This window comes from Heterodontus francisci, chromosome 35 (genome assembly GCF_036365525.1).
Source record: "Heterodontus francisci isolate sHetFra1 chromosome 35, sHetFra1.hap1, whole genome shotgun sequence".
Lineage (NCBI taxonomy): Eukaryota > Metazoa > Chordata > Chondrichthyes > Heterodontiformes > Heterodontidae > Heterodontus > Heterodontus francisci.
Genome location: NC_090405.1, coordinates 25664131 through 25736219, shown reverse-complemented (window position 1 = coordinate 25736219; position 72089 = coordinate 25664131). Strand labels below are relative to the sequence as shown.

The following is a 72089-nucleotide window of genomic DNA, read 5'->3' as shown; positions in this document are numbered from 1 at the left end:
TTGAGTATTGTTGGAGCTGCACCCAGCCAGACAAGTGGAGAGTATTCCATCACACTCCTGACTTGTGGACAGGCTTTGGGGAGTCAGGAGGTGAGTTACTTGCCGCAGGATTCCTAGTCTCTGACCTGCTCTTGTCGCCATAATATTTATATGGCTACTGCAGTTCAGTTTCTGCTCAATGGTAACCCCCAGGTTGTTGATAGTGGGGGATTCAGCGATGTAAATGCCATTGAATGTCAAAGGGAGATGGTTAGATTCTCTCTTGTTTGGGATGGTCATCGTCTGGCAGTTGTGGTGGGAATCTTATACATCTTTATTGTAGAGTACTCTATTGTACTGTTGAGTGACTGCACTTAAAAAGTCCTTCCTGTGGTCGTGAAATGCAAGTCTTGCTTTTTCCATTGTTATCAGTGTCATTGTGATCAAAAGATAGGATTCATGAGCACAAAGTTTAAATCAATTTTGATTAAAATAATGTAAAAGCATCTATATTTTTGCACTATACTTAATAATCTCCATCTTCCTATCCTGACCAAGTACAATGTCTTTGACCCTGAAATTGATTCCACAATCTCAGTCCCTCAGACAATTTCAGCTCAGTTCTGATGAAAGGTCACAGATCTGAAACGTGAACTCTGTTTCTCTCTCCACAGATGCTGCCAGACCTGCTGAATATTTCCAGCATTTTCTGTTTTTATTTCAGATTTCCAGTATCAGCAGTATTTTGCTCCTGTGTTATTCTGAAAGTTAAAACTGACCCACCTGTCTACAATTCACACTGGGGTCTCCCATGAAATGATTCTGTGTAATGTTGATGGAAGGAATACAGACTCCAAGCACAGAGCTTCCTGTGGGGAATTGGGGATATGAAAACCAGCAGACTGCAGGAATTTCCACTGGGAGCACAAATTCACAAAATCTACCTTTTATATATCGATTCATTTTAATTGTCCTTCTGGAAAATTATTTTGAAACAATTTAAACATCAACCCACAGCTCCATGACTGGGTCAATTATGAGGTCAGCCTCTGACAGGTCATGTGACAGCTGGAGCCACAAGACATCAGAACCAGATTTGTGACTGGATTAAAACCCGGAATCCTGTCACAATGGCTTTTCAAATAAAGCTGTTGCTGTTTGAAAACACAGCAGTTAAACTTTCTGCCTGACCATGAGGGGAGCGAGGGAGAAATTTACAAAACTAAATCCTTTTACAAAATAGTTCAAAAAACATTCACTGAGAAATCATGTGAGGATTCATATGCAGTAGAGAAACAAGCAGAATACAGAAAGTGCAGAGGAGAGCTGAAAAAGGAAATGAGATCAGCAAGAGAATGTATGAGAAAAGATTAGCAGGTCACATAACTGGGAACACTGAAGTCTTTTACCAAACATATGGACAGTCAATGAAAGGGTGGGTCAATTAGGAGATCCTGTGGAGGCAGAGGGTGTGGCTGAGGCACTAATTAAGTACATTTCATCTGTCATCACAAAACAAACGGATGCTGCAAATGTCACAGTTAAGGAGGAGGAAGTGGAGAATTTGGAGGGGATGAAAATAGATAAAGAGGAGACAATTACAAGGTTAGCAGTGCTCACAGTAGAAAAGTCACCCGGTCTGGATGGGCTGCATCCTGGGTTGCTGAGGGAAGTAAGGGTGGAAATAGCGGAGACTCGAACCACAATCTTTCAATCCTCCTTGAATATGGGAATGATGCCAGAGGACTGGAGGATGGAGGGAAGCTTGGGTAGTTCGATCTCAGTTTAACTTGACCATTTTTATAATGTATCCATTGTCATAAATAACAACGTTATGAAAGCCATTTTATAATTAACACATGACCAAAGGAACCATTTTGTGTTCAGTACTAACGTATAATTAATGAGTAGCTACCCATCCTGAAACAGATGATTGTAAAAGTAATGAACCTTGATTGAGTTATAATTAATGAATCAATAAACATTTTAGAGAGAATGGGTTTTCATTTAAAGTTTGTTCAATCTAATTACTGTGAGTTTCTGTGTCTTTGTGGGAAAGGGCAGTTTCAGCTAAATGTATTCAAACAATGGACCTTTCTAGGACCCCTGATAAAACCCATGGTATGGTACATCGTGACCTTCAAGAGTCTCGATTTAATGAATAGGAAACTTGTTTCAGATCAGATTGGGAGACAGTGTGAAACCACTCCATTGTACTCATGTCTGAGATGCCGAGGATAGGTGACTGTTAGTGGAAGACGTCATTAAGAACTAATTAAATGTATACCTAGCAACAGATAGGAGCAATTATTATTTTACAAGGTGGTGTGATGGCCATCCAGGGGTTAAAAGTAGGGATCTTGTAAGGTTTCAGTGTGCAGGAACACTAGAAGATCTCAGGGGTAAAGGCTCAGATCATCAACCAGGTTCTCCACCTGATGAGGGATCTGGACTGGACAAAGAGGACCGTGACACTCTGAGACCAAGCTCGACCAGTCCGCACACCTGCTCGAGCTGCAAAGTTATATTCCCCAAGTTTGTTAAGTATAATTTTACTTTCAATTATTAAGTACTATTTTACTCTCAATAAAAGTTCTGGACTTATTAAACAATTATCCTGTTGCCTTATTGGTTAAAGTCATGCCCAAAGTGATTGTCCACAATAGACTTTCCAGAACTGAAAGATAAGTCTGCAAGGATTGCGAATATTACAGCCCTGTTTAAAAAGAGAGATAAACCCAGGAACTACAGACCAGTTAGTCTAATGTCGGTGGTAGGGAAACTTTTAGAGGCAATTATCCAGGAGGAAATTAATTGTCACTTGGTAGAACATGGGCTAATAAATGACAGCCAGTACAGATTGGTTAACAGAAGATTGTGTCTGAAATAATTAATTAATTTCTTTGATGAAGTTTCAGAGAGAGTTGACCAGGGTGGTGAGGTTGATGGTGTGTGTCTGGACTTCAAAATTGTGTTTTAAAAAGTACCATAAAATAGACTTGTTAACAAAATTTGAGCAGATGGGATTAAGGAGGCAGTGGCAGCGTGGATACAAAATTGGCTGAGGGACAGAAAGCATAAAGTAGGGTGAATGCTTGTTTTTCAGAATGGAGGGACTAATACAGTAATGTCACTGTTGTTGCAGTGTGTGCAGTGTCTGACCCTGAGCTGTCCTAGGGAGGGGGCTGTTTGTGATTTTCCTGTGGGGTGTATTATCATCAGGGTATCTCTCTGAGCTGTCACAGGGATGGGGCAGTGTGTGATATCCTTGTGCATGTCATACAGGCCCACTGGTGTGTGGTTCCATCCTGATGCCAAGAAACAGAGCCCCATCTACGGGCAAAAAGTCTCACTTCCCTGTGGGTGTCTTGAGAGAGAAGAAGGCTTAGGGAGTAAACCTGGACAGTAAATCCGGAGTGGAGTCCCGTAGGCGGTTGGTTACCTGTTACTTATCATGCAGTTGTCCAGCAACTCCCGTAGCAGAGCTGGTACCAAACAGTACTGGATTTTCCCTTTCCTTTGGACAATACTAGCAATGCTGAGAGGGGGTCCTGATGTTCAGGGTCTCCATACTATTTGCCCATGAGAGGACACTCCAACTTTGTGGTTAAACATTAACACAACATGGGAAGAAACAGTTACCGATTATAAGCTCTCATTCAATTGGTGTAGAGTATGAGCACCAGGGGTTACTTCCGACAGTGGGAGACAACATCAGATCTCATTGGATAACTACCACCTACTCCAAGCTGGGTAACCCCAGTCAGTTAGTTGCTATCCTGCCACAACCTGCTTGCTTCAATGGGTGCTTGGAGCTCAGAGAGTCATCTCTCAACAGGTGGATCGATAATCTGTGCACCAGGCAAGACAAACTTAACAAAGAAGACACCAGTCCTTTGCATCACAAACTGGAACGTGAGGACCATGTGTCCTGGCCTTACCGACAACCTTCTGCAGGTTGATGACACACACAAGACAGCTGTGAAGTACAAGGAACTCACAAGACTCAATGTGGACATTGCTGTTCTGCAGGAAACTAGACTCGTTCAAAATGGATCCCTCAAAGAGAAACACTACACCTTCTTCTGGCAAGGGGAATGCCCAAGAGGCAACTCGTGAGCCTGGAGTGGGTTTCACAGTAAAAAACATGCTACTTGCGATGAGTGAACCCCCCCCCCCCACCCCCCACAGTTGGCTCAGAGAGACTTCCTACTCTTCACTTGTCAACAAGCGCGGGCCCAGTTAATCTCATGTGCACCTATGTCCCGACACTCACCTCCACCCTAGATGTCAAGGATCAATTCTATGTGACACTTGACACTGCCATCAGTAGAATTCCCAGCACCGAGGGTTTGTACCTTCTAGGAGACTTCAACACAAGCTTGGGTACTGACTACAGCTTGGCCAATGAGCATAGGGCACCAGGGGCTTGGCAAGATGAACAAAAATGGACAGAGGTTGCTGGAGCTATGCTGTCAGCATGGATTCTGTGTGATGAACAGCTACTTCCAGGTCAAGCTGTGCCACAGGGTGTCCTGGAGACATCTGAGATCACGCCACTGGCACCAGCTAGACCTTATCATCACCAGACATACCACCCTCAGCAGTGTCCTCATCACTCGCAGCTATCACAGTGCTGACTGTGACACTGATCACTCCCTGGTGTGTAACAAGGTCAGGCTTCAGACAAGGAAGCTTCACCCATCCATGAAGAAAGGTCGTCCTCAGATCAACACTCGCCGAACCACTGATCCAGAAAGGACCCAGGAGTTCCTCAACATCCTTGATCAGGCACTTTCAAACAACAATGCACTCACTGTGTATGGAAAAAGAGATGGGAGGAATGCTGACTGGTTTGAGGCTTATTGGACTGAAATAGAGTCAGTTATTGCAACTAAGAGGAGAGTCCTCATGAACTACAAACCAGTCCCCAGCAAACAAAATCTCGATGCTCTCAGAGCTTCCAGAAACAGGTCTCTGCAGACTGCTCGGCCCACCTCCTTCTGGAATGTGTCTTTGCAAAGCAGGTGTGGAAAGAGATGCAGTGGTTTTTGTTGAGGTTCATCCCAATCAGCTCTGTAACACAGGAGTCTGTGCTCTGCGGGTTGTTCCCAGGGACGCACACCGGGACAAACATCAACTGCTGCTGGAGGACTATCAATTCGGTGAAAGATGCTCTTTGGTCTGCCCGAAACTTGCTGGTCTTCCAGAGCAAAGAGTTGTCCATGACCGAATGCTGCAGACTGGCACATTCCAAGGTCCAGGACTACGTGCTGAGGGACGCACTACAGCTTGGGGCAGCCGCAGCAAAGGCTCAATGGGGAAAGACCACAGTGTATGGTCCCCCCACCAAGCTGAACTGAGGAGCTGGATCCATCAGAAACCCCTCAAACTGTATTGGGAAAATTTTCATTTGCTGTAAAATGTAAAAATGTCGATGGCATGACAAATGAAATGGAAGGGTTGTGAGGCAACTCATGATTGTATTGAAGGAAACTGATCTCCCTTGTGCTGTTTGCATTTTTTGACTTGGTGCTGTTTGAAACTGTTTAGTAATGTATTTTTTACAGATTTTTATGAATAAAGTATATTTTATAAATTTTAAAAAAAACTGCTCGGCACTGCTGGTTAATCAATACTGGTTAAAACTCTGCAACAGCATACAATCTGCTGCTGAATCCGGGGATGCTGGAGGGATGTATGAAGGAATTAAGAAAGCAATGGGACCAGCAGTAACTAAATCAGCACCTTTGAAGACAAAGAGAGGGGTGATCATCACTGAACCTAACAAGCAGATGGAAAGGTGAGTGGAGCATTACCTTGAACTCTACATAACGGAGAACATTGTCATTGAAGTAGCTCTCAGCGCCATTCCAGACTTCCCTGTCATGGAGGAACTGGACAGTGAGCCCACCAGAGTAGAGCTCAACAAGGCCATTGACCGTCTTGCCAGTAGTAAAGCCCCGGGAAATGATGTTATTCCACCTGGAATCATCAAAAGTGGAAAAGCGGCTCTGCTGCAGCATCTCCATGAACTTCTGTGTCTCTGTTGGAAGGAAAGATCTGCACCTCAAAACATACGTGATGCAAATATTGTCACCTTGTACAAAAATAAGGGGGAAATCGCAGTGACTGCAGAAATTACCGAGGCATCTGCTTGCTAAGTATTGTGGGGAAGGTCTTTGCTCACATTGCTCTGACCAGATTGCAGACCCTGGCATCACACATCTATCCTGAGTCTCAGTGCAGCTTCAGAGCTGGTAGATCGACAGTCGACATGATTTTCTCACTTCGGCAGTTACAGGAGAAGTACTGTGAACAGTACAGACCACTCTACATTGTCTTTATAGACATCACCAAGGCCTTCGATCTTGTCAGCAGAGACGGACTCTTCAAACTGCTGTGGAAACTAGGCTGCCCTCCTGAACTCTTGGGCGTCATTTCTTTCCACGAGAACATGCACAGTTCCGTCAGTTACAATGGAGCAACATCAGACACTTTCAAGATCAGCAGTGGAGTAAAGCAGGTTGTGTCCTGGTGCCAACTCTCTTAGGAACATAGGAGGAGGCCATTCAGTCCGTCCAGCCTGCTCTGTCATTCAATTAGATCATGGCTGATCATCTACCTCAGCACAACTTTCCCGTGCTCTCCCCATATCCATTGATGTCATGAGTATCAAGATTTCTATCAATTTCTGTCTTGAACATGCTCAATGATTGAGCTGCCACAGACCCCTGGGGTAGAGAATTCCAAAGATTCACCACCCTCTGAATTAAGAAATTCCACCCTATCTCAGTTTTAAATGGCCTATCCCTTATTCTGAGACTATGTCTCCTGGTTTTAGACACACCAACCAGGGCAAACATCCTGTCTACATCCACACTGTCACGCCCTGTAAGAATATTCTAAGTTTCAATGAGATCACCTCTCACTCTTCGAAACTTTAAGGAATACAGGCCTAGTTTCCTCAAAAGACAATCCCACTATCCCAGGGATTGTGTCTGGTGACCCTCTGTTTCACTTGCTCTATGGCAAGTATATCCTTCCTTAGATAAGGAAACCAAAACTGGACACAATACTCCAGCACAGTCTCACAAAGGCTCTATACAATTGCAGCAAGACATCATTACTCCTGCACTCAAGACCCTTTGTGTGAAGGCCAACATACCATTTGCCTTCCTAATTGATTGCTGCACCTGCATGTGAGCTTTTAGTGTCTCATGAACAAGGACACCCAGGTCCCTTTGGACATCAACACTTCTTCTCAACCTCTCACCATTTAAGAAATACTCTGTCTTTCTGTTTATTCTACCAAAGTGGATAACTTCACACTTATTCACATGATATTCCATCTGTCACTTCATTCACTTATCCTGTCCATGTCCCCTGGAAGCCTCCTTGTAACCTCCTCACAGCTCACATCTTTACAATTAGCATACTCTTCTCCATTCTGCTATTTTACACTTTCAGTGACTCAGATGGGGGTGTCCACCTGCATACCAGAGCTGACGACAAGCTGTTCAACTTGGCAAGACTGTGCGCCATGACCAAAGTGGGTAAATTCCTAGTCCGTGAGTTGCTGTTTGCTGATGACGCTGTGCTGAAATCCCATAATGAAGTTCACTTGCAGCAGCTTGTAGATCGCTTATCCCTGGTCTGCAAGGAGTTTGGACTGATGATCAGCATCAGGAAGATCAAAGTTATGGGCCAGGACGTAGAGACTCCACCTTCGATCAACAATCACCAGCAATCTGTCCCTTGATGCTGAAATCAGCACCAGGATTGTCAATGCTGCAGCTGTCATGTCAAAGTTGAGAAGACGAGTGTGAACCGACAGCAAACTGATCGAAAATATAAAGCTCTGCGTGTACCAGGCTTGTGTTCTCAGCACCCTCCCTTATAGGAGAGAAGCATCAACAACTTATGCAATTCAAGAAAAGCAGCTGAACAGCTTCCACCTCCGCTGTCTCAGATGGATATTGGGCATCTCCTGGCAGGACAGAGTGCCGAATGCGGAAGTACACCAGCGTGCAGGGATCTGCAGCATGTTTGCCCTCTTGAGTCAGCGGTGACTCTGTTGACTGGGTCATGTGTGCTGAATGGATGACGGTCACTTTGCCAAAGACATGCTCTTTGGTGAGCTTGCTATCAGCACGAGACCAACAGGTCACCCACGTCTATGATGCAAGGACATCTGCAAGCGAGATCTCAAGCAGACTGGGATTGGAGTCGATGCATGGGAAGTCCTTCCTGCTGACTGGAATTCCTGGAGAAAGGCATTCAGGAAGACCATGGGAAAAGCAGAGGACAAAAGAAATGACCAGTTGGGGGCAAAGAGAGCTCAGAGGAAGGAAAAATTATCAGTCGACCTCGGGCCAATGATATTCATCTGTACCAGCTGTGGAAGGGATTGTCACTCACGAGTCGTCCTCTACAGCCACAACAAAAGATGTTTAATACAGAAGTGACGTACACCCCGGGCGTAGCCCATCGTCTTCTGAGACGGACGATTGCCTATTACGACTACAACTACAGCTACAACTACAAGAGCGGGTCATGAGGCTGGGAACTCTGTGGCGACTAACTCATCTCTTGACTCGCCAAAGCCTGCCCACTACCTACAAGGCACAAGTCAGGAATGTGATGGAATACTCATGCCTGGATGAGTGCAGCTCCAACAACACTCAAGAGATTGACACCATCAGGTCAAAGCAGCCCACTTGATTGGCACCCCATCCACCACCTTAAACATTCATTCCCTCTAGCACCAGTGCAGAGTGGCAGCAGTGTGTAACATTTATAAGATGAACTGCAGCAACTTGCCAAGCCTCCTTCAACAGCACCTTCCAACCCACAAACACTACCACCTAGAAGGATAAAGGCAGCAGACGCATGGGAACATTACCACCTTCAAGTTCCCCTCCAAGTCACACACCATCCTGACTTGGCACTATACCGCCATTCCTTCACTGTTGCAGGGTCAAAAACCAGGAACACCCTCCCAAAAAGCACTGTGGAGGTGCCAGAGGATTGAACAGTGGCAAATGTGACTTGCTATTTCAACAAAGGGTGTAAGGACAATCCAGGTAACTACAGGCCAGTTAGATTAACAGCAGTGGTGAGTAAGGTTTTCGGAACAATAATTAGGGAAAAAAATCAACAGTCACTTGGAGAGATTTGAGTTAATTAAGGAGAGTGAGCATGGATTTATAAATGGGAGTTCATGCTTGACTAACTGCATTTTTTGATGAACTAACAGGAAGATGATGCAGCGAATGTTGTTGATATGGATTTTAAGAAAGGATGGATGGATGGATTAAGAATGGATGAGAAGGGGATTGAGTTTAAGAGCCGCGAGGCTATGCTGCAGCTCTATAAAGCCCTGGTTAGACCACACTTGGAATATTGTGTTCAGTTCTGGTCGCCTCATTCTAGAAAGGATGTGGAAGCTTTAGAGAGGGTGCAGAGGAGATTTACCAGGATGCTGCCTGGACTGGAGGGCATGTCTTATGAAGAAAGGTTGAGGGAGCTCGGGCTTTTCTCATTGAAGCGAAGAAGGATGAGAGGTGACTTGATAGAGGTGTACCACTTGATGAGAGGCATAGATAGAGTGGATAGCCAGAGACTTTTTCGCAGGGCGGAAAGGGCTATCACCAGGGGGCATAATTTTAAGGTGATTGGCGGAAGGTTTAGGGGAGATGTCAGAGGTAGGTTCTTTACACAGAGAGTGGTGGGTGCGTGGAATGCACTGCCAGCGGTGGTAGAAGAAGCAGATGCATTAGGGGCATTTAAGCGACTCTTGGATAGGTACATGGATGATAGTAGAATGAAGGGCATGTAGGTAGTTTGATCTTAGAGTAGGTTAAAGAGTCAGCACAACATCGTGGGCCGAAGGGCCTGTACTGTGCTGTACTGTTCTAAGGTACCACATAAAAGGGTGGTTAACAAAAGTGAGGTTCATGCAATAGGAGACTCCCTGTCCAATTGGATAGAAAATTGCCTTAAGGACAGAAAATAGCGAATCATAGTAAACGGTTCTTTGTCAGACTGGAGGATAGTCGACAGTGGGTGTTCTCCAATGGTCACTGCGAGAACCACTGCTTTTTCTGCTGTATGTAAATGACTAGGATCTTGGAAAATAGAGTAGAATCTCAAAATATGCTGATAACACCAAACCTGGAGGAGTGGTAAATAGTGAGGATGAAATGAACTGCCTGCAACAGGACAGTGATAGGCTAGCAGAATGGGCAGACAGGTGGCAGATAGAATTTAATAGTGACTAGTGTGAGGTGATAGACTTTCGCAGAAGGGATAGGGAGAGGCAATATATACTTAATGACACAGTTCTAAAGAGTGCTAAAAATAAGGCTCTTTATTAGTGTCTTGTTGGTCCAGGGGTATGGTTTTCATTTTCGATGTGTAATTGGATAGCATGTGAGAGATCCTGGTTTCAAATCCTGCATGACTCCTACTTCATTTGCATTTTTAGTTGAAGATTGGTTGCAGCCTTACAAAAAGCGGAGTTGACTTTCACACGGAGCCTGTTTGAGGACCAGAGAACTGGATTCAAAGAGCCTGTTGACAAAATTGAAATGAACTAAATGTACAGATTGCCAAGTGTGTGTATGAAGGTGAAGCAGTAACTGAGAGCTGGATCCAAAAACAACAGGACTGGGTTCTGGTATGGAATGGAATTCTTCTATGTTTCTGTTGTTTGTCTTGGATTAACTCATCGATTTTTTGTTTTTCACTTTGTCGATTTGTTTGAATAATTGTGGATCCTTCTTCAGGGTGTTTTCTTTCACCAGGTAGTTCTGACCTCTGATGATATTGATCGTAATAAGCTTCAACTCACTGATAGTTTTGGAAGTGAGCAGACTTCCTTTGCTTGAGTCTACAACATGGAACTCAGTCTGACATGTGGATCCATGGGAGGATTTGAAAGCTGCCCCAGCGTTGGAGCATACAGTTGCATCCATCCAATAAGAGACCGAGTAGAAGTGACAGTTCAGTCAGTCGAACATGAGACTTTTAATCTCAGGGTTGTGAGTTTGAGTGCCATTCTGTTTTTCCCTTTTTTTAGGCTTCATTAGCAGAGAGTACAAGGATTGTTTGACGTGAAATTCAACAACAGTATGAGAAAGTCTCACTTTGATTCAGGACTCTTATCTCTCTGCAGCATCTTGCTGCGAAGAATTGAACTTTATCTCATTTCCTTCTCAGCTCAGGGTCAGTGCGGCTCAGTGGGACTTCTGGCTGTCTCCCGCTTCACAATCCATCAGTGCTGAGAAAGCAATGGGGAATATTACTCACATGTTGTATTCTGTAAACTTTTGGAAAAAATTGAATTATGTATTTACTTCCAAAACATTCATTCTCAGTTCTGGGAAAAATACAGTACATGATCGACTGTATCAGGAAGTGGGAAAAGTTAAAATATGTTGTGACCAGTGGAGAAGTGGGATGAGAATAAATAGTGCCCTTCTCTGATTTCAACTGCACAAGCCTTTTCAATCTGGCTCTGTAGCTTAGTTGGTTACAGCACCTGTCTAGTAAACAGGAGATCCTGGGTTCAACTCCCAGCAGAGCCTTATTGCACATTTGCAGTGTGCTTTAGAAGCTTCCTGATCTTTCATTTACATCTATGTCTTGTGAAATTTGACTTTGAATTCAAATTACATAATGAATTTCAGTCACAGGAGAAAACAGCCTTTGTGAAGGATGTGAGTTTGGAATGGCTGTTCCTCCTTGCACAGAAATTCAGTGCTGATATTTCAAAGGCAACTTCTTTGATAGAAGTTTGTTCACAGTTGCATTCAACCTGGAAAACAGCTGGACATTAATCTCACTGAAGGAAAGTGTGACCGCGTTGTATGTTTCAGAGTGTTTCTGTCGTTATGTGTTGCTTTCAACTGAGACTGGGACATGGCGCAAGTGGGAGGGTTGATCCGAGGTTTGGAATATTTGTCAGTCAGGAACAAGAAAAATCAAAGGAAGCAAATAAGAAAACCTATGTCTCATGTAGTTACCGACAGACGGTGAGAAAATATTAAACTTTGTTCTATTCAATACAGCTGTGTGAACTTTGACCTGTTCTACCTTTTTATAAACAGTATTTGAAGGGTCTCGGTAACAGTATTCAGTGTTGATGAGAGTGGGGTCTGGGTGAGCATCTGCTGAGTGTGACAGGGTCAGGACTGGATGCAGGAAGTTCTCTGACAGTCTCTCTCTCTCTCTCTGATGGGTTGAGTTGATTTTCAACTGGCAGCTGTTGGTGTTTCGATAAATGAAGGAGGTTCCCTCCACCCAATTTGTTTGAACAGACAGTGTAGTATAAGGATGTAAAGGGTTAATGCTGAAGACAGTGGGATCAACCCCTCCCACTGTCAGAGTGATGATGTAACAGTCACATGAGATGAGGTTTGGAAGAGAGAGCAGCACCAAGGATGCTAGCTTCGGAGGCTTGATGAGTGTGTATATAGTATTGTGTAAATTAGAAAAGAGTTCTTAGTTCTTTCAGCAGGAAATGTGTCCAAAAAATATTGAGAAATTCACACTTTTGTTATTCAGGAGTGGAAACACAGATATTAACTCCAAGTGACAGTTCTGGGTTCATTTAACAAAAAAAAAGGTAGAGAATAATATTACTCACTGATTGAAATCCCCCAGTGAGGAGACAGTTAAACAGGTGATCTGTTGGGGCATCATTCGATCCAAGGTTTCGGCAGCATTTAATCTCCCTTTTTGGTGAAATTCTTTGTTATTTGCATCTTTTTTTAAAATCCAGCTTTGATGGGTGGGTGAAAAAACTCAGAAAAACTGAACAGTTCCTTCCTTTCTTTTCTTCCTTCTTCCCACCAGTTTCTCTTTTCTGTCCCAGATCAATATAATGATGAGAATCCCAATTTAATCTGCTGTTTTATCCATTCCAATCAAAATTCAACATTCCAATCAAATCTATTTGTTATTCCACAGTGTCTCTCCATGTGTTTTATTCTGTTGTATTCTCTCACAGTCTGTTTGATGATCGATGTTACATCTCACTCTCTGTTCTGGTGAAGACCAGAAGCAGTGATATCTGTTTGCACCACCCACCAAGTCGGCCTGAAGCTGTGCCTCACCGATCATGTGGAGTTAGGAACATAGGAACATAGGAGCAGGAGTCGGCCATTCAGCCCATCGAGCCTGCCCCACCATTCAATATGATCTTGGCTGAACATCCACTTCAATGCCCTTTTTCCCACACTTTCCTCATATTCCCTTATGTCATTTGTATTTAGAAATCTGTCAATCTCTGCTTTAAACATACTCAACGACTGAGCTTCCACAGCCCTCTGGGGTAGAGAATTCCAAAGATTCACAACCCTCTGAGTAACAACATTTCTCCTCATCTCTGTCCTAAGTGGTTTCATCCTTATTTTGAAATTGCACCCTCTGGTTCTCGACTCCCCAACCAGGAGAAACATCTCAGCTGCATCTACCCTGACTGTCCTTTAAGTATTTTGTGAGTTTCAATGAGATCACCTCTCATTCTTTGAAACTCCAGAGAATACAGCCCGTTCCCCCAATCTCTCTTCATAGGACAGTCGCACCATCCCAGGAACAAGTCTGATGAACCTTTGTTGCACTCCCTCTGTGGCAATAATATCCTTCCTAAGGTAAGGGGACCAAAACTGCACACAGTACTCCAAGTGCGGTCTAACCAAGGCTCTTTCCAATTGAAGCAAGAATTCACTATTCCTGTACTCAAATCCTCTTGTGATAAAGGCTAACATACCAATAGCCTTCTTAATTGCTTGCTGCACCTACATGTTAGCTTTCAGTGACTTATTGACATGGACACCCAGATCACCCTTATATTCTGGACCTCAGTTAATAAAGGAAAGGATTCCATATACCTGCTGAACCACCTTATTGACCTGTACTGCTACTTCAGGAATCTGTGGACATTCACTCCAACGTCCCTCACTTCCTCTACACCATTCAGTGTTCTCCCGTTAATTGTGTATTCCTTTGCCTTTTTTGACGTCTGCTCTCGCTGTTCCCTGCTCTCCGAGTGAAATCTTTCTCCCTCTCCTGGGCTCTTTATGCTCCGCTTCGCTTTCACTGTTTCCCGCTCTCTTAATGTATCAATATTTGTTTGCCTTGTGTTTAATTTAAAATATGGATGAACTGTATTTTACAGTTGTAGGTTTTATTTGGTAGTCCTGTACAAGTTGTGGAGTGGTATTCAATATTCAGTTCTGTGAAAATGATTGTGAATGAAAATATAACTTTCAATCTTATACATGGGCTGGTCTGCAAGCTCCAAGTCCTTCATTTTGTAGTAATGGAATTGATACTGTATCTTTCAGTCTTAATCTCTGTGGCATTTTTGAACTGGTATGTAATGCATGACTTGGTCTAACGTCTGATGGACATTATTGGGATTCAAAGGATCATAGGAAATAGGGGCATTCGGCCATTCAGCCCATCGAGCCTGCTCCGCCATTCAAACAGATTGTGGCTGATCATCTACCTCTATGCCATAATCTATCGATTTCTGTCTTGAATATGTTCAATGATTGAGCCTCCACAGCCCTCTGGAATAAAGAATTCCACAGATTTCCCACCCTCTGAGCAAAGAAATTCCTGCTCATCTCAGTCTCAAATGGCCTGCCCTTATTCTGAGACTGTGTCCCCTTGTTCTAGACTCACTAGACAAAGGAAACATCCTATCCATATCTACCCTGTGACACCCTGTACGAATTTTGTAATTTTCAATGAGATCACCTTTCATTCTTCAAAACTCTAGAGAATTTCGGCCCAGTTTCTGCAGTCTCTCATCATAAGACAACCCCACCATCCCAGGGGATTAGTCTGGTGAATCTCCGTTGCACTCCCTCTATGACAAGTCTATCCTTCCTTAGATAAGGAAACCAAAATTGTACGGAATATTCCAGGTGCGGTCTCATCTAGACTTTATACAATTGAAGCAATACATCTTTACTCATGCACTCAAATCCCCTTTCAATGAAGCCAACATACCAGTTGCCTCTTAATTGCTTTCTGCACCTGCACACTAACTTTTGGTGTCTCATGAACAAGGACACCCAGGTCCCTTTGGACATCAACACTTCCCAGCCTCTCACCATTTAAGAAATACTCTGTCTTTCTGTTTATTCTACCAAAGTGGAGAACTTCACACTTATTTACATTATATTCCATCTGCCATGTTCTAGCCCATTCACTTAGCCTGTCCAAATCCCCTTGAAGCCTGCTTGCATTCATTCTGTACCTTTCAATCATGTAAATTTTGTCTGTTCTATTTCAGATTTTATATTTAAAATGTAACCATGGTGACAGAGTTTATTGAGATCTGATAGTGAGTTTGTTTTTGGACTGTGATTGATGTATCAACCTATCAGCTGTATTGAATTGGAGTGAAATGGAAACAACTTCTGTCTCTCCTGCTGTTGTTTGACTGTTGGATTGAAAATGTGTCTCTCGACTTTGGGATCAGTGTCTGTCTGACTACTTCTTTTGTTTGTTCCAGTGGAACTGATGAGCTGGCAGTATCTCTGTGCTTTGGGAGTGATCCTGTACCGACTGTGTGTTGGAACGAGATCACTGCACTTTTCCTTGTGTCCAAGAATCACCACATCCAATCAGGTTCCTTCATGTATTTTCCTGCAGGAATGAAAGAACTGGTGAGGTAGAAGATACAAAAGCGATCAATGTAATCGTCCCAATAATAATCATTATGAACAATCACAAAATGAAAACCAGGAACACAAACAGTGTCAGTGTCTGACTCCACTGCAGTACTGCAGTATTCAGCTTCTGTTTACCAGGTGTTTGCAGAGGTTTTACAACAAGTTTGTGACATTCAGAAACAACACAAGCCCTGCACTGCTCAATGACTGGGACTGTCCGATAGAGCAGTGACCTTTACACAGTCACATTTCTATTTCAACAGAAAACAAGCAGCCACTATTTAAAATGTGCCTTTCACACTTCTCACCTGGTGTCTGCAATAAATGTTCTTTGTCCAACTGTCCACATTGTTATTTTGCGGCTATTTTTCCTCCACTGTTCACGATCCAACAAACAGTGAGAGACTGGAACTAAAGCAGGAAAATTCCCTCTCCTTTGGGTGGTGAAATTGTCAGTGACTTTCAATAGTGATTTCTTCCCATTGTGTCTCCCTGAGCCTGTACAGACACTGTCCGAGAATGAACTCTCCCTTCCCCGTGTCCCCGGCTCACTCCATGTTCTGGGAGCAGCTCCTGCTCCACAGTGTCTGTTACAAACACTCCCCGACTCCCCCTCAACTTCCCGCCACTCAATGCTAATCTCTGAGCACATCTGCGGACACGCTCCCAAAGCAGTGGCTGCTGGAAGCAGATGCTGTTTGTTCCCTTCCCCCGGGCCCGGGAAGTCTCCATTAGCAGCTGATTTAAAGCATCTTCCCCTGATTGAGTGAATGGCCTCACAGACTGGGTTGGGGAAAGGCTGCGCATGCGCCCCACTCCACATTGTGACGTCCCAATGGGGGCGGGGCTACATCGCGCGTGCGCAGATCTCTGCAGCAATTCAGCACTCAAACATCAATGGGAACTTTCCCCATTTCACCCTCATCAAAGTCCCAAAGAAAGTGAAGAGGGGCTTGGACTGGAGGGAGGGAGGGGCGGGGTAGGGGGAACCTAGAACCCAGAAAGCTGCCCACTTGCCCCATTTAGATGCTCAATTTGCGGTCATTCCCTGCAGGGGGTTTGTTATTATTGAGCCCCTCCTGGTAAAACAATCCGATAGAAAGAGGGGAGAAAGGAGGGAGCCGGTGTGTTTGCTGGGGCCTTGCAGAATTCATTTCAGCAGCAAAAGTCCCGGGTTATATTAACCCGAGTGAAACACGCTGTCAGTGAGAGGAAAACCGAACGGCCCTTTTCATCTTTTCATTGGAAACAAAGTAGAGCCGGAAGTGCGGCGAGCAGAGCAGACACACAAGCTCAATGACAGGAGAGCTCGGCCGTCCCTGAGTTTCAGCTCCCGGCTCTTACATTTCCTCAGCCACACTGTCTTTACTGTGGATGTTCAGGGGTTCCTTGTCGGATCTGAGGACTGTATCCATTAAACATTCTGAGTCAGGAGATCCACACACTCTCTGTTATCAAGATTTATGGGCAAGAATGTTTCAAAACTTTGTCTATTAAATCATTGTATTATTCACAGAACTAATGAGGCTGACAGGAGAAGGGAGGGGAAGATGCGTTTGGTAGTGGCATCACGCTGTACCAATGCTTTGTCTTTCAACACACCATTAACATATCGTTTGCCTTTGCTCCATGACCTTCTGGCCAGCTATTCTGTGACCTTGTCCTATTTACACCTTCTCCTTTGCCCCACCCCCACTTTACTTGCTGATAACCTTTTACATTTCTAATATTTGTTATTTCTGAAGAAGGGTCACTGACCTGAAACGTTAACTCTGCTTCTCCCTCCACAGATGCTGCCAGACCTGCTGAGTATTTCCAACATTTCTTGCTTTTATTTCAGATTTCCAGCATCCGCAGTATTTTGCTTTTATTATATATAAATGTCTTGAATATTGGAATCACAGAATTGTTATTGCCCAGAAGGAGGCCATTTGGCCCATCGTGTCTGCACTGACTCTCCAAATGAGCAATTCACCTCATGTCACTTCCCCGTCTTCTCCCCATAATCCTGCACATTCTTCCTTTTCAGATAACAGTCTAATTCCCCTTTGAATTCTTCAATTGAACCTGCCTCCATCACATTCTCAGGCAGTTCATATTTAACCACTCGCTGTGTGAAAAAGTTTTCCTCATGTCGTTTTAATTCTTTTACCAATTACTTTAAATCTGTGCCCTCTCGTTCTCGATCCTTTCACAAGTGGGAACAGTTTCTCCCTATCCACTCTGTCCACACCCCTCATCATTTTGAATACCACTATGAAATCTCCTCTTAGCCTTCTTTTCTCCAAGGAAAACAGTCCTAACTTCTCCAATCTATCTTCATAACTGAAGTTCCTCATTTATTTTTATTTATTTTTTATTTAGAGATACAGCACTGAAACAGGCCATTTGGCCCACCAAGTCTGTGCTGAACAACAACCACTCATTGATCCTAACCCTGCAGTAATCCCTGCCACCACTAGGAATAATTTGTAATGACCAATTTACCTATCAACCTGCAAGTCTTTGGCTGTGGGAGGAAACCAGAGCACACGGTGAAAACCCACGTGGTCACAGGGAGAACTTTCAAACTCCGCACAGGCAGTACCCAGAATCAAACCCATGTCTCTGGAGCAGTGAGGCTGCAGTGCTAACCACTGCACCACTGTGCTGCCCCAGCCCTGGAACTATTCTCATGAATCTTTTCCATAATCTCTCCAATGCCTTCACATCTTTCCTAAAGTGTGCGCCCAGAACTGGACTCAGTATTTCAGCTAAGGCTAGTGTCTTATACAAGTTCAACATGACCTCCTTGTTCTTGTACTCTATGCCTCGATCACTAAAGCCGAGGACACTGTATGCTTTATTAACCGCTCTCTCCACCAATTCCACCACCTTGGATGACTTATACCCCGAGGTCCTTCTGCTCCTGCACCCTCTTTAGAATTGTACCCTTTATTCGATATTGTCTCTCCATGTTCTTCCGACCAAAATGAATCAATTCACATTTCTCTACATTGACCTTCACCTGTCATCTGTCCTCCCATTCCACCAACTTGTCTATGTCCTTTTGAAGTTTGACACTATCCTCCTTACAGTTCACAATGCTTCCTATTTTCGTATCATCCATAACCTTTGAAATTGTGCCCTGTGCACTCAGGTCCAGGTCATTCACATATATCAGGAAAGGCGACGGCCCCAACACTGACTCCTGGGGAACTCCACTACAAACCTTCCTCTAGCCTGAAAAATATCCATTGCTCACTACTCTTTGTTTCCTGTCACTCAGCCAATTCCATATCCATGTTACTACTGTCCCTTTTATTCCATGAGTTATAACTTAGCTCACAAGTCTGTTGTGTTGCACTGTATCAAACTCCTTTTGAAAGTCAATAAAAGCAAAATACTGCAGATGCTAGAAATCTGAAATATAAACAGAAAGTGCTGGAAATACTCAGCAGGTCTGGCAGCATCTGTGGAGAGAGAAACAGAGTTAATGTTTCAGGTCAGTGACCATTCAGATGCTGCCAGACCTTTTGAAAGTCCATGTACACCACATCAACAGCATTGCCCTCATCATCCCTCTCTGTTACCTCATCAAAAAACTCCAGCAGGACAGTTAAACATGATTTTCCCTTAAGAAATCCATGCTGACTTTCTGGAATTAACCCACATTTGTCCGTGGGACTATTAATTTTGTCCCGAATTATTCTTTTGAGAAGTTTTCCCACCACCAAAATTGAACTGATTGGGGAGTGAGACGAGGTGAGTTGCTCTAGCAGAGAGCCAGCACGGGTTCGAAAGGCCGAACGGCCACCTTCTGTGCTTTAGCCATTCTCTGATTGTATGATTCTAGCGACAACTGCTGGTGGAGAGGCAGTGATGCAGGAATGGGTTGACAGAAAGGGGAAAATCTGGGCGAGTGTGTGTTTGCAGCATTTGCAGTTTGTGTTCGGGTTTGTGAATAAAGGTGATTTGGAAGCTGTGTTCCAAATTGAAGTGTTTACTGGAAGCAAGAAGTTGATGTAAATAAAGAGTAAAACGTGTTAAGATGAAGTGTGGTGTGATTGAGGATAGCAGTAAATATAGTGTTGGTGAATTATTTGTGTTAATAAACTTCCACTGCACCCTCTGCTGCAGGCTGCTGTTTATATCCAGCTGTGTATTAGAGCTGTGTGTTAACTAGATAAATGTTTGTTTCAACGCTGTTTATAAAGCAATAGCATTGCACTCAAACAGTCCCAGACATAGCAACACACGTACAAAAGCAAAATACTGCAGATGCTGGAAATCTGAAACATAAACAGAAAATGCTTGAAATAGTCAGCAGGTCTGGCGGCATCTGTGCAGAGAGAACAGTTAACATTTCAGATCTGTTTCGTTAGCTCACGTTAACTTTGTTTCTTTCTCCACAGATGCTGCCAGACCTGCTGAGTATTTCAAGCATTTTCTGTTTTTATTACAGCAACACAGGTGCTGGGAGGCTCAGCCTGGTTACACAATGTGACAAGGACGCTGAGTAACACCATCGATAATGGGACAGAGAGAAAAACACACAGAAAACCAATAGACTGTGAGGAAGCAAAAGTGAGGGACGCAGAGAGAGACAGACAGACAGACAACAAGACTGAGATGGAGAATCAAGGCATTTATATTTTATTGAGTTCTCCCTGTTGTGTCAAGGTATTTCCTGTTGTGTAAATATGTTTTCTGTTGTGTAAAGATGTCCCCTGTTGTTGTGTAAAGTTCTTCCCTGTTATTGTTTTATTTTCTGTTACTGACCGTCTCCAAACTGTGACCATTTGCCCTGGTTTTATTGTGGCCAACATCACCATCTGGTGGTGGAGTGGAGACTCTGCAGGAAGGGGTTGACAAAGGGGGAGAGGCTCGGTGATTTGTGAGATTTGTTGCTGATTGATATGATCTCTCGAAGAAAAAAGCTCATTGCAGTAAAGTAAGAAGCATGATGTCATTGTGGATAAACACTAGATGTTTTGAAAGTGATCTGTTTGTGTTACTACAAAATAGCAGAGAATGGTTTCGACCTCTGGTTTAAGGGCCCAACACACTTCCGCTGCGCCACTCTGCCACTGGCTGTTTCAAATTCCAGCTGCCTGTTCGTGAAATATGTTCATTTCCCCAATTTTTTTTGTAAAAATAGGATTGTAGTCAGATTGCTCAAGGATCCCAGACTCAGCAACACACGTGCTGACAGACTCACCCTCACTGCACAATGGCACAAGGACACTGAGTAACAGCACCGACAATCAGGCAGCTTTGTACAAAATTGGATTAAGGACAGAAAACAGCGAGTCATATTAAATGGTTCTTTGTTAGGAAGGATGCGAGCATAAGAGGGGTGACAATCCCAGGCAGCGGAGACACTCAGGTGAAAACCTCCCTCCTGTACAAGGATGACGTCGCCGTCTTCTGCTGGGATCCGCTGTCCGTGCGCAGACTGATGAGCATCTGCGACCAGTTCGAACTGGCTTCGGGAGCCAAAGTTAACCACGGCAAGAGCGAGGCCATGTTCTTTGGGAACTGGGCTGACCGATCCTTTGTCCACTTCACCGTCAGGTCAGATTACCTGAAGGTGGTGGGGATATGGTTCGGAAGGGCCAGGGCGTGCACCAAAACATGGGAGGAGCGAGTAGCCAAGGTACGACAAAAGTTGGGCATGTGGGGGCAGCGATCTCTCTCCATTGTGGGTAAGAACCTGGTCATCCGGTGCAAGGCGCTCACGTTGTTTCTGTATGTGGCGCAGTCTGGCCCATACCCCACTCCTGCGCTGTGGTGGTCACCTGAGCCATTTTCCGCTTCATCTGGGGATCTAAAATGGACCGGGTCCGGAGGGACACGATGTTCAAATCTCTGGATGAGGGCGGGAAAAATGTACCCAACGTGGCCCTCATCCTGATGACCACCTTCGTGTGTGGCTGCATCAAGCTGTGTGTAGACCTCCAGTCCGCCAACTCCAAGTGTCACTACGTGCTGAGGTTGTATCTGTCCCCGGTGTTGCGAAGGATGGGCCTGGTCACATTGCCGTGGAACACTCCATGCAGTTGGACCGTGCCGTACCACCTATCCTTCGTGGAGCAGTTTCTGCGGGAAAACACCTTTGACCACTGATCCATCAGGCAGTGGTCTGCACAGAATGTCCTCAAGGCCCAACGGGAAAAGGAGACGGTGGATCCTGTCGGATGGTTCCCCGAGCAGACCGTCAAGGTCATTTGGCGGAATGCCTCATCACCAGAACTTTCAAGCAAGCACCAAGATGTAGCTTGGCTGGTGGTGACAAGGGCCCTCCCCGTCAGATCCTTCATGCACACCCGAAGTCTCATCCCCTCTGCGCAGTGCCCCCGCGGTGTCTGTGGTGGGGAAGAGACGGTTGCCCACCTCCTCCTGGAATGTGCCTTAGCAAAGCAGGAGTGGAAAGAGATGCAGTGGTTTTTGTCGAGGTTCATCCCAAGCAGCTCTGTAACACAGGAGTCTGTGCTCTACGGGCTGTTCCCAGGGACGCACACTGAGACAAACATCAACTGCTGCTGGAGGACTATCAATTCGGTGAAAGACGCCCTTTGGTCTGCCCGAAACCTGCTGGTCTTCCAGTGCAAAGAGTTGTCCACCACCGAATGTTGCAGACTGGCACATTCCAAGGTCCAGGACTACGTGCTGAGGGACGCACTAAAGCTTGGGGCAGCCGCAGCAAAGGCTCAATGGGGAAAGACCACTGTGTAAGGTCCCCCCACCAGGCTGAACTGAGGGGCTGGATCCATGGGAAACCCCTCGAACTGTATCAGGAAAATTTTGTGTGCTGTAAAATGTAAAAATGTATATGGCATGACAATGAAATGGAAGGGTTGTGAGGCAACTCATGATTGTATAGAAGGTAACTGATCACCTTTGCACAGTTTGTATTTTTTGACTTGATGCTGTTTTAAACTGTTTGGGAATGTAATTTTACAGATTTTTATGAATAAAGTATATTTTGGAAATAAAAAAAAAGTATTAAATGGTTCTTTGTCAGACTGGAGGATAGTCAACAGTGGTGTTCCCCAAGGGTCAGTGCTAAAACCACTGCTTTTTTTGCTACAGATAAATGACTTGGATCTTGGAATATAGAGTAGAATCTCAAAATATCCCAATGACACCAAACTTGGAGGAGTGGCAAACAGTGAGGATGATATGAACTGCCTGCAACAGGACAGTGATAGGCTAGCAGAATGGGCAGACAGGTGGCAGATGGAATTTAATAGTGACTAGTGTGAGGTGATGTAAAGGAATAGGGAGAGGCAATATATACTTAATGGCACAGTTCTAAAGAGTGTGCTGGAATAGAGGGACTTGGGGTTCATGTGCATCAATCTTTGAAGGTGGCAAGACATATTGCGAGAGTATCTGATCTATGGGAGAAGATTTTAGATATCGGCTTTTTCAATTACAGTTTCTGTTTTCTCTGTTACTTGTGGTTAGCAAATAAATAGAGGTATTGAATACTCCTCCACCAGTCCTAGGGATCATCCAAGTTATTTTAAATCCTCCCATGGGTCCCCATGTCTGACTGAGTTCCATGTTTTAGAATCAAGCAAAGGAAATCTGCTCAGTTCCAAAACTATCAGCGAGTTGAAGCTGATAACGTGCCTCTGGTGTCATCAGCAACACGGGAAATGCCGCAGCTGCAGTGAGAGGTCAGGCAACATCTGGCAGAGTTGCCGGAGGTTATGTGTACCCAAGCACGGACGATGGAGGAGTCCATCCAGGCCTTGGGTGCTGCACTGTCTCTGATGGGGGTGTGTCTGGCTTCCTCCATTGAGAGATTGGTGACTCTCATGGAGAACCAGATCCAGCCGACCAATCAGTGGCTGCCGGAGATGTGCACAGACCTGCACTCCATCACTTTGTCCATGAGCTCCATCCAGTGGTGACAAGGTGAGAGGGGGGACGAGGAACCTGAACTCTCCACTTGGTCCACGTCCCTCTCAGGTCAGCAGGGAGGTACAAGTGTGTCTTATAAGGGGGAGGAGCAGCTGGCTGCTACATCTGGGGGTGTCCTCTCAGGGTGCTCCTGGTGTGGACAGTAGCTTCAAAGCCCCTCTGCCAGTGACACCAGTGATGCCAGTGCCTGCCTCCATCACCCTCGATGACAGAGGGGGTCCCTGTACCTGTGCAGGAGGCCCTCAGTGTGCCAGGGCCCTCCAGTGCTCAGGCAGTGAGACGACGGCCGCCAATGTCATCCCAAGCCATGGGGCAGCAAGGTCAGCAGCCTGTCTCCACCTCAGCTGACAGTGCAGGGGGAGCACCACGTAGGAGCACCCGGAAAAGATTTAAGAAGAACACCTTAATTCACTGAGGGGTTCACGGGTGAATGTACATTCCAGATGTACATTCCAGATGGGACTTCATTTAAACCCTTCCTCCCAAGGGGCTGGAAGTGAGGGACCAAGCCCCGAGCTCACAAAGCTTTGGCCTTGCCACTGTGCAATGTGTACCTGGGTGCTGCAGTGCAGAAGGAAGGAGTCAACAACAGGGCTGCTCACTGTCTGCAATGTAGTGTAATGGTGACTTCACCTTTGAGAAACTGTATCTTTAAGAGACCAAGCCACTGATGCAACTCATACCATCATCATACATTTGTAAGGAAACTCCATTTTGAACGACACATTCAACACATGGCTTGCAATGCATGTACACACGCACACACACATGCACGCATACACACACATATACACATACACACACACACATGCACACACACACATAGAGGCACACGCGCGCACACACACACATACACGCACATGCACACGCGCTCACATGCACACACACGCACACATACACACACATGTACACACACACACATAGAGGCACACGTGCACATACACGCGCACACACGCACACACACATGCACGCATACACACACATATCAAACACACACACACACACACACACACACATACATACACCAGTAAGGAAAAGACCTGGACCTGAGATCATGTCGATAAGTAAGATGATAAGTACTGTTTGTATTGAATTTGAATATAAAGCCTGGGGCATCATTTAATGAAGACTTATGAACACAGCACAACACCATATTTCTCTGGCATTGAGGATCAAAAAAAGAAACCACACAGACAACCAGGGAAATACAGAAGACTTGCATTGACAATTTCAGATTTAAATAAATAGCAATCACCATGTGTGTACAATGACAGCCAGTCTTTCCAGCCTTTACAGAGACACACAGTAATCCAGGGCCACACTGGAGCAAATACTTAGCAAGATTTGAACTCCTAATGGGGCATTCGATATCAATACACCCCGAAGAAAGAGAGCGTTACTCCTACACTCTGCTGAACCAAAAGTCGACAATACCTTCAATACACTCAGAGACACCGAAAGCGATGATGATTATGATGCAGTGAAGAATGCTCTAACAAGATATTCTCAACAAAGGGCAAATCCTCACTCTGAAATTTAAGTCTTCAGGCAAACAAAGCAAGATAAATGTGAGACTCTTGACCACGACATGATGAGACTCAGAAGTCTGAGCCAGAATTACAACTTCACAAACATGGACAAAACATCATCTCCCAGATCATTATGACCTGCTAATCATCAAGACTAAGATGGCAAGCTCTTAGAGAGAGCAAATTGGCAAATTGTTAAACTTGCAAAGGCTACTCAATAATGACAGAACGTGGGAAGCCAGCAAAAGACAAACTGAAGTCTGAGAAGGGAAACCAAATAAAGGAAAGAAGAAATTCTCCTGGTTCCTGTTCAGGGGTTTTTGCACCATTGTAAAAACATCCCAAAGTTATTCACCTGCTGTCCTGGCAGTATATTCACATTAATCTATTTACTCCAGCTATCACTTCACAGTATTGCTCATGTACCTTTAGAGATCTGTGCAATGGAACACCCAGACAACTGCTTGAGATTATTTTCTTTCTCAACCTTCTTTAATGCTTTTCCCTGAAGGGTGAGATCAGTTCATTGAGCACAGGCCCTTCCTGCTCTATATGGTGCTCAGTGCCTCATCAAACGAGAATAACTAACACACCACAGGCCATGGAGCCTCGGCCCATCCTCCCCTGATTGTGGTTCAGTGCCAACCAGGTCAGATCAGCTAATTCAACACAGGCCGGAGATGGAACCTGGATCTTTCCTGCTCTGGGGGCTCCGTACCATACCAGGTGTGATGAAGTAAAATACCACAGGCTGGGAATGGAGCCTGGGATTTTCCTGTTCTGTGTGGGGCTCTGTACAACACCGTGTGAGATGAACTATCATCCCTCAGGCTGAGGAAGGAGCCTGGGCCCATTCTGTTCTGTGTGACTCCGTACCACACTGGGTGCGATCAGTTCACTCAACACAGGCAATGAATACAACCAGGCCCTTTCCTGCTCTGTGTGACTCGGTATCACACCAGGTGACATCAGCTAACACAGCACAGGCTGGGGCTGGAGCCTGGGCCTGTCCTGCTCTGTGGACTCAGTAACACGATCTGTGAATACCTTTCATAAACACTCTGTGTCCAACATTGTGAGGCAGCTCTCTGTATTTATATAGAGTGTCATTTATTGAGTGCTCTCTTGGATCCAACAGGGTAAAAGACGGTTGGGCGGTGGGGTGTGGATGGTGATGTGGGGTGTGTGCAGAGAGTTTGGAGGTGAGCTCTGATTCCTAACCATTTCTGGATTGTAAGGAATAAAGAATCAATGAGAGAGGGAGAAGCAATGTGGGAGAAGGGATGATTGAAGAATTTGTCCATGAAGCTGGTTAAAAGTGTCTCAAACCAAGATAATATTCTTCTTTGGCCTCCCTGTCTCGAGAGACAGTGGGTAAGCACCTGGAGGTGGTCAGTGGTTTGTGAAGCAGTGCCTGGAGTGGCTATAAAGACCAATTCTAGAGTGACAGACTCTTCCACAGGTGCTGCAGATAAAATTGGTTGTCGGGGCTGTTACACAGTTGGTTCTCTCCTTACACTTCTGTCTTTTTTCCTGCCAACTGCTAAGTCTCATCGATTGTGATCAATGTCACAGGGCCTCATGTCGCGTTTGTAGACATCTTTAAATAGGAGACATTGACGGCCGGTGGTTCTGATACCAGTGACGAGCTCGCTGTACAATGCGTCCTTGGGGATCCTGCCATCTTCCATGCGGCTCACATGGCCAAGCTATCTCAAGCGCCGCTGGCTCAGTAGGGTGTATATGCTGAGGAAGAGTCAGTTACTAGGGGACATAGGTTTAAGGTGCGAGGGGCAAAGTTTAGAGGGGATGTGCGAGGCAAGTTTTTTACACAGAGGGCGGTGAGTGCCTGGAACTTGCTGCCAGGGGAGGTGGTGGAAGCAGATACGATAGCGACGTTTAAGAGACATCTTGGCAAATATATGAATAGGAAGGGAATAGAGGGATATGGGCCCCGGAAGTGCAGAAGGTGTTAGTTTAGGCAGGCATCAAGATCAGCGCAGGCTTGGAGGGCCGAATGGCCTGTTCCTGTGCTGTACTGTTCTTTGTTCTTGTTTGTTGTTGTTGTTAATGTTGGCTGCCTTGAGGACTTCTGCATTGGAGATACGGTCCTGCCACCTGATGCCAAGTTAATATTAATATTAAGAATTGGGAGGATTTTTAAAAAACACCAAATGAGGAGTAGGAAATTGATAAAGAGGGAGAAAATGGAATCTGAGAGTAAACTGTCAAGAAACAAGTTATAAAAGGTTTTACTAGTATACAAAAAGCTCAACAAAAACAAACAGATTCCTTCGATGCAGAGACAAGAAATTTATTGTGGGGAAAAAGAAAATGGTAGAGAGTTTACACAAATATTTTGTGTCTGTTTTCACAGTAGAAGGTACAGCGAACATGTCGGAAATCGTGTGGAACGGGGAAGAGATCTGTTCGTTGCCACCCTGGCTCAGGGTACTTAATGATAGCGACTAACTCTGTCATACAATCGGTTAGTGTGTTCAGCTATTACCTGTAGTGTTGGTGTTTTAAGCCCACCTGGTGACAGAGGCAGAGTCTATTTTCCTCATTTAGGATTCATTGTCACACAGTTCCAAATTGTCAATGTGTGCTTTGGCTGCAAGCAAGTATTTCCCAAACATTGCCAGCTCCGCTGTTATCCAGTAAATCACAGCCTAATGCTTTTCCTTGCATTCATTTCAAATAAAATTCTTAAATATTTAGATGATCATGTACCTCCAGCCAACCCATTAGAAATAAATCAAGTTATTGGGTTCAAAGTGCATTTATAGAACTGGAACACGCAATCCCACCGTGTGAAGCTACATTAAATTTGTGGTGATTGTACAGCTGGTATTAGAGAAAACAATCCAGAACATGTTGGACCATTTTAATGATATTTTACTTGCTTCTAATAACCTTATTTATGTTGATGTAAAATTTTGGAAAATCCTCTGGTCCAATAGCAGGTACATGAGAAAATGATGCAATATTTATATAAGCCTGGTGTTCTGGAATTCCTGCCTAAACTCCTCCACCTGTAACACTCCATCACCTCCTTAAAACTGAAAGTTTTGATCAGTATTTTGGACAGGAGTCAGCCCTGCCTTTTGCCCTGATTTGTCAGTAATCATTTAAAACCATTTTGGGTCAATCCTTTCCTTTAAATCCTGCACAGCAGCAGTGACAATAACTTTGTGCATTTAATGGTTGAGCCAAATCCGACTCAGTTCCCCAGGAGAAATTCCTGAACTCATGGGCACTTTGTATCAAGCAGCAGTTAGCAGCAAAAAGTCTGATTAATCAGAGTAGTGAGTCCAGTAAATACTTAAACAGAAGACACCCTGTAAAACAGAACTCCAAGTATCAGTTTGAATAAAGTATTGAACTGACAGAGTGGAGGGCAGATGAGGATTGAATTAAATTGCAATTCACTGAATCGAAACAAGAAGTGATTCTATCAAGAATGGGACACTTCTCTCTGTTTGTGAGCTTGTGGCGCAACGGTAGCGCGTCTGACTCCAGATCAGAAGGTTGCGTGTTCAAATCACGTCAGGCTCAGTGGAGTTTTACAGCAGCTCAAGTTGCTGGATTTTATATCAGAAGAGAGTTCGCTCTTTTGGTGTAAAATCAAGAAATGCTGGAAATAGTCAGCAGGACTGGCAGCATCTGTGGAAAGAGAAGCAAAGTTAATGTTTCGGGTCAGTGACCTTTCGGAGCTGTTCGTGTATTGTTCAATTTCAAAATCGACTTTAATAGATTAAAGTTCTTATTTCTGGATCCGTTCAATTTCCATGCTCAGTTCTTATTTCTCAGTTTTCTATCGGAACAATGTTTCAGGGATGTGCTGTCTCCATTGTTTATACAATAACTCTGTCAGCAAGTGTGCGAAGTAAAACACAAACGACCCAGCGTGGGGCTCATCCCACACCCGGCTCCGTCTGCACAGCTCCTGAGTTCAGTTGACTGGAACGCAGTGTTAACACCGAGGCTGTGGATTTGATCGCCGTGAGTGCTGGCAGATGTTCAGTTATTACTTTGACATGTTTTCCTAACACTTCAAATCCAACTTTTAGATGCACACAGAATGTCAGAGAACTTATTTTGAATAGAATCCATTGCATCTTTGTCACTGGGCTGGAGTAATCCAGAATACATTTTAATAATCTTCCGTTTGCTGATAAAGGTTGAATTTGCGGCTGTTCCCGTTAATGGTCACAAGCAGGAACAAACAGACAGAGTGTATCTGACCGCCCAGAGATGTGGAAAGGCTTCAGTTTAGGACAATTGCATCAAATCAAATGTTCACCAGGCCGCGAGAGAGTCAAAAGCTGGGGGAAAGGACGGAAGGAGATAGTGAATAAGCTAAGCTGAGGTGGAGGTGGGATGGCAGCGGTCGAGGGAACGGAAGCAGCGAGGCCGAGGGGGAGGGGGTGAGCAGCCGGGGCGGGGATGATCGGCGAGGCCGGGGGTGAGCAGCCGGGGCGGGGATGATCGGCGAGGCCGGGAGTGAGCGGCCGAAGCAGGGTATTTTGTGGGGAATGGAAGTGACGATCGCAGCCACTGAGGGGTGAGGCAATGTTTGGACGTCATTCCGTCTGGTGTCGGTGCGTGGTGACGTCGGTGCACGCATGCGCAGATTCATACTGGCAAGCTGACAAATGTTTGGATGCATTGATGATGTCAGCGATCGCTCTGCACATGCTCTGTGTTGTCAGGAAACACTCTGTAGTGAATAAGCTAAATACAGAAGATATAAATATTTCCCATCCTTGATGTCTCTCTATTCCAGTCCAATCCAATCCTTCAATGCTGGGTAAATAATTTCAGTAAAAATTGTGCAGCTCGAGGATCGAAACCAAAGGCCAATGCAGAATAAAGGAGAACAGAACTCCAGACTGAACCAGGGATCTTCAGTCTAACACTCTCCCAACTGAGCTATTTCAGTCTCACAGTTGTGAGAATAAGAAATACTGAAATGTTGTTTCTACAGCTTGTGGAAAGTTACCAAGAAGTCATTTGTGCACAACATAATGAAATCACTGAAAAAGAGAACTGATAAGGATATGTCAGTGGAGACCTTAAGACAGTACATCACTGACAAAGAGAACTGATAAGGGTATGTGGAGACCTTAAGACAGTACATCACTGACAAAGAATTGATAAGGGTATGTAAGTGGAGACCTTGGGACAGTACATCACTTAAAAATTGTGCTTAGGCAGATAACAGAGAAACAGCAAGAGTTAGAACAACGGATGTAGTGAATAAGAAACTGCCCCACTAAGATAAAGGCTGACAGCTGCAAGTTAAAACACATAATGGAGAGCCAAATAAGGTAAAACAAAAACAAGAGTTAGGGGCTAGAAAGTTAGAGTAGGGGGAGAAGTAAACAGAGGAGGAGACTGTAGCAACCATAGGATAGGTTAGTGTCATAATACGTTATAACCAATAATGTAAAATAAAGGCGTGGACAAATGGATTTGTAATGTATAAACATGAACTGAATATGTTGATCGGTGTGCCTGCTTGTAGGACACCCGATCTTGCAAGACCGTTAAATAAACTTACTTCTTCAGAGTTTGACTTGGTGTAAATTATTATCAAGTGGGCTACGTTTCACACAATTGGGGGCTCGTCCGGGATCTCTTCATCATTGCCGGGACCGCGGCCGACGACAGACGAGAAGACGCGTCCCGTTAATTTAAAAACGGTCTCGTTTCTCTCGTTGGTAGCGGACCCGAGTAATTGACTGAAAATGATCCTAGGGAAGTCACTCTGAACGAGTATTTAGTGCGGCAGGTACACACGTGAAGTCAGGCAACTCCGTGCACGGATCAAGGTAAGAAAAACGACTTTTAAGTATTATCTTGGTGACTTATGGTTAACTGTAGGATAAGACCTTCTAAGTACCAAAAGTCCTCGAGGAGTGAATTTTACAGTCCTGCAGTATAAGACCCTTCAGCTAGGAGGTGAGTACTGTATGGTATAAGACCCTTCAGTTAGGAGGTGAATACCGTAAGGTATAAGACCATTCAGCTAGGAGGTGAATACCGTGGGGTACAAGACCCTTCAGTTAGGAGGTGAATACTGTGGGGCAGTATAAGACCCTTCAGCTAGGAGGTGAGTACTGTATGGTATAAGACCCTTCAGTTAGGAGGTGAATACCGTAAGGTATAAGACCCTTCAGCTAGGAGGTGAATACCGTAGGGTACAAGACCCTTCAGTTAGGAGGTGAATACTGTGGGGCAGTATAAGACCCTTCAGCTAGGAGGTGAATACCGTAAGGTATAAGACCCTTCAGTTAGGAGGTGAATACTGGTTAACTGTAGGATAAGACCTTCTCAGTAAGGCAGTATAAGACCCTTCAGCTAGGAGGTGAGTACCGTAGGGTACAAGACCCTTCAGTTAGGAGGTGAATACTGTGGGGCAGTATAAGACCCTTCAGCTAGGAGGTGAGTACCGTAGGGTATAAGACCCTTCAGTTAGGAGGTGAATACCGTAAGGTATAAGACCCTTCAGCTAGGAGGTGAATACCGTAAGGTACAAGACCCTTCAGTTAGGAGGTGAATACTGTGGGGCAGTATAAGACCCTTCAGCTAGGAGGTGAGTACTGTATGGTATAAGACCCTTCAGTTAGGAGGTGAATACCGTAAGGTATAAGACCCTTCAGCTAGGAGGTGAATACCGTAGGGTACAAGACCCTTCAGTTAGGAGGTGAATACTGCCGGGTATAAGACCCTTCAGTTAACCATGGGAAATAAATCGTCTAAAAAGGAAGACGATGGGAGACAAGGAAAGTCTGCCGGCAACATCCCTCCAGAAAGTCCATTGGGACGGATGTTGGAGTATTGGGATTTAGAGTCAAAAACCAAGGAGAAAAAGACCCAAATATGATCTAAGGACAGCAAGAAGGACCACCCCTAAACCCGACGATAACGACGACGATAGAGACAGAGAGTCTCCTAAGACAATGATGCCCTTGAGAGAGGTACCAATAGGAAATAATGAAATTGGATTTGTTAGTGCACCATTAACGTCAGGAGAGGTAAGAGTGTTTAAAAAGGAAATGAAAGTCCTCGTAGAAGACCCCTGAAAATTTGGGAAAGAGAAAACCCTCCCGGGGTCGGGGGAAATGAACCAGCTGAACAAAAATACCCTAATCAAGACCCGCAGTGGCAGAACAATAATATCGGCCATAGGGGCCAGATGAAAGACCTTAGAAATCTGATAGTAAAAGGCATTGTTGTAAACAAGTAGTTGAAGCCCCTGCAAAACTTATGCCTTTACAGAGTTACCGCAGGCCCCTCTTATGGCACAAGCAGGCGACATATTGAGTGCGACCCCTCTGGGTGTTGAAGGCTGTTTCTAGACAAATAGAGACCATTAAAGGCACCTAGGTGGGATCAAGAGAATGATTTTTACACAGGTTTTGAAGAATCAAAAGGGGGACTGTGAGAACAGAATTTAGATTTTAGAATTTTTAAGAACAGAATTACATGGGAACATTTAAGATGAAACAATTAATCAGTCATGTATTGCTAACAAGCTAGCTGACTTCATAACTTCAGGGCTGCAGAGGCAACTTGGCCTTGCAGCTGGTACAGCGAGAGAGAGAGAGAGAGAGAGAGAGAGACATTGTACTTCAACAGCACTCTTCTTATCACCCAGACATGACAATCCTAGGGGAAAGTTAGAATGAAAAACATACCGACCAGGCTAATACACGCCCCTTGTTAGAGGGTGGCTCAGCCTACCCTGAAACAATTAATCAGTCATGTACTGCTAACAAGCTAGCTTCAGTGCTGTAGGGAGGGACAGCTTATCAGAAATGACTTCATAACTTCAGGGCTGCAGAGGCAACTTGGCCTTGCAGCTGGTACAGCGAGAGAGAGAGAGAGAGAGAGAGAGAGAGACATTATACTTCAACAGCACTCTTCTTATCACCCAGACATGACAAAGTTAGAATGAAAAACATACCGACCAGGCTAATACACGCCCCCTTGTTAGAGGGTGGCTCAGCCTACCCTTCTGATTCAGCAGTTGCTGAGTTTTTTATATTTGCTTTTATATTATACTGTTTAAATGTTATTTGAGTAAATGGATCCACATAATCCTAGTGAATATATATAATCATATATAAGTTGATCAGTAGAGAGAGAAGGTTATCATAGAATGATAAAAGGGGGGAATGTGGAAGTGAGCAGAAAGGCATGGCACTATGCTTAATGGGAAATATAGCCAAGTTAAGAATAGTAGCTTTGCTGAGCTTTGATTTTAAGTGGCAGAAACCACAATGAAATAGCTAAAAGGGATGGCCAGAGTGTGTGCAAGCTGTGGCAGCCACAGCACTTCAGACCAAGGAAGTCATTTTACCTCGAAGCTATTACAAGAAATAGTTAGGGGATTGGGAATCCAATGGGACTTCCATACCCCTTGGTACCCTCCCTCTTCAGGGCGGGTGGAAAGAATGAATCAGACCTTAAAGAAACACCTGTCCAAACTGATACTTGAAACAAGGTTACCCTGGACAAAATGTTTACCTATAGCGATACTCAGAATTCGGACAGCCCCTAGAAAAGATGTGGGACTGTCCCCCTATGAAATGCTATTCGGAGTACCCTATATGGGAACCAGGGGCGAGATGCCAACCTTAGAAACTAAAGATTCGTTTCTAAAGAACTATATACTGGCGTTGTCTTCCTCATTGTCATTCCTCAGGAAGCAAGGCCTGTTAGCACAGACACCACCTCTCGAATTTGCAGTGCACAAGATCCAACCAGGAGATTGGGTTCTGGTGAAATCATGGAAAGAGACTAAACTACAACTGAACTGGGAAAGACCATACCAGACTCTCCTAACCACTGAAACAGCCATAAGAACGGCAGAAAGAGGTTGGACCCACTACACAAGAATCAAGGGGCCGGTACAAACCCCGGCCGAGGAAGGAACTTGGACAACCGAATTAACAGAAGAACCATTGAAAATAAAGCTAAAAAGACTATGAGTAACGAACTTTTTTTTTAATATAACGGCGCGAGCACGGAAATACTGTCTGTAATATTGTGTGCCTTCTCTCTTTCTTTTCAAAAGTAGCCAGGAAATAAAATGGGTTGGATGTTTTTGTATTACCCACTTCCAATTAGACAACAAGGTGTTTGGAGTAACAGTTAGAGAAGGGAAAAAGAAAAGTGAATTAAAATGTTGTTTTCAGGTAACAATAGATAAGATTGGTAAACCATCTAACAAACTAAAAGGGATCTCTCATAACGATACTAACATAGTAAAAATAATAGAGGTAAAGGACCTGAGAAAGACAATTGAGATAGAAACCGGTTACGGGGACACAAATGCCTGGGTAGAATGGATAAAATTACCTGTAAAAAGTTTGAACAAAAACAATTGCTATGCTTGTGCATCTGGTAGACCGATAGCTCAAGTAGTACCTTTCCCGCTGGGGTGGGAGCGTGACCGAAAGGGCATGGAATGCATGTTAGCCCTATATCAGGATAAGACGGCTTGGGGTATTCAAACTTGCATATCCTTGTCAATAATGTTCCCTCCCCTAGAGAAAGAAGATTCAAGGACTCCCCCTTCATTTTTAGCCACCAGTGTGAATCACACATCATGCGTACGTCGACACGGTGCAGAGCTAACCAGCAATATGGGAGAGTTGAAGTCATGCATAGAGACTGAGGACGTAACTGGAAGAGTCAGGGGAGGGAACTACTCATCATTGAATGTTCCCAGAGCGGATTTATGGTGGTATTGCGGAGGAAAAATCCTGAGACAGACCCTACCCTCCCAGTGGAAGGGGACGTGCGCAATTGTTCAATTGGCAATACCATTCACCTTGGCATTTGAGAAACAAAAGATAATAACGAGGGAAAGGGGTAAAAGGGAAGCGATAGCAAACTCTTTTGATGACCAGGTATACATGGATTTCATAGGGGTCCCAAGAGGGGTACCTGATGAATTCAAGGCCCGAAACCAAATAACCGCCGGTTTCGAGTCTTTGTTTTGGTGGGTCACAATTAACAAAAATGTAGATTGGATAAATTATATTTATTACAACCAACAAAGATTTATAAATTATACTAGAGATGCGGTAAAAGGTATAGCTGAACAATTAGATGCCACTAGTAGAATGGCTTGGGAAAATCGACTGGCTCTAGATATGATCTTAGCAGAAAAAGGAGGCGTGTGTATAATGTTAGGAGGGAAATGTTGCACATTTATCCCAAATAACACAGCACCCGATGGTTCAATCACCCGAGCACTGCAAGGGTTAACAACTTTAGCAGAGGAGATGGCCGACAATTCAGGAGCAGACACTTCCCTGACGGGGTGGCTTGAATCCTGGTTTGGAAAATGGAAAGGCATGATAATCTCGGTTTTTACCTCCCTGATCATGGTTGTCAGAATACTAATAGCCATCGGGTGTTGTATTATTCCTTGTGTAAGAGGGCTGACACAGCGATTGATTGAGACAGCTTTGACGAAGCAGATGTCAATACAAAGAGGCCAGGAAGAAAGTATATACCTGTTAGGTAATGACAAAGTGGATAGTATCAACGGAGATACAGACATTGAAAAGGCGGCTGAAATAATGCTCAGAGGATTTGAGAGGACATATGAGAACCCTCCGCAGTATGTAGAAAACAACAAGGATTAAGTAAAAGAAAAGGGGGAATTGTGAGAATAAGAAATATTGAAATGTTGTTTCTACAGCTTGTGGAAAGTTACCAAGAAGTCATTTGTGCACAACAGCATGAAATCACTGAAAAAGAGAACTGATAAGGATATGTCAGTGGAGACCTTAAGACAGTAAATCACTGACAAAGAGAATTGATAAGGATATGTAAGTGGAGACCTTGGGACAGTACATCACTTAAAAATTGTGCTTAGGCAGATAACAGAGAAACAGCAAGAGTTAGAACAACGGATGTAGTGAATAAGAAACTGCCCCACTAAGATAAAGGCTGACAGCTGCAAGTTAAAACACATAATGGAGAGCCAAATAAGGTAAAACAAAAACAAGAGTTAGGGGCTAGAAAGTTAGAGTAGGGGGAGAAGTAAACAGAGGAGGAGACTGTAGCAACCATAGGATAGGTTAGTGTCATAATATGTTATAACCAATAATGTAAAATAAAGGCGTGGACAAATGGATTTGTATTGTATAAACATGAACTGAATATGTTGATCGGTGTGCCTGCTTGTAGGACACCCGATCTTGCAAGACCGTTAAATAAACTTACTTCTTCAGAGTTTGACTTGGTGTAAATTATTATCAAGTGGGCTACGTTTCTCACACTTTTTAGGCTGATTTTACAGGCGTTATCCAGCTCTGAATTCCTCGGCAGAGAGTTCAAGGAGTGTTTGAAATGAGATTCAACAGCAGTATGAGAAAGTCTCTCCTTGATTCAGGACTCTTACCTCTCTGCAGCATCTCGCTGCTGAAGATTGAACTTTTTCTCATTTCATTCTCAGCTCAGGGTCAGTGTGGATCACTGGGACTTCTGGCTGTCTCCCACTTCACAATTCATCAGTGCTGAGAAATCAATGGGGAATATTACTCACATGTTGTAATGTTTTATAAATACTTGAATGTATTTCACACTGTGTCCAACAGTGTGAATCTCCCCTGGTATATCAGCTCACCAACACTTCAACAGAACATTCACATAATGTGAGCTCTGACATCTGTTCAGATCCCATTCCCAAGACCTGGAAAGTGGGATTGGGCTGGATCGCTCTTTTTCAGCTGGCACAGACACGATTGCTAAATGGTCTCATTCTGTGCCATAAATTTTCTCCATTTTCTATGTTCTATGAAGTGAGGTGTGATTGGGAGGGGCAATTCCACCAGGGTTATATTTTCTACCAAAAGAATGACACAAGGGATACTTCACATTTTTATTCATTCATTCATGCGATGTGGGCATCGCTGGCTAGGCCAGCATTTATTGCCCATCCCTAATTGCCCATGAGAAGGTGGTGGTGAACTGCCTTCTTGAACCGCTGCAGTCCATGTGGGGTAGGTACACCCACAGTGCTGTGAGAAAGGGAGTTCCAGGATTTTGACCCAGCGACAGTGAAGGAACGGCGATATAGTTCCAAGTCAGGATGGTGTGTGGCTTGGAGGGGAACTTGCAGGTGGTGGTATCCCCTGCATTTGCTGCCCTTGCCCTTCTCGGTGGTAAAGGTCGCTGGGTTTGGAAGGTGCTGTCTAAGGAGTCTTGGTGCATTGCTGCAGTGCATCTTGTAGACGGTACACACTGCTGCCACTGTGTGCCGATGGTGGAGGGAGTGAATGTTTGTAGATGGGGTGCCAATCAAGTGGGCTGCTTTGGCCTGGCGATGTTGAGATTCTTGAGTTGGAATTGCACCCATCCAGGCAAGTGGAGAGTATTCCATCACACTCTTGACTTGTGAATTGCAGATGGTGGACAGGCTTTGGGGAGTCAGGAGTCATGGATGAGTGAGAGGAATATATCACACTTTGGGGCTTTTGTAAGAGGATTTATTGATAAACCTAGGATTTGAGAGGAAGCTGCTTCATGGTTTACAGAACAAATTCAGCCCCTGGGGTGGAGCCAACAGCTGCACTGTAATTACTCACCTCAGGATTCCAAGCCTCTGACCTGCTCTTCTAGTCACGTTATTTGTATGGCTACCCATGGTAACCTCCATGATGTTGATGGTGGGGGATTCAGTGATTGTAATGCTATTGAATGTCAAGGGGAGATAGTTAGATTCTCTCTTGTTGGAGATGGTCATTGCCTGGCACTTGTGTGGTGCGAATGTTACTTGCCACTTATCATCCCAAGCCTGTGAGACTGAAATAGCTCAGTTGGGAGTGTGTTAGACTGAAGATCCCTGGTTCAATCTGGGGTTTTGGCAGTTCTCCTTTATTCTGCATCGCCCTTTGGTTTTGACTCTTGAGCTGCACAATTTACACTGAAATTATTTACCCAACTCTGAAGGTTGGATTGGAATAGAGAGATATCAAGGATGGGAAATATTTACATTGTCAGCTTTAGCTTATTCTCTATCTCCTTGTGTCCTTTTCCCCAGTTTTTGAATCTTTCGGGGCCGGGTGAACATTTGATTTGCTGCATTTGTCCCAAACTGAAGCCTTTTCCACATCTCTGGGCGGTCAGACTCGCTCTGTCTGTTTTTGCTGCTCGTGACCATTAACGAGAACAGGCCACGAGTTCAATGTTTATCAGCAAACGGAAGATAATTGGAAAGAATTCTGTGTTACTCCAGACCAGTGACAAAGATGCAATGGATGTTATTCAAAATAAATTCCCTTTGACATTTTATGTAAACTTGTTTGCATCTAAAAGTTGGATTTTAAGTGTTGCAAAAATGTGTCAAATTAATGACTGACCATGTGACAGCGCACATGGGGATCAAATCCACAGCCTTGTTGTTATCAACACTGCGTCCTAACCAACTGAACTAAGCGGCCTATAGACAGAGCCAGGTATAGGTTTGAGCCGCACGCTGTGCGGTTTGTGTTTTATTTCTCACACTGGGTGACAGAGCGATTGTACAAACAATGGACACATCACATCCCTGAAACATTGTTCTGATATAAAACAGTGTGAAATAAGAACTGAGCATGGAAATGGAACTGAACCAGAAATCAGGACTTTAATCTATTAAAGTTGATCTTGAAATTCTACCATGCACGAATATTCCAAGAGAACGAACTCTCTTCTGATATAAAATCCAGGAACTTGAGCTGCTGTAAAACATAACTGAGCCTGACGTGATTTGAACACGCAACCTTCTGATCTGGAGTCAGACGCGCTACCGTTGTGCCACAAGCTCACAGATAAAGCAAAGTCTTCCATTCCTGGCAGATTTACTTCTTGTTTAGATTCAGTGATTGAAATTAATTCAATCCTCATCTGACCTCCGCTCTGTGAAGGCCTGCCACCCGATCTGAACCCGACGGGACCCGACGACCTGTGTCGGGTCCGGGTCGTGTTGGGTCGCTCTTCCGGGTCTGGCTTTCGGGCTCGGGTCAGGTCGGGCCAGGTTCGGGTTGGGCTGGGTCCAGGTCGGGCTGAGTCCGTGTCGGACACACACAGTAAGTATTACATTTAACTCTGCTGGGAAGTTGAGTTTAATAAGTGTCAAAAGTTGAAAAGCCAATCTAAGCTGGGAGTCCGGGTCATCAAGGAGGGAAACTCTGAGTCTGCTCAGTGAGCAAGTGAGCATCTCTATGACGTCATTGCGCTCATGCTGCAGCTTCCTGTAGATTCGGAATCGGGAGGTAGATAAAGTGAACATTCCAGTGGTCGGGTAAGGCTCGGGTTAGTTTGGGCGTGGGAATAAATGGAGATACTCGGGCCGGGTCGGGCTCGGGTCCAATGTGGTTCTGTCAGGTTCGTGTCGGGTTTTTTTTCCTGACCTGAGCAGGCCTTTACCGCTCTGTCAGTTCAGTGCCTTATTTAAACTATTACTTGGAGTTCTGTTTTACAGGGTCTCGGCTGTTTAAGTGTTTCCCAGACCCACTACTCTGATTAATCAGACATTTTGCTGCTAACTGCTGCTGCTACAATTGAAATGTAAAAAAGAATTTCCAGTGACCTGCAACCAATGGACAAATACATTTCAGAAAGTTAAAGCTCATTCACCAATCCACAAATGTGTTTTTCTGCTTATATTTATAAACAACTCCTTCTCTCCACTATGAGAACTATACAATCACCACAGTTATTTGAAAGTTAGTATAAGATGTTCCAGTTCATCAATTTTAAAACTGCAGCAGGTATTTTCCAGAAAACTTCTCTGTTGGAACCTCAGTCCCATTTAGATTGAAAGTGGACAATTAATGTATTCACTTGTTCATTGCGGACAGGTGTCTGACTTCGAATAAATCTCATTAACTTTCAATGAGGTGGCAGTATTTCTGTGCTCCCATTTTACACAGTCTGTCCTGTTCATGCACCATGTTTTTATTCTCTTCTCCCATTCTCCCCAGGATACAGATTACAAGCATCATCAATCTAGCTGTTGAAAAGCATTGGAAGATTCTGGTCACACAGGTATTGAAACATTCATTTTCTGCCATTTTCCAAGTTGCTTGCTTTAAACACAGTACGATGTGTTATCATCTTGAAAAGAGATTCTCTTCAATATCCAATACAAACTGAATTACAAACCTGACAGACAAACACAGGAGAACAAGTGACTAGTGAACACAAACCTCATGGTGCTCATTTTCAGATTTATTGCAGTCATCCGACAAAACAAGTGAAAGAATATTCCAGTGAAATGATTTGGAAAGTAGGGGTGACTTTTGTTGGTGCCTTTCTTTGCTCTGTTGGTGAAACTTTCTTGAACCTGACTCCTGTTCATGTCTCTGTTTCCTCTATTGAATGAGGAAGGAGGTATTTGATCAGAAATCAACTGGATTGTGTACCTTTGAGAGGGGATTTCTGCACCGTCAGGGCTGGAAACAGGAGTGAGTGAAAGACAATGTGTGGAGTTTGATTTTGTACAGAGGGAGAGCAAATCTAACAGGACTGTGAGATATTGGCCTGGATTTTACAGCCCCAATAGCGGTGAACTCTGAGACTTTCACTGCTATTGAGGGTCTGAACAGCACTGCAACTGCTGGTACATGCACACACTAACACCAGCATCTGGAAGTTGTGGTGGTGAGAAATGTGCTTAGAAGGAGCCTCTGATCATAATCGCACCAGCCAACTCTTTAAAGCGACAGGGACCTGCAGTTCAGCAATTTGGGCTCATTGCCCACAATGTACCCTGATTTTTACCTGGGTTGGATTAAAGCCGGTACCAACAGGCTCAGGGTTGCTCGGGAAGGACTTTTCTGTTGACACAACAGCACCACTATTCCAGGAAGACACCGGCAGCAGCAGTTGTCAACTTTCAGAGGGAGTTCAGACATTTTAAATGTTGTATTTTATTTCTTAATTGTATGTAACTTTTTAGCATAGCCTGATCAGAGTTCTTAAATTTACATCTGACTTTTTATTAACAAGATTGAAGTGCTTTTAAAAGATCTCTAAATGTATATGACTTTTTATCAAGATTTACTTGGCTTCTTTGAAAAGACTCGAGCAAGATTGAAGTGACTTTTAAAAACTACATCTTATCCTTTAAAATCCTGCTTCCATGTAGATGACATTGGAAGATGACTTCAGAATAACTTAGACTATCTTTCTAACAGGTACTGCAACAGCTTAAGTCCTACTTTTCTGCAAAAGCTGGTGAATTACCTTCCGGGAGCGGAGAGGAGCAGAGCGGAGCGGAGCAGACCTATATGGACCGATATGAGGAGAACGTTGAGAGCGGAGCCTATAAATCCAATCCGAGGATCGAGGCCCAGTCTCTTACCTTCCAGGAGTGGAGTGGAGCTCTTCCAGTGTGCTGGAGTTTTGAAAAAAAAGAAGCCAACTGTGATGTCAGAGGAGAGCTGCAAGGTGATTGGTTGGTGAGTCACTGCTGTTAGTGCATTTAAATATCTTAAAGAAAAGGGCAAAGTTTTTTACCTGAAAAAAAAACCTCTGCTGATAAGATGAGTACTACTAAAGTGTTTTTTTTATTCAGTGTAGCTTATGAAGGACTTTAGATTGTAGTGGGTAGAACAAGGCCCCTAGTGTCATTAGTATTTTTTAAATAAGGGAGTAACTAATTAATCTAAGGGTAAGTCATGGCAGGAGAGCTCAGCCCCGTGATATGCTCCTCCTGCGCTATGTGGGGATTCAGGAACCCTCCCAGTCTCCATGACGACCATGTGTGCAGGAAGTGTATCCAGCTGCAGCTACTGGCTACTCGCATTATGGAGCTGGACCTGCGGGTGGTTTCACTGTGGAGCGTCCACGAAGCTGAGGGCGTCATGGATAGCATGTTTAGTGAGGTGGTCGCACCGCAGGTAATGGATGCACAGGCAGAAAAGGGATGGGTGACTACCAGATGGAATAGTAGGAGCAGGCAGGTAGTGCAGGAGTCCCCTGTGGCCATCCCCCTCTCAAACAGATACACCGCTTTGGTTCCTGTTGGGGGGAAGACCTCCCAGGGGAAAAGAGCAACAGCGCGGTCCGTGGCACCACGGAGGGCTCTGCTGCACAGCAGGGGAGGAAAAGGGGTGGAAGAGGTATTGTGATAGGGGATTCTATCATAAGGGGTGCAGATAGGCGTTTCTGTGGCCGCAAACGAGACTCCAGGATGGTATGTTGCCTCCCTAATACTAGGGTCAAGGATGTTTCGGAGCAGCTGCCGGAAATTCTGAAAGGAGAGGGTGTGCAGCCAGAGATCATGGTCCATATTGGTACGAACGACATAGGCAGGAAGAGAGATGAGGTTCTGCAAAGTGAATATAGGGAGTTAGGCAGAAGGTTAAAGAGCAGGACCTCTAGGGTTGTAATCTCAGGATTACTCCCTGTGACACGTGCTAGTGCGGGTAGGAATAGGAGGATTAGGCAAATGAATGCGTTGCTGAAGACTGGAGAAGGCAGGAGGGCTTCAGGTACTTGGATCATTGGGATCTCTTCTGGTGCAGAGGTGACCTGTACAAGAGGGACGGGTTGCATCTGAACTGGAAGGGGACCAATATCCTTGTCGGGAGATTTTATAGTAATACACGGGGGGGTTGAAACTAGTCTTGCAGCGGGGGTGGGACCCAAAGTAGTAGTCTCTCCGATGAGATAGTTGAGGCAAATGGAGAGGTTAAAGCAAGCAAGTCCAGTAGGCAGGCCAGGCAGGGGCAGGACAGGGAGCGTGGAAGGTCTGGTGGGCTAAACTGCATTTACTTTAATGCAAGTATCCTTACAGGTAAGGCAGATGAACTCAGAGCATGGATCGGTACATGGGATTGTGATATTGTAGCTATTACGGAAACGTGGTTGAGGGATGGGCAGGACTGGCAGCTCAATGTTCCGCGGTACCGATCCTTCCGGCGTGACAGAGGTGGAGGTAAGAGAGGAGGGGGAGTTGCACTATTGATTAGGGAGGACATCACGGCAGTACTTAGAGAGGATATCCCGGGGTGAATGTCCAGTGAGGCCATACTGGTAGAACTTAGAAATAATAAAAGGGTGATCCCTTTGATGGGATTATACTATAGGCCCCCCAATAGTCAGAGGGAAGTGGAGGAGCATATATGTAGGGAAATCACAGATAGGTATAGGAATTGTAGGGTTGTAATAGTAGGTGATTTTAACTTCCCTAATATTGACTGGGACTGCCTTAGTGCTAAGGGATCAGATGGGGAATAATTTGTTAAGTGAATCCAGGATAGTTTTCTGAAGCAGTACGTGGATGGCCCGACTAGAGAAGGGGCTACACTCGATCTCCTCTTCGGAAATGAGGATGGGCAGGTGGTTGGTGTGTCAGTGGGGGCGCACTTTGGGACCAGTGACCATAACTCTATTAGCTTCAAGATAGTTATGAAAAAGAATAGGACTGGTCCTCAGGTTGAAGTCCTAAATTGGGGGAAGGCTAATTTCCATGGCATCAGACAGGAACTCTCAAAAGTTGAATGGGAGAGGCTGTTTACAGGTAAAGGGACGTCTGGCAAGTGGGAGGCTTTTAAAAGTGAGATAGGAAGAGTTCAGGGCCAGCATGTTCCTGTTAGATGGAAGGGCAAGGCTGGCAAGTTTAGGGAACCTTGGTTGACGAGGGATATTGAGGGTCTGGTCAGGACAAAGAAGGAGGCATACGTCAGGTATAGGCAGCTGGGATCGAGCGAGTCCCTCGAGAAGTATAGGGGATGTAGGAGTACACTTAAGAAGGAAATTAGGAGGGCGAAAAGGGGCCATGAGATTTCCCTGGCAGATAAGATAAAGGAGAATCCTAAAAGATTCTATAAGTATATTAAGAGTAAAAGGGTAGCTCGGGAGAGAGTAGGTCCCCTTAAGGATCAGTGTGGCAATCTATGTGTGAAGCCACGCGAAATGGGCGAGGTCTTAAATGAATATTTCTCGTCTGTATTTACCGTGGAGAAGGTCATGGAAGCTAGTGAGTTCAAGGGAGGGAACAGCGATATCCTGCAGCATATCAACATTATAAAGGAGGAGGTGTTGGAGGTTTTGAAGCGCATTAAGGTGGATAAATCCCCAGGGCCTGATCAGATGTATCCTAGGATGCTATGGGAAGCAAGGGAGGAGATTGCTGGGGCGCTGGCAGAGATTTTTGTATCATCGTTAGCCACGGGTGAGGTACCGGAAGACTGGAGGATAGCTAATTTGTTAATTAATAAATTAAATAACAAATCATGTTGCCTCTTTCTCTTCTAAACTCTGGCGGAGACAAGCCTAGCTTGTCCAATCTTTCCTCGTAAGAGAGCCCACCCATTCCATGTATTAGTCTCGTAAACTTTCTCTGTACTACCTCCAATGCATTTACATCCTTCCGCAAATAAGGAGACCAGTACTGTACTCAGTACTGCAGAAGAGGTCTCACCAATGTCCTGTATAGCTGAAGCATAACCTCCCTACTATTGTATTCAATTCCCATGGTGATAAATCATAACATTCGATTAGCTTTCCTAATTACGTGCTGGACCTGCATACTAACCTTTTGCAATTCATGCCCTCGGACACCCAGATCCCTCTGCATCTCAGAGCTCTGCAATCTCTCACCATTTAGATAATATGCTTTTTTATTCTTCCTGCCATAGTGGACAATTTCCGACTTTCCCACATTATACTCCATTTGCCAGGTCTTTGCCCAATCACTTAACCTATCTATATCCCTTTGTAGCCCCCTTAAGTCCTCTTCACAACCTACTTTCCTACCTATCTTTGTGATCAGCAAATTTAGCAACAATACCTTCGGTCCCTTCATCTAAGTCATTTATATAAATTGTAAAAAGTTGAGGCCCCAGCACAGATCCCTGTGGCACACCACTCGTTACTTCTTGCCAACCAGAAAATGACCCATTTATGCTGACTCTCTGTTTCCTGTCAGCTAGCCAATCTTCTATCCATGCCAATATGTTACCCCCGACACCATGAGCTTTTATTTTCTGCAATAACCTTTGATATGGCACCTTATCCTTCTGGAAATCGAAATACAATCCATCCACTTGTTCCCCTTTATCCACAGCACATGTAACTCCCTCAAAGAACTCCAATAAATTGGTTAAACATGATTTCCATTTCAAAAAACCATGTTGACTCTGCCTGATTACCTTAATTTTTTCTAAATGCCCTGCTATAACATCCTCTGTAATAGCTCCAAACACTTTCCCTAAGACAAATGTTAAGCTAACTGACCTGTCGTTTCCTGCTTTCTGTCTCCCTCCCTTTTTGAATAAATGAGTTACATTCACTCTTTTCCAATCTAACGGAACCTTCCCGAATCTAGGGAATTTTGGAATATTAAAACCAGCGCATCAACTATCTCACTAGCCAATTCAGGATCTGGCGACTTGTCAACCCGCAGCTCCAACAATTTGTTTAGTACCACTTCCCTGCTGATTGTAATTTTCTTGAGTTCCTCCATCCCTTCAATTTCCTGATATACGGCTAATACTGGGATGTTATTTGTATCCTCAATAGTGAAGACCGATGCAAAGTATCTGTTCAGTTCATCTGCCATCTCTTAATTATCCATTATTAATTCCCCAGACACACTTTCTATAGGACCAACAGTCGCTTTGTTAACTCTTTTCTTTTTAAAATATCTATCGAAACTCTTACTAGTTGTCTTGAAATTTCTTGCGAGCTTTCTCTCATACTCTAATTTTACCTTCCTTATCAATCTTTTAGTAATTCTTTGCTGTTTTTTTTATATTCTGTCCAATCTTCTGACCTGCCTCCCATCTTTGCACAATTATAGGCTTTTTCTTTAAGTTTGATAGTATCTTTAACTGTTTTCGTGAACCATGGATGGTGAGTCCCACCTTTGGAACTTTTCTTTCTCGTTGAAATGTATCTATTCTGTGTAGTCTGAAATATCCCCTTAAATGTCTGCCACTGCATCTCTATTGACTTATCCCTTAACCTAATTTGCCAGTTCACTTTAGCTAGCTCTGCTTTCATGACCTTATAATTGCCCTTATTTAAATTTAAAATACTAGTCTGGGACCCACTCTCCTCACCCTCAAACTAAATGTAAAATTCAATCATATTATAATCGCTACTACCTAGGGGCACCTTAACTATGAGGTCATTAATTAATCCTATCTCGTTGCACAATGCCAGGTCTAGTATAGCCTGCTCTCTGGTTGGCTCCAGAATGTATTGTTCCAAGAAATTATCCCCAAAACATTCTATGTACTCCTCATCTAGGCTACCTCTGCCCATCTGAATTTTCCAGTCTATATGTAGATTAAAATCCCCCATAATTATCACAGTACCTTTCTGACAAGCTGCCATTATTTCTTCCTTTATATCCCATCCGACAGTGTGGTTAATGTTAGGTGGCCTGTACACCACTCCCACAAGTGACTTCTTGCCTTCATGATTTCTCATTTGTACCCAAACTGCTTCTGCATCCTGATCTCCAGAACTCAGGTCATCCCTCTCTATTACGCTAATACCATCATTAATTAACAGAGCTACCCCGCCACCTTTTCCAAGCTTCCTGTCCTTCCAAAATGCCATGTCACCTCCAATATTCTCATCCCAATCTATGTCGCCCTGCAGCCATATCTCTGTAAAGACTATCAGATCGTACTTATTTATTCTATTTGTGCTCTCAGTTCATCTGTTTTGTTTTGAATGCATCATGCAGTCAGATACAGAGCATTTAGTTTTGTCCTTTTATTTATTTTTGTCACCTCTAGCCTTATCTGTCGATTTACTCTTAGATTTGTACATTCTGTCCCTTCCTGTCACAGTCTGTTTATCATTTCCCATATTTATACCTTTCTCTCTTGCCTTGTCTCTCCTCCTTGATTCACCATATCTTCCCAAATTTGATCCCTTGCCCCCACTATTCAGTTTAAAACCGTCTCTACTTCCCTCGTTATGTGGCTCGCTAGAACACCGGCACCAGCACGGTTCAGGTGTAGACCGTCCCAACGGTACAGCCACCTCTTTCCCCAGTACTGGTGCCAATGCCCCACGAACCAGAACCCACTACTACCACACCAGTCTTTCAGCCGCACATTACTTTCTCTAATCTTATTTGTCCTATGCCAATTTGCACATGGCTCAGGTATTAATCCAGAGATGATTAACTTTGAGGTTCTGCTTCTTAATTTGCTGCCTAGTTCCTCATACTGACTGTGCAGAACCTCTATCCTTGTCCTGCCTATGTCGTTGGTACCGACATGAACCACGACGACTGGATCCTCCCCCTCCCATTGTATGTTTCGCTCCAGCCCTGAGCAGACGTCCTGAATCCTGGCACCGGCAGGCAACACAGCCGTCTGGACTCTTGCTCTTTGCTGCAGAGAACAGAGTCAATCCACCTTACTATACTGTCCCCTACTACCACTACATTCCTTTTTTCTCCCTCTTTGAGCCGCAAACACTTACTGCAGACGTGTTTGCCCTGGATCACACTGGCATCCAGGAGCTCCCACATGCTGCAGCTGTGACACATCACCTGTCCTGTCATCCTTAACGTGTTTCAATTAACTACTTAATTATTTTATTCAATTGTTTATTTTATTGTATATTTTATTAAGCTTACCACTAGTTTGTTTACTATTTTAAACGTTAGGACTAAAATGGACCTTAATCACTTACCAGATAGTCATCAAACATGCAGCTTCTTCCAAATCAATGAACTACCTGCTTGCCTGTGATGTCACAGCTTACCAGATCCTCACCAAACAGCTCCTTCCACTGCATCGAAGAAAGAACCAATTCCTGTGCGCTCACCCCAGCGGCTCTCTGTTTCCCTGCTCTCACTTCTCCATTGTGACGTCACTCCTCGATTTTATTCCCCTGCTCTGCTCCTCTCTCTCTCGCTCTGTCTCCGAGTCTGTGCTTTTGGCGCATTTCTTAATTTGTTGTTCCGTTGTGCTCCTCTGTTTCTGGTCCAAAATATGACTCTGGTGGGACTTGAACCCACAACCTTTGAATATCTTCTTAGTCATCATTTAGAAGTCCAACACGCTATCCATTGCGCCACAGAGCCTCACACAATTTTATCAACATCACTAAGGCCTTTGATCTTGTCAGCAGAGACGGCCTCTTCAAACTGCGATGGAACATCGGCTGCCCTCCTGACCTCTTGGGCATCATCTCTTCTTTCCACGAGAACATGCACAGTTCCATCAGTTACAATGGAGCAACATCAGACGCTTTCAAGATCAGCAGTGGGGTAAAGCAGGGCTGCACGCTGGCGCCAACTCTCTTAGGAACAGAGGAACATAGGAGTAAGCTATTCAGCCTGTCGAGCCTGCTCTGTCATTCAATTCGATCATGGCTGATCACCTACCTCAAAGCCCCTTTCCCATGCTATCCCCATATCCCTTGATGTCATGAGTATCAAGATTTCTATCAATTTCTGTCTTGAACATGCTCAATGATTGAGCTGCCACAGCCCTCTGGGGCACAGTATTCCAATGATTCACCACCGTCTGAGTGAAGAAATTCCACCCATCTCAGTTTTAAATGGCCTACTCCTTATTCTGAGACGATGTCCTTTGGTTTTAGACTCACCAACCAGGGCAAACATCCTGTCTACATCCACACTGTCACGCCCTGTAAGAATTTTGTCAGTTTCAATCAGATCACCTCTCATTCTTCGAAACTTTAAGGAATACAGGCCCAGTTTCCTCATAAGACAATCCCACCATCCTAGGGATTAGTCTGGTGACACAAAAACAAGAAATGCTGGAACCACTCAGCAGGTCTGGCAGCATCTGTGAAAAGAGAAGCAGAGTTAACGTTTCAGGTCAGTGACCCTTCTTCGGAACTGACATATATTAGAAAAGTCACAGGTTATAAGCAAGTGAGGTGGGGGTGGGGCAAGAGATAACAAAGGAGAAGGTGTAGATTGGACAAGGCCACATAGCTGACCAAAAGGTCATGCAGCAAAGGCAAACAATATGTTAATGGTGTGTTGAAAGACAAAGCATTAGTACAGATTAGGTAATAACGGACTGAATATTGAACAGCAGCAAGTACAAACCTGAAAAAAAACAGTAGGTAAGCAAACTGAACAAACTGAGATGAAATGAAATAAATGCAAAAAAAAGATTAGTCTGTTGACCCTCTGTTTCACCCCCTCTATGGCAAGTGTATCCTTCATAAGATGAGGAGACTAAACTGTACACAATACTCCAGTGCGGATTCACCAAGGCTCCATACAATTGCAGCAAGACATCTTTACTCCTGTACTCATGACCCCTCATGTGGGTACAACATACCATTTGCCTTCCTAATTGATTGCTGCACCTGCACAAGAGCTTTTAGTGTCTCAGGAACAAGGACACCCAGGTCCCTTTGGACATCAACACTTCCCAACCTCTCACCATTTAAGAAATACTCTGTCTTTCTGTTTATTCCACCAAAGTGGATAACTTCACACTTATTCACATTATATTCCATGTTCTTGCCCATTTACTGAGCCGCTCCAGGTCCCCTGGAAGCCTCTCTGCATCCTCCTCACAACTCACACTTCACCGAGCTTTGTGTCATCTGCAAACTTGGAAATATTACATTTAATCCCCACATCCAAATCATTTATATAGGTTGTTAACAGCTGTGGCTCCAACACTGATCCTTGCAGTACCCCAATAGTAACAGCCTGCCATCCTGAGAAGGACCCGTTATTCCTGCTCTCTGTTTTTGGTCTGTTAACCAATTCTCAATCCATATCAGTATATTATCCCCAAGCCTATGTGCTCTGATATTGTTTACTCACCTCCTGTGTGGGACCTTACCAAAGGAAAATACAAATACCACACATCCACTGGTTCTCCTTTATCTGTTCTATAGGTAACATCCTCAAAAAACTCAACAGGTTTTTCAAACCTGTTTTTCTTTTCATAAATCTATGTTGACTCTGCCCAATCATATCATTATTTTCTCACTGTCTAGTTATCACATCCTTTATAAGTGGCATATTCTTCTCCATGCTGCTATTGTACGCTTTCAGTGACTCAGATGGGGGTGTTCACCTGCACATCAGAGCTGACGATAAGCTGTTCAACTTGGCAAGACTGTGCGCCAAGACCAAAGTGGGGAAATTCCTAGTCTGTGAGTTGCTGTTTGCTGATGATGCTGTGCTGACATCCCATAATGAAGTTCACTGACAGCAGCTTGTAGATCGGTTCTCCCTGGCCTGCAAAGAGTTTGGACTGACAATCAGCATCAGGAAGATGAAAGTTATGGGCCAGGACGTAGAGACTCCACTTTCCATCAACATCGACAACCTCACTTTGGAGGTTGTCAACAGCTTCACATACCTTCAATCAACAATCACCAGCAATCTGTCCCTTGATGCTGAAATCAGCACCAGGATTGCCAATGCTGCAGCTGTCATGTCAAAGTTGAGAAGACAAGTGTGAACCAACAGCACAGGGCGGCACAGTGGCGCAGTGGTTAGCACCGCAGCCTCACAGCTCCAGGGACCTGGGTTTGATTCTGGGTACTGCCTGTGTGGAGTTTGCAAGTTCTCCCTGTGTCTGCGTGGGTTTCCTCCCACAAGCCAAAAGACTTGCAGGTTGGTAGGTAAATTGGCCATTATAAATTGTCACTAGTATAGGTAGGTGGTAGGGAAATATAGGGACAGGTGGGGATGTTTGGTAGGAATATGGGATTAGTGTAGGATTAGTGTAAATGGGTGGTTGATGGTCAGCATAGACTCGGTGGGCTGAAGGGCCTGTTTCAGTGCTGTATCTCTAATCAAAGTGACCGAAAATACAAAGCTCCATGTGTACCAGGTTTGTGTTCTCAGCACCCTCCTTTAGAGTAGAGAAGCATCAACAACTTATACAAGCCAAAAAAAGAAGCTGAACAGCTTCCACCTCCACTGCCTCAGATGGATACTGGGCATCTCCTGGCAGGATAGAGTGCCGAATGCGGAAGTACACCAGCGTGCAGGGATCCGCAGCATGTTTGCCCTCTTGAGTCAGCGGTGACTCTGTTGACTGGGCCAAATGGATGATGGTCACATTGCCAAATACATGCTCGATGGTGAGCTTGCAATCAGCACGAGATCAACAGGTCAGGGAAAAAAATCATGTCCTTTGGAGAGGTTTGAGTTAATTCAGGAGAGTGGGCATGGATTTATAAATGGGAGTTCATGCTTGACGAATCTAACTGCATTTGTTGATAAACTATCTGAGAATGCTGATGAAGGGAATGCAGTGGATGTTGTTTATATGGATGTTACGAAAGCATTTTATAAAGTACCACATAAAAGGGTGGTTAACAAAATTGAGGTTCATGGATTAGGAGGGTCAGTGTCCATTTGGATAGTAAATTGTTTTAAAGACTGAAAACAGCGAGTCTTATTAAATGGTTCTCGGTCAGACTGGAGGATAGTCGATAGTGGTGTTCCCCAAGGGTCAGTGCGAGAACCACTGCTTTTTTTGCTAAAGGTAAGTGACTTGGATCTTGGAATACAGCGTAGAATCTCAAAATATGCCGATGACACCAAACTTGGAGGAGTGACAAACAGTGAGGATGATATGAACTGCCTGCAACAGGACAGTGATAGGCTAGCAGAATGGGCAGACAGGTGGCAGATGGAATTTAATAGTGACAAGTGTGAGGTGATGTAAAGGAATAGGGAATACCTCTCAGCAGCATCTCACTATGAAAGATTGAATTTGATCTCATTTCATTCTCAGCTCGGGGTCTGTGCGGCTCAGTGGCACTTCTGGCTGTCTCCCGCTTCACAATCCATCAGTACTGAGAAAGCAATGGGGAATATTACTCACATGTTGTGTTCTTTAATTTTTTGGAAAACTTGAATGTATGTATTTTCTTCCAAAACACGGACACAAAGACACCGTTAATGTAGGGCTGAAATAGCTCAGTTGGGAGAGCGTTAGACTGAAGATTTAAAGGTCCCTGGTTCAATCCCGGGTTTCAGCAATTTTGCTTCCTTATGTGTCCCTTGCCTTGGTTCTGACTTTCCAGTTGCACAATTTACTTTGAAATTATTTACCAAGCACCAGTGGATTGAATTTGAGAAACAACACAGAGTCATTTACAGCACAGAAGGTGGTCGTTTGGCCTATCACGTCCATGCTGGCTCTCCCCGGAGCAATCTAGTCAGTTCCACTCACAAGCTTGATCCCTTTCCTCCTGCAAGTTTCTTTCCTTCAAGTATCCATCCAATTTCCTTTTCAAATCATTGATTGTCTCTGCTTCCACCACACTCGTGGGCCAAGACATTACCACCCACAACATAAAAAATTCCACCTCATCAAGGATGGGAAATACTTACATCTTCTATATTTGCTTATTCTCTATTTCTATGAGAATAGACTGGCAGTCAACATGAAAGGAAACCCAAAAATCTTCGAGCAGCATGTAAATGATAAGTGGGTAGTAAGAGGTTGAGGAGGGCCTATTAGGGACAAAAAGGATAATATAAGCTTAGAGGTGCAGGGCAATGTTAATCTACTTAATGAGTACTTTGTATCAGTGATCACTAAGGAAGTGGAATTTGACAAAATATCAGTCGAAGTGAAGAGAGTAGAGGCAATGGAGAGAGTACAAATTAGGAGAGGGAGGTACTAAAAAGGCTGGCTGTGCTTAGGGAAGATAAATCACCTGGTCCGGATGGCTCACATCCCAGGTTGCGAAAGGAAATGCAGATGCAGATAACGGAAGGGCTTGCTATAATCTTCCAATCTTCCCTGGATACAGGGGAGGTGCCAGAGGATTAAACAGTGGCAAATGCGACACCCTTATTCAAGAAAGGGTGTAAGGACAGTCTGGGTAACTGCAGGCTAGTTAGATTAACAGCAGTGGTGGGTAAGGTTTTAGAAAGAATAATCAGGGTAAAAAATCAACAGTCACTTGGAGAGGTTCGAGTTAATTAAGGAGAGTGAGCATGGATTTATAAATGGGAGTTCATGCTTGACTAATCTAACTGCATTTTTTGATGAACTAACAGAGCAGGTTGATGAAGGGAATGCAGTGGATGTTGTTTATATGGATTTTAAGGAAGCATTTGACAAGGTACCACATAAAAGGGCGGTTAACAAAATTGAGGTTCGTGGTATAGGAGGGTCAGTGTCCAATTGGATAGAAAATTGGTTTAAGGACAGAAAACAGCGAGTCTTATTAAATGGTTCTTTGTCAGACTGGAGGATAGTCGACAGTGGTGTTCCCCAAGGGTCAGTGCTAGAACCACTGCTTTTTTTGCTAAAGGTAAGTGACTTGGATATTGGAATACAGAGTAGAATCTCAAAATATGCCGATGACACCAAACTTGGAGGAGTGGCAAACAGTGAAGATGATATGAACTGCCTGCAACAGGACAGTGATAGGCTAGCAGAATGGGCAGACAGGTGGCAGATGGAATTTAATAGTGACAAGTGTGAGGTGATGTAAAGGAATAGGGAGAGGCAATATATACTTAATGGCACAGTTCTAAAGAGTGTGCTGGAATAGAGGGACTTGGGGTTCATGTGCATCAATCTTTGAAGGTGGCAAGACATATTGCGAGAGTGGTTCGCAAAGCATATGGGATCTTGGGCTTTATAAATAGAGGCATTGAGTACAAAAGCAGGGAAGTTATGCTGAACCATTATAAAACTCTGGTTAGGCCCCAATTGGAGTGTTGCTTCCAGTTCTGCTCAGCAGACTTTAGAAAGAATGTGAGGGTCCTTGAGAGGACGCAGAGGTGATTTACCAGAATGGATCCAGGGATCGGGGATTTTAGTTACAAGGTTAGGTTGGAAAAGCTAGGATTATTCTGCCTATATCAAAGGAGATTGAGTGGAGAATTGATAGAGGTGTATAACACCTCTAGAGAACAGGCCATCCTGGACTGGGTATTGTGTAATGAGAAAGGATTAGTTAACAATCTTGTTGTGTGGGGTCCCTTGGGGAAATGCGCCCATAATATGATAAAATTCTTCATTAAGATGGAGAGTGAGAGAGTTGATTCCGAGACTCGGGTCCTGAATCTAAACAAAGGAAACTATGAAGGTATGAGGCGGGAGTTGGCTATGATAGATTGGGGAACGTTACTTAAAGGCTTGACAGTGGATAGGCAATGGCTAGCATTTAAAGAGCGCATGGATGAATTACAACAATTGTTCATTCCTGTCTGTGCAAAAGTAAAACAGGAAGGGTGTCTCAACTGTGGCTTACAAAAGAAATTAAGGAAAGTATTAGATCCAAGGAGGAGAAATATAAAATGGTCAGAACAAGCAGCAAACCTGAAGATTGTGAGCAGTTTGGAATTTAGCAGAGGAGGACAAAAGGATTGATTAAGAAGGGGGAAATAGAGTATGAGAGTAAGCTAGCAGAGAACATAAAAACTGACTGTAAAAGCTTCTATAGATATGTGTAGAGAAAAAGATTAGTGAAGACAAATGTGGGCCCCTTACAGTCAGAAACGGGGGAATTTATAATGGGGAACAAAGAAATGGCAGACCAATTAAATACATACTTTGGATCTGTCTTCACAAAGGAGGATACAAATTATCTCCCAGAAATGTTGGGGAACATAGGGTCTAGTGAGAAGGAGGAACTGTATGAAATCAGTATTAGTAGGGAATGTTTGGGAAATTGATGGGATTGAAGGCCGAAAAATCCCCAGGGCCTGATAATCTACATCCCAGAGTACCTAAGGAAATGGCCCTTGAAATAGCAGATGCATTTCTGGTCTTTTTTCAAAATTCTGTAGACTCTGGAACAGTTCCAATGGATTGGAAGGTAGTTAATGTAACTCCGCTATTTAAAAAAAGAGGCAGAAAGAAAACAGCGAATTATATACTGGTTAGCCTGACATCAGTCGTGGGGAAAATGCTGGAGTCCATTATAAAAGATGTAATAGCAGAGTGCAATAATAACTCGTCTCCACTCCTAGTATTTCTAAATCCCACACATTCACTATAATGTGAACAATTATTTCCTGTTGTGTCTCTCTCAGATTTGTAAACTTCACTGTATTGGAGTGAGGTGACATCTACTGGCGGGAAGCAAGAACTGCAATCAAGCAGCAGAAACTCCACAGTCTGTCAGGGTTAAAGAAACATTGCAATGTGAGGATACAGCGAAGTGGTTTGATTGGGTAGATGGAGACATGATTCCACTTGTGGTGGTGTCTGAAGCAAAGGCCAGAAATACAAAATTGTCATTAATAAAAGAAATGAGGAATTCATGAAAAATGTAGTAACGTAGTGAATGGTTAGAATGTGGATAGAATAGAAAGTGAGATTGGATGGACAGAAGCAGTCTGAAAGGATGGCTGAAACAAAAGGTGAGTGCCCTGAAACGTTAACTGTGTTTCTCACAGCACAGATGCTGCCAGAGCTGCTGAGCATTTCCAGCACTTTCTGTTTTTATTTCAGCATTTGCAGGATGTTGCTTTGATCTGAAAAAAAAATGGATGATTGGCTGGGGGGTGCCAGTGAAATTCCACAGCAGCTAATAAAACCTGACCTGTCAGTGGCTCGTTGGTCTAGGGGTATGATTCTTGCTTCGGGAGTATGGTTAATTAACATGCGAGAGATCCTGGGTTCAAGTCCCGGACGAGCCCTGGTCTGCTGGCATTTTTAGATTAAGGTTATCTATTGGTTTCAGCCTTGCAGAAGGTGGAATTGACTTCCATACGGAGCTGGCTTGAGGACCAGACAACTGGATTCAAAGAGCTTGTCGACCAAATTGTAATTAACTAAATGTACAGATAGACAAGTGGGAATATAAAGTTGTTGCTGTAATTGTGACCTGACTCCAAAAACAACAGGACTGGGTTCTGGACTGGAATGGAATGGAATTCTTCAGTGTTTCTGTTGTTTGGCTTGCATTGACTCATCGATTTTCTTGTTTTTCACTTTGTCGATGCCTTTGAATAATTGTGGATCCTTCTTCAGGGTGTCTTCTTTCACCAGGTAGTTCTGACCTCTGATGATGTTGATCGTCATCAGCTTCAATTCGCTGATAGTTTTGGAACTGAGCAGATTTCCTTTGCTTGAGTCTACAACATGGAACTCAGTCTGACATGTGGACCCATGGGAGGATTTGAATGCCACCCCTGCGTTGGAGTTGCATCCATCCAATAAGAGACCGAGTAGAAGTGACAGTTCTGTCAGTCGAACATGAGACTTTTAATGGCAGGGTTGTGAGTTTGAGTGCCATTCTGTTTTTCCCTTTTTTAAGGCTTCATGAGCAGAGAGTACAGGGAGTGTTTGAAATGAGCAAGTCTCGCTTTGATTCAGGACTCTTACCTCTCAGCAGCATCTCACTATGAAAGATTGAATTTGATCTCATTTCATTCTCAGCTCGGGGTCTGTGCGGCTCAGTGGCACTTCTGGCTGTCTCCCGCTTCACAATCCATCAGTACTGAGAAAGCAATGGGGAATATTACTCACATGTTGTGTTCTTTAATTTTTTGGAAAACTTGAATGAATGTATTTTCTTCCAAAACAAGGACACCAAAAAACTGCTCATGTCGGGCTGAAATAGCTCAGTTGGGAGAGCGTTAGACTGAAAATCTAAAGGTCCGTGGTTCAATCCCGGGTTTCAGCACTTCCGCTTCCTTATGTGTCCCTTGCCTTGGTTCTGATTTTCCAGTTGCACAATTTACTTTGAAATTATTTACCAAGCACCAGTGGATTGAATTTGAGAAACAACACAGAGTCATTTACAGCACAGAAGGTGGTCGTTTGGCCTATCACGTCCATGCTGGCTCTCCCCGGAGCAATCTAGTCAGTTCCACTCACCAGCTCGATCCCTTTCCTCCTGCAAGTTTCTTTCCTTCAAGTATCCATCCAATTTCCTTTTCAAATCATTGATTGTCTCTGCTTCCACCACACTCGTGGGCCAAGTCATTACCACCCACAGCATAAAAAATTCCACCTCATCAAGGATGGGAAATACTTACATCTTCTATATTTGCTTATTCTCTATTTCTATGAGAATAGACTGGCAGTCAACATGAAAGGGAACCCAAAAATCTTCGAGCAGCATGTAAATGATAAGTGGGTAGTAAGAGGTTGAGTAGGGCCTATTAGGGACAAAAAGGATAATATAAGCTTAGAGGTGCAGGGCAATGTTAATCTACTTAATGAGTACTTTGTATCAGTGATCACTAAGGAAGTGGAATTTGACAAAATATCAGTCGAAGTGAAGAGAGTAGAGGCAATGGAGAGAGTACAAATTAGGAGAGGGAGGTACTAAAAAGGCTGGCTGTGCTTAGGGAAGATAAATCACCTGGTCCGGATGGCTCACATCCCAGGTTGCGAAAGGAAATGCAGATGCAGATAACGGAAGGGCTTGCTATAATCTTCCAATCTTCCCTGGATACAGGGGAGGTGCCAGAGGATTAAACAGTGGCAAATGCGACACCCTTATTCAAGAAAGGGTGTAAGGACAGTCTGGGTAACTGCAGGCTAGTTAGATTAACAGCAGTGGTGGGTAAGGTTTTAGAAAGAATAATCAGGGTAAAAAATCAACAGTCACTTGGAGAGGTTCGAGTTAATTAAGGAGAGTGAGCATGGATTTATAAATGGGAGTTCATGCTTGACTAATCTAACTGCATTTTTTGATGAACTAACAGAGCAGGTTGATGAAGGGAATGCAGTGGATGTTGTTTATATGGATTTTAAGGAAGCATTTGACAAGGTACCACATAAAAGGGCGGTTAACAAAATTGAGGTTCGTGGTATAGGAGGGTCAGTGTCCAATTGGATAGAAAATTGGTTTAAGGACAGAAAACAGCGAGTCTTATTAAATGGTTCTTTGTCAGACTGGAGGATAGTCGACAGTGGTGTTCCCCAAGGGTCAGTGCTAGAACCACTGCTTTTTTTGCTAAAGGTAAGTGACTTGGATATTGGAATACAGAGTAGAATCTCAAAATATGCCGATGACACCAAACTTGGAGGAGTGGCAAACAGTGAAGATGATATGAACTGCCTGCAACAGGACAGTGATAGGCTAGCAGAATGGGCAGACAGGTGGCAGATGGAATTTAATAGTGACAAGTGTGAGGTGATGTAAAGGAATAGGGAGAGGCAATATATACTTAATGGCACAGTTCTAAAGAGTGTGCTGGAATAGAGGGACTTGGGGTTCATGTGCATCAATCTTTGAAGGTGGCAAGTCATATTGCGAGAGTGGTTCGCAAAGCATATGGGATCTTGGGCTTTATAAATAGAGGCATTGAGTACAAAAGCAGGGAAGTTATGCTGAACCATTATAAAACTCTGGTTAGGCCCCAATTGGAGTGTTGCTTCCAGTTCTGCTCAGCAGACTTTAGAAAGAATGTGAGGGTCCTTGAGAGGACGCAGAGGTGATTTACCAGAATGGATCCAAGGATGGGGGATTTTAGTTACAAGGTTAGGTTGGAAAAGCTAGGATTATTCTGCCTATATCAAAGGAGATTGAGTGGAGAATTGATAGAGGTGTATAACACCTCTAGAGAACAGGCCATCCTGGACTGGGTATTGTGTAATGAGAAAGGATTAGTTAACAATCTTGTTGTGTGGGGTCCCTTGGGGAAATGCGCCCATAATATGATAAAATTCTTCATTAAGATGGAGAGTGAGAGAGTTGATTCCGAGACTCGGGTCCTGAATCTAAACAAAGGAAACTATGAAGGTATGAGGCGGGTGTTGGCTATGATAGATTGGGGAACGTTACTTAAAGGCTTGACAGTGGATAGGCAATGGCTAGCATTTAAAGAGCGCATGGATGAATTACAACAATTGTTCATTCCTGTCTGTGCAAAAGTAAAACAGGAAGGGTGTCTCAACTGTGGCTTACAAAAGAAATTAAGGAAAGTATTAGATCCAAGGAGGAGAAATATAAAATGGTCAGAACAAGCAGCAAACCTGAAGATTGTGAGCAGTTTGGAATTTAGCAGAGGAGGACAAAAGGATTGATTAAGAAGGGGGAATTGGAGTATGAGAGTCAGCTAGCAGAGAACATAAAAACTGACTGTAAAAGCTTCTATAGATATGTGTAGAGAAAAAGATTAGTGAAGACAAATGTGGGCCCCTTACAGTCAGAAACGGGGGAATTTATAATGGGGAACAAAGAAATGGCAGACCAATTAAATACATACTTTGGATCTGTCTTCACAAAGGAGGATACAAATTATCTCCCAGAAATGTTGGGGAACATAGGGTCTAGTGAGAAGGAGGAACTGTATGAAATCAGTATTAGTAGGGAATGTTTGGGAAATTGATGGGATTGAAGGCCGATAAATCCCCAGGGCCTGATAATCTACATCCCAGAGTACCTAAGGAAGTGGCCCTTGAAATAGCAGATGCATTTCTGGTCTTTTTTCAAAATTCTATAGACTCTGGAACACTTCCAATGGATTGGACGGTAGTTAATGTAACTCCGCTATTTAAAAAAAGAGGCAGAAAGAAAACAGCGAATTATATACTGGTTAGCCTGACATCAGTCGTGGGGAAAATGCTGGAGTCCATTATAAAAGATGTAATAGCAGAGTGCAATAATAACTCGTCTCCACTCCTAGTATTTCGAAATCCCACACATTCACTATAATGTGAACAATTATTTCCTGTTGTGTCTCTCTCAGATTTGTAAACTTCACTGTATTGGAGTGAGGTGACATCTACTGGCGGGAAGCAAGAACTGCAATCAAGCAGCAGAAACTCCACAGTCTGTCAGGGTGAAAGAAACATTGCAATGTGAGGATACAGCGAAGTGGTTTGATTGGGTAGATGGAGACATGATTCCACTTGTGGTGGTGTCTGAAGCAAAGGCCAGAAATACAAAATTGTCATTAATAAAAGAAATGAGGAATTCATGAAAAATGTAGTAACGTAGTGAATGGTTAGAATGTGGATAGAATAGAAAGTGAGATTGGATGGACAGAAGCAGTCTGAAAGGATGGCTGAAACAAAAGGTGAGTGCCCTGAAACGTTAACTGTGTTTCTCACAGCACAGATGCTGCCAGAGCTGCTGAGCATTTCCAGCACTTTCTGTTTTTATTTCAGCATTTGCAGGATGTTGCTTTGATTTGAAAAAAAATGGATGATTGGCTGGGGGGGTTCCAGTGAAATTCCACAGCAGCTAATAAAGCCTAACCTGTCAGTGGCTCGTTGGTCTAGGGGTATGATTCTCGCTTCGGGAGTATGGTTAATTAACATGCGAGAGATCCCGGGTTCAAATCCCGGACGAGCCCTGGTCTGCTGGCATTTTTAGATTAAGGTTATCTATTGGTTTCAGCCTTGCAGAATGTGGAATTGACTTCCATATGGAGCTGGCTTGAGGACCAGACAACTGGATTCAAAGAGCTTGTCGACAAAATTGTAATGAACTAAATGTACAGATAACCAACTGGGAATATAAAGTTGTTGCAGTAATTGAGAACTGACTCCAAAAACATCTGGACTGGAATGAAATGGAATTCTTCAGTGTTTCTGTTGTTTGGCTTGCATTGACTCATTGATTTTCTTGTTTTTCACTTTGTCGATGCCTTTGAATAATTGTGGATCCTTCTTCAGGGTGTCTTCTTTCACCAGGTAGTTCTGACCTCTGATGATGTTGATCGTAATCAGCTTCAATTCGCTGATAGTTTTGGAACTGAGCAGATTTCCTTTGCTTGAGTCTACAACATGTAACTCAGTCTGACATGTGGACCCACGGGAGGATTTGAATGCCACCCCTGCGTTGGAGTTGCATCCATCCAATAAGAGACCGAGTAGAAGTGACAGTTCTGTCAGTCGAACATGAGACTTTTAATGGCAGGGTTGTGCGTTTGAGTGCCATTCTGTTTTTCCCTTTTTTAAGGCTTCATGAGCAGAGAGGACAGGGAGTGTTTGAAATGAGCAAGTCTCACTTTGATTCAGGACTCTTACCTCTCAGCAGCATCTCACTATGAAAGATTGAATTTGATCTCATTTCATTCTCAGCTCGGGGTCTGTGTGGCTCAGTGCACTTCTGGCTGTCTCCCGCTTCACAATCCATCAGTACTGAGAAAGCAATGGGGAATATTACTCACATGTTGTGTTCTTTCATTTTTTGGAAAACTTGAATGTATGTATTTTCTTCCAAAACAAGGACACCAAACCACTGTTAATGTCGGGCTGAAATAGCTCAGTTGGGCGAGCATTAAACTGAAGATCTAATGGTCCAGGGTTCAATCCCGGGTTTCAACAATTTCGCTTCCTTATGCGTCCCTTGCCTTGGTTCTGATTTTCCAGTTGCACAATTTACTTTGAAATTATTTACCAAGCACCAGTGAATTGAATTTGAGAAACAACACAGAGTCATTTACAGCACAGAAGGTGGTCGTTTGGCCTATCACGTCCATGCTGGCTCTCCCCGGAGCAATCTAGTCAGTTCCACTCACCAGCTCGATCCCTTTCCTCCTGCAAGTTTCTTTCCTTCAAGTATCCATCCAATTTCCTTTTCAAATCATTGATTGTCTCTGCTTCCACCACACTCGTGGGCCAAGTCATTACCACCCACAACATAAAAAAGTTCCACCTCATCAAGGATGGGAAATACTTACATCTTCTATATTTGCTTATTCTCTATTTCTATGAGAATAGACTGGCAATCAACATGAAAGGAAACCCAAAAATCTTCGAGCAGCATGTAAATGATAAGTGGGTAGTAAGAGGTTGAGTCGGGCCTATTAGGGACAAAGAGGATAATATAAGCTTAGAGGTGCAGGGCAATGTTAATCTACTTAATGAGTACTTTGTATCAGTGATCACTAAGGAAGTGGAATTGGACAAAATATCAGTAGAAGTGAAGAGAGTAGAGTCAATGGAGAGAGTACAAATTGAGAGAGGGAGGTACTAAAAAGGCTGGCTGTGCTTAGGGAAGATAAATCACCTGGTCCGGATGGCTCACATCCCAGGTTGCGAAAGGAAATGCGGATGCAGATAATGGAAGAGTTTGCTATAATCTTCCAATCTTCCCTGGATACGGGGGAGGCGCCAGGAGTAAACAGTGGCAAATGCGATGCCCTTATTCAAGAAAGGGTGCAAGGACAGTCCGGCTAACTACAGGCCAGTTAGATTAACAGCAGTGGTGGGTAAGGTTTTAGAAAGAATAATCAGGGTAAAAAATCAACAGTCACTTGGAGAGGTTTGAGTTAATTAAGTAGAGTGAGCATGGATTTATAAATGGGAGTTCATGCTTGACTAATCTAACTGCATTTTTTGATGAACTAACAGAGCAGCTTGATGAAGGGAATGCAGTGGATGTTGTTTATATGGATTTTAAGGAAGCGTTTGACAAGGTACCACATAAAAGGGTGGTTTACAAAATTGAGGTTCGTGGTATAGGAGGGTCAGTGTCCAATTGGATAGAAAATTGGTTTAAGGACAGAAAACAGCGAGTCTTATGAAATGATTCTTTGTCAGACTGGAGGATAGTCGACAGTGGTGTTCCCCATGGGTCAGTGCTAGAACCACTGCTTTTTTTGCTGAAGATAAATGACTTGGATCTTGGAATATTGAGTAGAATCTCAAAATATCCCGATGACAACAAACTTGGAGGAGTGGCAAACAGTGAGGATGATATGAACTGCCTGCAACAGGACAATGATAGGCTAGCAGAATGGGCAGACAGGTGGCAGATGGAATTTAATAGTGACAAGTGTGAGGTGATGTATTTTGGCATAAGGAATAGGGAGAGGCAATATTTACTTAATGGCACAGTTCTAAAGAGTGTGTTGGAATAGAGGGACTTGGTGTTCATGTGCATCAATCTTTGAAGGTGGCAAGACATATTGCGAGAGTGGTTCGCAAAGCATATGGGATCTTGGGCTTTATAAATAGAGGCATTGAGTACAAAGCAGGGAAGTTATGCTGAACCATTATCAAGCTCTGGTTAGGCCCCAGTTGGCGTGTTGCTTCCAGTTTTGCTTACCACACTTAAGAAAGCATGTGAGGGTCCTTGAGAGGATGCAGAGGAAATTCACCAGAATGGATCCAGGGATGGAGGATTTTAGTCACAAGTGTAGGTTGGTAAAGCTAGGGCTGTTCTGCCTGTATCAAAGGAGAGTGAGGGGAGAATTGATAGATGTGTTTTAGGCTATGACAGTTTTAAATAAGTTGGCAAGGAAACATTGTTCCCGTTAACTATTGGTACAAGGACTAGGGGACACAGATTGAAGGTTTTGGACAGGAGATACAGGGGGAATGTGCGGAAGAACTTTCTTACACTGATTGGTGATGATCTGTAACTCGCTGCCCACGAGGGCGGTGGAAATGGAGATAATCGAGGATTACAAAAGGAATTTGAATGGGCACTTGAAGGAAATAATTTTACAGGGCTATGGGGATCGAGCAGACAAGTAATAACTCGTTTCCACTCCTAGTATTTCTAAATCCCACACATTCACTATAATGTGAACAATTATTTCCTGTTGTGTCTCTCTCAGATTTGTAAACTTCACTGCATTGGAGTGAAGTGACATCTACTGGCAAGAAACAAGAACTGCCGTGATGAGATCAGCCATGATTGTATTGAATGGCAGAGCAGGCTCGAGGGGCTGACTTGCCGACTCCGTCTCCTCGTTCTTATGTTCATAGAATCATACAGCACAGAAGAAGACCATTCGGCCCCATTATGCCTCTGCTGGCTCTCTGACAAAAAGATGCAATTAGTCCAACCCCCTGCCTATTTCCCCATAATCCTGGAGAATTTCACTTTGAAATATTTGTCCAATTCCTTTATGAAAGTTATAATTGAATCTGTTTCCACCACCCTGTCAGACAATTCATTCCAAATCTGAATCAGTTACTGGGTAAAAAGATCTCTCCTCACCTCCCCTTGACATTTTTGGCCAATTATTTTAAATCTGTGTCCTCTGGTTACTGACCACCAGGACAGTGGAAACAGTTTCTCCCTCTCTACCCTATGAAAATCCTTCATGATTCTGAACACCTCTATTAAATCTTCCCTTAACCTTCTCTACTCTGAAGAGAACAATCCCAGCTTCACCAGCCTGTCCAGAGAACTGAAACCCCTCATCTCTGGTATCATTCTAGTAAATCTCCTCCGAACTGTCTCAGAAGCTTTGATGTCCTTTCTAAAGCCTGGTGCCCAGAACTGGACACATGACTCGAGCTGAGATCGAGCCAGCGACGCCCACATCCCACGAACGAATAAAAAAACGCTCCCTAACCAGTCCCCAATTCTTATTCATTTAGAAACGCTCCCTGCCCAGTCTCCAATTCTTATTCAATTATAGACACTCCCTGCCCAGTCCCCAATTCCTATTCATTTATAGACACTCCCTGCCCAGTCCCCAATTCTTATTCATTTAGAGAAGCTCCCTGACCAGTACCCAAATTTTATTCATTTAGAGACGCTCCCTGCCCAGTCCCCAATTCTTATCCATTTACAGACGCTCCCTGCCCAGTCCCCAATTCTTATTCATTTAGAGACGCTCCCTGACTAGTACCCAAATTTTATTCATTTAGAGACGCTCCCTGCCCAGTCCCCAATTCTTATCCATTTATAGACGCCGTTTCGGGAAGCCTCACCGGGACAAGCTTCACCACCGCCATCCGCAGGGATACAGATGGGATTGTTCCATGTTATTGTGGCCCTGAGGCCCTGCTCCAGCTGTGTGAGCCCACAAAGTCTTCTCGCACTTTGTTAATATCCCGCTCCAACTCCGAACCCGCAGCTCCAGCTGCTGACAAAGCTCTCTACCGCGCCTGCGCGCCCCGCTCCTGTCACAGATAGGGCAGATTCTAGGCCGCTGAGCATTCTGGGTACCACACCTGTCATTAATGCTATTCTTTCAGCTGAAAGGTTTTATTACGTACATTTCATGACCTGGAATCGTCGTGAGTGTTTTCTTTTGCACCTGTCAATGCCTGGGAGGATAGAGTCAGCTTCACTTTGCAGCCATGAGTTTCTGGTGTGAGAAAGTGGTGTTTAACTCAGTATATTTCAGTATTTGGTCTGTGACTGTGGGTATTATTCAGTACCTGCTTGTTTCTGCTATTGCTCTGTGAGTTTCACCACATATCTTTCAACAACTTGTATGTGAGCATCAGCTTTTGTCTAGATCGATCAGTTTCTGAGAAGTGAGAAAGGGTTTGATTCTATCCCTATCAGTTTCTGTTACATGCATGTGTCTTTAATCTGCACCTCCTCTGAGTGTGTCTTCTTCTCTGTTCTTGGAGGTGGATATGTGTTTTGCTTTGTATCTCTCAGTCTTTGAAGTGTGAGCCTGGGTTTGTACCTAATTTCCTTTGTACCTTGTAGTTGGGATATGAAAGAAAGATTTTTACACGTTACCTGCCAACTGCTGCTTAGTGACTGTGGGTTTCACACAGAATCTGTCAATTTCTTGTCTGGTAATGCGAAGTTTACAAAGTACCTGTCAGTTTCTAGTCTAGGACTGAGTTGGTTTTACTCTGTCCCGAGCATTCGCTGGTATGTTAGTGTGGGGTTTACATTGGACTTGTCAGTTTCTTGTATGTGAGTGTTGATTTCACTCTGAAAAGAATCATAGATCATAGAATAGTTACAGAACAAAAGGAAGCCATTCAGCTCATTGTGCTTGTGCTACTTCTCTGCACGAGCAACTCAGCTCATGCCACAGACTCATGTATTCCATGAAAACATGCAATTTTTTTCACTTCAGATAATTATCTTATACCATTTTGAAAGCCATGGTTGAATCAGCCTCCATCACACTCTCAAACAGTGCATATCAGATCTTAACCACTCGCTGTGCAAAAGAAGTTTTTCCTCATGTTGCCTTTGGTTCTTTTGCCATTCACCTTAAATCGGTGTCCTCTGGTTACAGAGCCGTGAATAATATTCCCCATTGCTTTCTCAGCACTGATGGATTGTGAAGCAGGAGACAGCCAGAAGTCCCACTGAGCCGCACTGACCCCGAGCTGGGAATGAAATGAGATGAAGTTCAATCTTTCACAGCGAGATGCTGCAGAGAGATAAGAGTCCCGAATCAAAGTGAGACTATCTCATACTTTTGCTGAATTTCATTTCAAATACTCCTTGTACTCTCTGCTAATGAAGCCTTAAAAAAGGGAAAAACAAAATGGCACTCAAACTCACCACCCTGAAATTAAAAGTTTAATGTTTGCCTGACTGAACTGTCACTTCTACTCGGTCTCTTATTGGATGGATGCAACTGTATTCTTCAACGCAGGGGTGGCATTCAAATCCTCCCATGGGTCCACATGTCAGACTGAGTTCCATGTTGTAGACTCAAGCAAAGGAAATCTGCTCACTTCCAAAACTATCAGTGAGCTGAAGCTCATTACGATCATCATCATCAGAGGTCAGAACTACCTGGTGAAAGAAGACACTCTGAAGAAGGATCCACAATTATTCAAAGGCATCGACAAAGTGAAAAACAAGAAAATCGATGAGTCAATGCAAGCCAAACAACAGAAACACTGAAGAATTCCAGTCCAGAACCCAGTCCTGTTGTTTTTGGAGTCAGGTCACAATTACTGCAACAACTTTATATTCCCACTTGGCTATCTGTACATTTAGTTAATCAAGCTCTTTGAATCCAGCTCTCTGGTCCTCAAGCAGGCTCCATATGGAAATCAATTCCGCCTTCTGCAAGGCTGAAACCAATCAATGATTTAAACTAAAAATACCAAAGAAGAAGGGCCTGTCCAGGATTTGAACCCAGGATCTCTCACACATTAATTAATCACTCACCCTAAGCAAGGATCATACCCCTAGATCAACATGCCACTGATAACAGAACTTCCTTTTAGCTCCTGTGGAATTTCACTGGCAGCCAAAGCCGATCATCCATTTTTTTTCAGAGCAAAGCAACATCCTGCAAATTCTGAAATAAAAACAGAAAGTGTTGGAAATGTTCAGAAACTCTGGCAGCATCTGTGGAGAGAGAAACAGAGTTAACCTTTCAGGGCGTTTACCTTTTGTTTGAGCCAACCTTTCACACTGCTTCTGTCCACCCAATCTCACTTTCTATTCTATCCAGATTCCACCCACACACTACCAAAATACATTTATCATGAATTCCTCATATCTTTTAATAATGACAATTTTATATTTCTGGCCTTTGCTTTGGACTCCACCACAAGTGGAATCATGTCTCTATCAACCCAATCAAACCCATTCACTATTTCCTCACATTGCAATGTTTCTTTCACCCTGACAGACTATGGAGTTTCTGCTGCTTGATTGCAGTTCTTGCTTCCTGCCAGTAGATCTCACCTCACTCCAGTACAGTGAAGATTACAAATCTGAGAGCACACAACAAGAAGTAATTGTTCACGTGACAGTGAACAGGTCCCTCTATTCCTGCACACTCTTTAGAACTGTGCCATTAAGTATATATTGCCTCTCCCTATTCCTTCTGCTAAAATGCATCACCTCACACTCGTCACTATTAAAATCCATCTGCACCTGTCTGCCCATTCTGCTAGCCTATCACTGTCTTGTTGCAGGTGGTTCATTTCATCCTCACTGTTTGCCACTTCTCCAAGTTTGGTGTTATCGGCATATTTTGAGATTCTACTCTATATTCCAAGATCCAAGTCATTTATCTGTAGCAAATAAAAAGCAGTGGTTTCAGCAGTGACCCTTGGGGAACAGCACTGTCGACAACCTTCCAGTCTGAGAATGAACCATTTATTACGACTTGCTGTTTTCTGTCCTTAAGCCAATTTTCTATCCAATTGGACACTGACCCTCCTATTCCATGAACCTCAATCACCCTTTTATGTGTCGTTTCTTAAAATCCACATAAACAACATCCACTGCATTCCCTTCATAAACCTTCTCTGTTAGTTCATCAAAACATGCAGTTAGATTAGTCAAGCATGAACTCCCATGTATAAATCCATGCTCACTCTCCTCAATTAACTCAAACCTCTCCAAGTGACTGTTCATTTTTTCCCTGATTGTTCTTTCTAAAACCTTAGCCACCACTGCTGTTAATCTAACTGGCCTGTAGTTAGCCGGACTGTCCTTACACCCTTTCTTGAATAAGGGTGTCACATTTGCCACTGTTTAATCCTCTGACACCTCCCCCGTATCCAGGGAAGATTGGAAGATTATAGCAAGCCTTTCTGTTCTCTGCATCCACATTTCCTTTCGCAATCTGGGATGAAAGCCATCCGGACCAGGTAATTTATCTTCCTGAAGCATAACCAGCCTTTTCAGTACCTCCCTCTCTCAATTTGTACCCTCTCCATTGCCTCTACACTCTCCACTTCTACTGATATTTTGTCAAATTCCACTTCCTTAGTGATCATTGATACAAGGTACTCATTAACTAGATTAACATTGCCCTGCAGCTCTAAGTATATATTACCCTCTTTGTCCCTAATGGGGCCCACTTCACCGCTTACTACCTGCTTATTATTTATATACTGCTCGAAGATTTTTGGGTTCCCTTTCATGTTGACTGCCATTCTATTCTCGTAGAGATAGGGAATAAGCTAAATAGAGAAGATATAAATATTTCCCATCCTTGGGTGAGGTGGAATATTTTTATGCCGTGAGTGGTAATGACCTGACCCACGAGTGTGGTGGAAGTAGAGACAATCAATGATTTGAAAAGGAAATTGGATGGATACCTGAAGCAAAGGAACTTGCAGGAGGAAAGGGATCGAGCAGGTGAGTGGAACTGAGTAGCTGGCTCTGATAATTGCTGCAGTCACTGCGATCCCCCTTAATTTTGTACAAGGTGACAATGTTTGCTTCACGCATGTTTTGAGCCCTTGTTGAGCTGGACTATGGAGGGCTCACTGTCCAGTTCCTCCATGACAGGGAAGTCTTGAATGGCACTGAGAGCTACTTCAGTGACAATGTTCTCCGTTATGTAGAGTTCAAGGTAATGCTCCACTCACCTTTCCATCTGCTTGTTCGGTTCAGTGATGATCACCCATGTCTTTGTCTTCAAAAGGTGCTGATTTAGTTACTACTGGGTCCATTGCTTTCTTAATTCCTTCATACATCCCTCTAGCATCCCCGGATTCAGCAGCAGAGTTTTAACCAGTATTGATTGGTGCAGTGCTGAGCAGTCTGCAGAGACTTGTTTCTGGCTGCTCTGAGAGCATCTAGATGTTGTTTGCTGGGGACTTGTTTGTAGTTCATGAGAGCTCTCCTCTTAGTTGCAGTAACTGACTCCATTTCAGTCCAATAAGCCTCAAACCAGTCAGCATTCCTCCCATCTATTTTCCCATACACAGTGAGTGCAGAGTTATAGATGGTGGTGTGCAGATGATTCCACTTTGACACCGCACTGAGACCTTGAGCATTGTTGTCTGAAAGAGCCTGATCGAGGATGTTGATGAACTCCTGGGTCCTTTCTGGATCAGTGGTTCGGCAAGTGTTGATCAGAAGACGACCTTTCTTCATGGATGGATGAAGCTTCCTTGTCTGAAGCTTAACCTTGTTACACACCAGGGAGTGATCAGTGTCACAGTCAGCACTGTGATAGCTGCGAGTGATGAGGACACTGCTGAGGGTGGTATGTCTGGTGATGATAAGGTCTAGCTGGTGCCAATGGCATGATCTCGGATGTCTCCAGGACACCTTCTAGCACAGCTTGACCTGGAAGTAGCTGTTCATCACACAGAATCCATGGTGACAGCATAGCTCCTGCAACCTCTGTCCATTTTCGTTCATCTTGCCAATCCCCTGGTGCTCTATGCACATTGACAAAGCTGTGTAGTCAGTATCAAAGCTTGTGTTGAAGTCTCCTAGAAGGTACAGTCCCTCAGTGCTGGGAATTCTTCTGATGGCAGTGTCAAGTGTCACATAGAATTGATCCTTGACATCTGGGGTGGAGGTGAGTGTCGGGACATAGATGCACATGAGATTAACTGGGCCCACGCTTATTGACAAGTGAAGAGTAAGAAGTCTCTCTGAGCCTACTGTGGGTGGTTCACTCATCTCAAGTGGCGTGTATTTTACTGTGAAACCCACTCCATGCTCACGAGTTGCCTCTTGGGCTTTCCCCTGCCAAAAGAAGGTGTAGTGTTTCTCTTTGAGGGATCCACTTTGAACGAGTCTAGTTTCTTGCAGCACAGCAATGTCCACATTGAGCCTTGTGAGTTCCTTGTCGATCACAGCTGTCTTGTGTGTGTCATCAACCTGCAGAAGGTTGTGGGTAAGGCCAGGACACATGGTCCTTACATTCCAGCTTGTGATGCGAAGGACTGGTGTCTTCTTTGTTGAGTTTGTTTTTCCTGGTGCATATATTATCAATGCGCCTGTTGAGAGATGACTCTCTAAGCTCCAAGCACCCATTGAAGCAAGCAGGTCGTGGCTTCACAGCACCTAACTGACTGGGGGCTGCCCAGCTTGGAGTGAATGGTAGCTATCCAATGAGACACTAAGAGCTCTCCCACTGTCCGAAGTGACCCCTGGCGCTCATACTCTACACCAATTGAATGAGAGCTTATAATCAGTAACTGTTTATTCCCGGGTTGTGCCAATGTTTAACCACGAAGCTGGAGTGTCCTCTCTAGGGCACAGGCCTGGGCAAATAGTATGGAGACCCTGAGCATCAGGACCCCCTCTCAGCATTGCTCGTATTGTCCAAAGGAAAGGAAAAACCAGTACTGTTTGGTACCAGCTCTGCTGTAGGAGTTGCTGGAAAACTGCCTGATAAGTAACAGGTAACCGCCTCCAGGACTCCACTCCGGATTTACTGTCCAGGTTTACTGCCTCAGCCTTCTTATTTATTTATTTAGAGATACAGTACTGAAACAGGTCCTTCCAGCCCACCGAGTCTGTACCGACCATCAACCACCCATTTATACTAATCCTACATTAATCCCATATTCCTACCACATCCCCTCAATTCCCCTACCACCTACCTACACTCGGGGCAATTTACAATGGCCAATTTACCTATCAATCTGCAAGTCTTTGGCTGTGGGAGGAAACCGGAGCACCCGGCAGAAACCCACGCAGTCACAGGGAGAACTTGTAAACTCTGCACAGGCAGTACACAGAATCAAACGTGGGTCACTGGAGGTGTGAGGCTGCGGTGCTAACCACTGCGCCACTGTGTCTTCTCGAGACACCCATTGAGAAGTGAGACTTTTTGCCCAGAGATGGGGCTCTGTTTCTTGGCATCAGGATGGAACCACACACCAGTGGGCCTGTATGACATGCACAAGGATATCACACACTGCCCCATCCCTGGTACAGATCAGAGTCAGACACTGAACAGATTGCAACCCACAAGGACATCACAACCTTCCCGCTCTCTGGGACAGGTCAGTGTGATACACCAAACAAACAGCACCCCACAGGGACCTCATAAATGCCACATCCCTGTGACAGATCAAGGTCAGACACTGCAAATATTGCAACCACAGGAACATCACAAATTGCCCCATCCCTCGGACAGCTCGGGGTCTGACATTGAACATATTGTAACAACAAGGACATTACTGTATAACTCCCTCCATTCTGAAAAACAAGCATTCACCCTACTTTTTACCCTGCAGCCAATTTTGGATCCACACTGCCACTGCCCCTTTAATCCCATCTGCTTGAATTTTGTTAGCAAGTCATAGAGAGATGCAAACCTGAAACAGGCCATCCGGCCCACTGAGTCTGTGCTGACCAACCACCACCCATTTATAGTAATCCTACACCAATCCCATATTCCCTACCACATCCCCACCATTCTCTTACGAAAACGAGGAGAAATTTACAACAGCCAATTTACCTATCAACCTGCAGTCTTTGCTTGTGGGAGGAAACCGGAGCACCCAGCAGAAACACACACAGTCACAGGGAGAACTTGCAAACTCTGCACAGGCAGTACCCAGAACTGAACCTGGGTTGCGAGAGCTGTGAGGTTGCAGTGCCAACCACTGTGCCATTGTGCTGCCCCAAGTCTAGTTTATGGGAGCTTTTCAAACACAATTTTGATGTCCAGACACGTACCATTAACCTCACCACC

At 44.0% G+C, this 72089-nt stretch overlaps 1 protein-coding gene and 7 non-coding genes across 8 annotated transcripts; 6 read left to right on the top strand and 2 right to left on the bottom strand.

The window, feature by feature from the left end:
* Nucleotides 1-11496: 11496 nt before the first annotated feature.
* Nucleotides 11497-11570, top strand: trnat-agu (transfer RNA threonine (anticodon AGU)). Its single transcript has one exon. It is a non-coding gene; the product is annotated as a tRNA-Thr (tRNA).
* A 17033-nt stretch (nucleotides 11571-28603) lies between these two features.
* On the top strand, nucleotides 28604-28675 carry trnaw-cca (transfer RNA tryptophan (anticodon CCA)). The gene has a single exon. It is a non-coding gene; the product is annotated as a tRNA-Trp (tRNA).
* Nucleotides 28676-34182: 5507 nt separating this feature from the next.
* On the top strand, nucleotides 34183-36377 carry LOC137350569 (uncharacterized; the record flags this gene model as incomplete). Its single annotated transcript, XM_068015229.1, has 1 exon — nucleotides 34183-36377. A coding segment is annotated over one exon (1605 nt), but the record flags the coding sequence as incomplete, so codon positions are not given.
* A 2505-nt stretch (nucleotides 36378-38882) lies between these two features.
* trnaw-cca (transfer RNA tryptophan (anticodon CCA)) lies at nucleotides 38883-38954 on the bottom strand. Its single transcript has one exon. It is a non-coding gene; the product is annotated as a tRNA-Trp (tRNA).
* Nucleotides 38955-48103: 9149 nt separating this feature from the next.
* Nucleotides 48104-48194, bottom strand: trnar-ucu (transfer RNA arginine (anticodon UCU)). Its single transcript is given in 2 exon segments — nucleotides 48104-48139; nucleotides 48158-48194. It is a non-coding gene; the product is annotated as a tRNA-Arg (tRNA).
* A 3841-nt stretch (nucleotides 48195-52035) lies between these two features.
* Nucleotides 52036-52108, top strand: trnaf-gaa (transfer RNA phenylalanine (anticodon GAA)). Its single transcript has one exon. It is a non-coding gene; the product is annotated as a tRNA-Phe (tRNA).
* Nucleotides 52109-56652: 4544 nt separating this feature from the next.
* Nucleotides 56653-56725, top strand: trnaf-gaa (transfer RNA phenylalanine (anticodon GAA)). Its single transcript has one exon. It is a non-coding gene; the product is annotated as a tRNA-Phe (tRNA).
* Nucleotides 56726-60264: 3539 nt separating this feature from the next.
* On the top strand, nucleotides 60265-60353 carry trnap-cgg (transfer RNA proline (anticodon CGG)). Its single transcript is given in 2 exon segments — nucleotides 60265-60300; nucleotides 60318-60353. It is a non-coding gene; the product is annotated as a tRNA-Pro (tRNA).
* The last annotated feature ends 11736 nt before the right edge of the window (nucleotides 60354-72089 follow it).